The sequence below is a fragment of the Myodes glareolus genome, chromosome 10, assembly GCF_982192425.1.
Source record: "Myodes glareolus chromosome 10, mMyoGla1.1, whole genome shotgun sequence".
Taxonomy (NCBI): domain Eukaryota; kingdom Metazoa; phylum Chordata; class Mammalia; order Rodentia; family Cricetidae; genus Myodes; species Myodes glareolus.
The window spans coordinates 29,314,380-29,386,468 of NC_142035.1; the positions used below are offsets into that span (position 1 = coordinate 29,314,380).

Here is a 72,089-nt window from a genome sequence, read left to right on the forward strand (position 1 = left end):
TGGCTTACCTCACTCAGTAAAGCGTTTTCTATTTCCATCCATTTGCATGCAAAATTCAAGATGTCATTGCTTTTTACCACTGAGTAGAACTCTAATGTGTATATGTTCCACACCTTCTTTAACCATTCTTCTATTGAGGGGCACCTAGGTTGTTTCCAGGTTCTGGCTATTACAAATAGTGCTGCTATGAACATAGTTGAACAAATGCTTTTGTGGTATGATAGGGCATCTCTTGGGTATATTCCCAAGAGTGGAATTGCTGGGTCCTGAGGGAGGTTGACTCCCAGTTTCCCGAGAAACCGCCTCACTGATTTCCACAGTGGCTGCACAAGTTTGCATTCCCACCAACAATGGATGAGTGTTCCCCTCACTCCACATCCTCTCCAGCATAGGCTATCATTAGTGTTTTTGAGTTTGGCTATTCTGACAGGTGTAAGATGATATCTCAAAGTTGTTTTGATTTGCATTTCCCTGATCACTAAGGAGGTTGAGCCATTTTCTTTGACCAGAGCATTTATTTTCTCTATGGTATCTTCAGAATCTGAGATTCGTTCTTCTATCTCTTGTATTCTATTGGTTATGCTTGATTCTGTAGTCTCCATTCGTTTACCTAGGTTTTCCATATCCAGCCGGTTCTCGTTTTGTGTTTTCTTCATTGGCTCCATTTCAGTTTTCAGTTCTTGGACTGTTTCCTTTACTTGTTTGATTGTTTTTCTTGGCTTCTCAGGGCATCATTCACGGATTTACTTATTTCTTCAAACTTTTTGTTATATTTCTCATTCATTTCTATACTCATTTCTTCAAACCTTTTGTTATACTTCTCGTCCAATTCTTTAAGGGAGTTATTCATATCCTGTTTAAGGGACTCTATTGCTTTCATAATGGCACTTTTTTCCACTTCATCTGGGTTAGAGTTTTCAAGTCCTTCTGTTGTAGGGTCGTTGGGATCTGGTGTTTTCATGTTGTTTTTCAGATTGTTGGAGGAGGTCTTGCCTTGGTGTCTGCCCATCTCTTCGTTCAAATGCTCTCTATTGAAACTTCTGGTACCCGGGTCAGGTTCCCTTGTTGGGCAGGGACTTCACTGACAGAAGGCCTACCTTTCCTCAGGCAGGCTATTGAAGCACAGGTACTCCTTCTTTCCGGGATGCGTCTACAGAGCAGGCCCAGTGTGCAAGGCAGCTGAGCTGGGGAAATTTTATGGCCCCAATGGGAAGGGAGAAATATAGAAATTTGTACCTGGATGGAAGCTGGGGTGGCAGTTGGGAGAGCTTAGCAGGGTGGAACTAGCACTGCAGGTTGACCTGGGAGTCTATGGGGTCGGGGAAAGTCCGAGCTCCTCCTCGCCAGGCCCCTGCCGCGGGCCTGAAGCAAACTCACCCCTCTGATGGCCCTCTGGCTGGAGGCTGAGATGTCTGGCGGGGGCGCTAGCAGGGTGGAGCCAGCAGAGCAGGGTGACCTGGGAGTCTATGGGGTTCGGGGAAAGTCCAAGCTCCTCCTCGCAGGGCCTCTGTCTCAGGCCCGAGCAAACTCACCCCTCCGATGGTCCTCTGGATGGAAGCTGGGATGGCTGGCAGGGGTGCTAGCAGGGTGGAGCCAGCAGTGCAGACTGACCTGGGAGTCTATGGGGTCGGGGAAAGTCCTAGCTCCTCCTTGCCGGGCCCCTGCTGTGGGCCCGAAGCAAACTCACCCCTCCGATGGCCCTCTGGATGGCAGCTGGGATCCCCAGCAGACATTTCTATGAAGCAGGAAACTTCAATGGCGTTTCAGTCACTATCTGCTGTGTCCTGCAGAATGTCTCTCAAACTCTTTCATGAATCAGGAACCCCAAAAGACCATCTCCCCTTTAGGCAAGTTCAGCAGTCCTCTCTCTGTGGGTTCTTTATGTCCAGTCTATGCATCAGTCTAGGCAAGAGCAGTTTCTTGCCCAAATGGCTAGTCAACTCCATAAGAAGCCTTTTCGATGCCCATCTTCTTCTTGAAGTAGATTGGTGCTGCCAGGAGTAGATGTATTTCATTGTCATGAAAAACCCTAAGTTATTAAAACATTTAAAATGTCATATTCTGTAGTCTATGAAAGATATGAAGAATGCCTATCTTACTGAAATATATCTCTACACATCCAGAAAATCCAACTAACACAACTACAAACTTGACTATCATTGACAATTATCATTAACAACCTATATTTTCTAATTATACATTACATTTTTAAATAGCTACACAATCACAATACCTTAATCAAAAGCAGAAATACATATACATATAACAAAATTGACCTTAAAATCCATACCAATGCAAATTATTCATATCTATATCATAACCCCCCTTTAAATGTAAAAGAACATTTATAAACAATATTTTTTAACAAGTTTGGAGTTATTTCTCTCCAAACTTCTTCCTGCTATATAGGGGCACTGCTAATCAGGTCTTTCATGGCAGGTATAACCTGTGTACGAGGTTCATCTCAGTTGGCAGTTGAGCGAAGTAATTTTTAGAGGGTGTTTACAACAACTTTTCAGGAGGGAATGGTCTATCATGCCATATTGGGATAGAAGCAATTCACAGGGTCTCATCCTCTGTGAAAACAAAAGAAGAAACTCTTTTCCAAAGCATCATATTTTTAGACCCAAATTCTGAAGTCATAATACCCTTATATCCATTCTGGTTTAGCTTGAAAGCACATATAATGAAATGTCTCTCTGTACTTAGCTCTTTCACAGTCAAAAATTTGAATGAAAACACAATATACAGAATCCAAACTCTCTGAATTTTCCATTTTATGTGGCTTATTTTTATTTATTTCTTTTAATCTATAACTATTTGTGCTCTGTCTCTTTAAAGACTTTACCCTTTTTCTTTAAGGCATTAACTTTATTCTCTATATTTTTTTGCTTCTCTCTCCCAAGCCTATGTACAGTCATCCCACACTGTGACCCATTTAGAGGTCTTTTATGTCTGAATCTGTCCTATTGTGAACCTGTAATTCTTTACTGTCTTGAAGGGCTTTTAAAATGCTGAGTAGCTTGGTTGTGGCTGCTCTGGATGTTGGCTCCGCCTCTCTCCAATTTCAAAATGGTGGGTGTATGATTTTCTGCTAGCTCTGGGGCCACCAGGTAGAAGCCACACTCAGCAGTTTATCTCTGAGACTGAGCATGCAGCACAGAAACTCTTTTCATCCAAGTTACATCCAAATCTGACACGCAGAGCACTGCACAGCCTGGAAACATCTCTCTTTATGGCTGCAGGAATCCACCATGCTCTCCTGACCGTCTAAGCCTGATTAGGCCATCTGTCCAGGTGCAGGCAGGGAACACTGAGCCATTGGCTTGGTCTCAGAGTACTTTCTTCCCTATCCCGAGCAGGCATACAATATCCAGTCTCATAAAAGTCACTGAAATGTTTTAAGCCAGACTTTGCACTGGATGCACAGCCCAGGAAGCCGTGTTTTAAAATGACGTGGCTTTTTTTTTTGGCTCTATTGCCAATACAGGAAATCTCTCTACGGCTCATCCTAGCAAACAGCAAAAAGCTGTGTTAACCTCTATATTTGTGTCTAGAATCTCTTCTTAAGCCCTCTTAGGTTTTACATGGAGTTAGTTACCACATTGGGTGCCAACTGTAGTAATAGGAGTAGCGGGCTGCTTCCCGCTGCCTGGCTCCTGGCTAGCTTTACCTGAAATAATTGCATGGAAACTGTATTATTTTAAACACTGCCTAGCCCATTACATTCAGCCTCTTATTGGCTAACCCTCACATATTGATTCAACTCATTTCTAATAATCTGTATCTCAACACAAGGTTATGGCTTACTGGGAAAGATTCAGCATGTCTGACATGGCAGCCTCATGGAGGGCAGCTCTCTGCCTGACTCTGCTTCTTTCTCCCATCATTCTGTTCTGTCTACACCACCCACCTATGTTCTGACCTATCAGGCCAAGCAATTTCTTTATTAATTAACCAATGAAAGCAACACATAGAAAGAAACCCCACCTATATCAAAGAAAGGTACTACAGAAAAAGGAACTCTCATAATAAGTGATTTGCAGAATTAATAATGAAAAATAATTGTATTAATTGCTTCTCAACTTGATAACCTAGAGTCAAGTGAAGGGAACCCCTGAAGGAAAAAAAATAGGGAGGAAATATGGATTGTGGCCAATCAGTGAGTGCTGTCTCATTTTTAATTGATGTAGTAGTTTTCAGGATACTACAAGCAGCACCAGTTCTAGGGCAGATGTTCCTTAGATATATTTTTAAAACACTACCTTTTCTACTACCCATGTAGATTAGATCTATGTAAGTCTGTTTAGGGTCCTCATTGTTGTCTAGGTTCTCTAGGATTGTGATTTGTGGGCTGCATTTTTTTGTTTTATGTTTAAAAACCACTTATGAGTGAGTACATGTAATAATTGTTTTTCTGGGTCTGGGTTACCTCACTCAAAATGATGTTTTCTATCTCCATCCATTTGTTTGCATATTTCAAGATGCCATTATATTTTCTCTGCTGTGTAGTACTCCTTTGTATAAATGAACCACATTTTCCTTACTCATTCTTTGCTCGAGGGGCATTTTACTCAGATTTTGATGGGCATTGCATTGAATTTGTAGATTGCTTTTGGTAAGAATGTCATTTTTATTATGTTATTTCTACCCACTAAAGAACATCGGGCATCTCTTCATTTTCTCATGGTGTCTTCTTCAATTTCCTTCTTTGAAAAAAGACCAATGGGCCTACTGTAGAAATTTAGATCACTGGAAGAATAAATGCCCTGAATGACAGGGCTCAAGAGTGAAGGTTCTTAAACTGGAAGAAATGAGTGATAGAAGAGGATGGGACTCTGAACTACTTCCCAAGCCTTGGGTAACCCTAAAGGGAACCATAGATTTTCTGGAGGATACAGGAGTACAACACTCATTATAAAACATCCCCTAGACTTAATGTCCCCAAAACCATCCAGGGGGCAAGGAGCTTCAGGGATGAACTGGTACTCATGAACTATTCGAAGATCATAGGACATAGGAAAGGGCTGAGTGACCCATGTTTTATGGGTATCCATGAGTAACCATACCCACTTTTTGAAAAAGATTTATTAACTAAGATGGGGGTCAACATCCATTTTCACCAGATTGAAATGATCAAAGGGGAGAGACTGTATGCTTGCTCACCATGTCAGTTGTGGATGAAGGAAAATTGCAACCCAAGGAATCCAATATTGCCATCACTGCCTACAATAACCCAGACATTTAGCGACCTTCACAACCACAACTCAAAGAAGAGAAACACACAAACTCTACTACACACACAAAAAAAAATAATCACCAGAATCAACAACCACTGGTCATTAATATCACTTAATATTAATGGTCTCAATTCACCAATAAAAAGGCACAGACTAAGAGATTGGATACGAAAACAGGATCCAACATTCTGCTGTTTACAAGAAACACACCTCAAAAACAAAGATAGACATCTACTCAGAGTAAAGGGTTGGGAAAAGGTTTTCCAAGCAAACGGACCTAAGAAACAAGTGGGCGTGGCCATTCTAATATCTAACAAAACTGACTTCAAACTAAAATCATCAGAAGAGATGGATATGGACATTTTATACTCATAAGAGGAACAATTAATCAGGAGGAAATCTCAATCCTGAATATCTATGCCCCTAATATAAAAGCACCCACTTATGTAAAAGAAAAACTTTTAGAACTCAAGGCAGTCATCAAACCACAGACACTAATAGTAGGAGACTTCAACACACCTCTCTCAACAATGGACAGGTCAATCAAACAGAAACTCAACAGAGAAATAAAAGAATTATTAGAGGAAATGAATCAAATGGACTTAACAGATATCTATTGAACATTCCACCCAGAAAGGAAAAAATATACCTTCTTCTCTGCAGCTCATAGAACCTTCTCAAAAATTCACCACATACTCGGGAAACAAAGCAAACTTCCATAGATACGAAAAAATATTAGTAACCACCTGTGTCTTGTCGGATCACCATGGAATAAAGTTAGAATTCAATAAAAATTCTAACACCAGAATGCCTACAAATGTGTGGAAGTTGAAGAGTCAACTACTGAATCATACCTGGGTCAAAGAAGAAATAAAGAAAGAAGTTAAAATCTTCCTTAAATTTAATGAATATAAACACACAACATACTCAAATCTATGGGACACAATGAAAGCAGTGCTAAGAGGAAAGTTCATAGCACTAAGTGCCAAATTAAAGAAAATGGAGAAAGCACATATTGGAGACTTAACAGCACACCTCAAAGCTCTGGAAAAAAAAGAAGCAGACTCTCCCAGGAGGAGTAGAAGATTGGAAATAATCAAACTGAGGACTGAAATCAACAAAATTGAAACACAGAAAACAATCCAAAAAATCAACGAAACAAAAAATTGGTTCTTGGAGAAAATCAACAAGATTGACAAACCCCTAGCCAAACTAATCAAACGGCAGAGAGAGAACACCCAAATTAATAAGATCGGAAATGAAAAAGGGGACATAACATCAGACATAGAGGAAATTCAGAGAATCATTAGATCTTACTACAAAAGTTTATATGCCAGAAAGTTGGAAAATGTACGAGAAATGGATTGGTTTTTAGATAAATACCATATACCAAAGTTAAATCAAGACCAGGTGAACAATCTAAATAGACCTGTTAGTCACGAAGAATTAGAATCGGTTATCAAAAACCTCCTAACCAAAAAAAAGCCTAGGGCCAGATGGTAAGAATTAGAAGCGGTTATCAAAAACCTCCCAACCAAAAAAAAGCCTAGGGCCAGATGGTTTCAATGCAGAATTCTACCAGAACTTTCAAGAAGAGCTGATACCTATACTCCTTAAGGTATTTCACAATATAGAAACAGAAGAGTCATTGCCAAACTCTTTTTATGAAGCTACAGTTACCCTGATATCAAAACCACAAAAAGACACAACCAAGAAAGAGTATTACAGGCCAATCTCACTCATGAACATCGACGCAAAAATTCTCAACAAAATCCTGGCAAACCGATTCCAAGAACACATTAGAAAAACTATCCATTATGATCAAGGAGGCTTCATTCCAGAGATGCAGGGCTGGTTCAACATATGCAAATCCATCAATGTAATCCATCATATAAATAAACTGAAAGAAAAAAAAAACCATATGATCATCTCATTAGATGCTGAAAAAGCATTTGACAAAATCCAACATCCCTTTATGATAAAGGTTTTGGAGAGATTGGGGATACAAGGATCATACCTATATATAATAAAAGCTATTTACAGCAAGCCGACAGCTAACATCAAACTGAACGGAGAGAAACTCAAAGCCATTCCATTGAAATCAGGAACAAGACAAGGCTGTCCACTCTCCCCATACCTCTTCAATATAGTGCTAGAAGTTCTAGCAATAGCAATACGACAACATAAGGGGATCAAGAGGATTCGAATTGGAAGGGAAGAAGTTAAACTCTCGTTATTTGCAGACGATATGATAGTATACATGAGCGACCCCAAAAACTCTACCAAAGAACTCCTACAGCTGATAAGCACCTTTAGTAATGTGGCAGGATACAAGAACAACTCCAAAATATCAGTTGCCCTCCTATACACAAAGGATAAAGAAGCAGGGAGGGAAATCAGAGAAACTTCACCTTTCACGATAGCCACAAATAGCATAAAATATCTTGGGATAACTCTGACCAAGTAAGTGAAAGACCTATTTGACAAGAACTTTAAGTCTTTGAAGAAAGAAATTGAGGAGGATACCAGAAAATGGAAAGATCTCCCTTGCTCTTGGATTGGGAGGATCAACATAGTAAAAATGGCAATTCTACCAAGAGCAATCTATAGATTCAATGCAATCCCCATCAAACTTCCTCACAGACCTTGAGAGAATAATAATTAATTTTATATGGAAAAACAAAAAACCCAGGATAGCCAAAACAATCTTATATAATAACAGAATGTCTGGAGGTATAACCATCCCTGACTTCTAACTCTATTACACAGCTACAGTATTGAAAACAGCTTGGTACTGGCATAAGAACAGAGAAGTCGACCTGTGGAATCAAATAGAAGACCCAGATATTAACGCACAAACCTATGAACACTTGATTTTCGACAAGGGGGCTAAAGGTATGCAATGGAAGAAGGAAAGCATCTGTAACAAATGGTCCTGGCATAACTGGATGTCAACCTGTAGAAGAATGAAAGTAGATCCATATCTATCACCATGCACAAAAATCAAGTCCAAATGGATTAAAGACCTCAACATTAATCTGACCACTTTGAACCAGATAGAAGAGAAAGTGGGAAGTAGTCTACAAGACATAGGCACAGGAGACCACTTCCTAGGTAGAACCCCAGTAGCACAGACAATAAGAGAATCAATGAATAAATGGGACCTCCTGAAACTGAGAAGCTTCTGTAAAGCAAAGGGCACCGTCAGTAAGACAAAAAGGCTACCTTCTGACTGGGAGAAGATCTTCACCAACCCCTCATCAGATAAAGGCCTAATCTCCAAAATATACAAAGAACATAAGACTCTAATTAACCCAATTAAAAAATGGGGTGCTGATCTGAACAGAGAATTCTCAACAGAAGAACTTCGAATGGCCAAAAGACACTTAAGGTCATGCTCAACATCCTTAGCGATCAGGGAAATGCAAATCAAAACAACTATGAGACACCATTTTACACTAGTCAGATTAGCTAAAGTCAAAAACACCAATGATAGCCTATGCTGGAGAGGCTGTGGAGAGAGGGGAACTCTCATCCATTGTTGGTGGGAATGCAAACTTGTACAGCCACTGTGAAAATCAGTGTGGCGATTTCTCAGGAAACTGGGAGTCAACCTCCCTCAGGACCCAGCAATTCCACTCTTGGGAATATACCCAAGAGATGCCCTATCATAAAAATGCTTGAAAAAGCATTTGTTCAACTATGTTCATAGCAGCACTATTTGTAATAGCCAGAACCTGGAAACAACCTAGGTGCCCCTCAATAGAAGAATGGTTAAAGAAGGTGTGGAACATATATACACTAGAGTTTTACTCAGCGGTAAAAAACAATGACATCTTGAATTTTGCATGCAAATGGATGGACATAGAAAACGCTTTACTGAGTGAGGTAAGCCAGACCCAAAAAGAGGAATATGGTATGTACTCACTCATAAGTGGATTCTAGCCATAATTAAAGGTCTTTGAGCCTATTATTCGTGATCCTAGAGAAGCTAAATAAGAAGGTGAACCTGAAGAAAATCATGTACTTATCCTCCTGGAGACTGGAAATAGACAAGAGTCCCAGGTAACCGCGGGTGCATGGGGGTGGGTGTGTGGGAGGGTTGTTGGAAGGGGAGAGGGATACAGAGAAGGGAGTAGGGGAGGAATGGGGAAAACTCGGGGGACTGAGATGGGGGAAGGGAGGAAGAATGGATATTGGATCAGGGAAGAATATATCTCAACTAAGGGAGTCATTTTAGGGTTTACAAGAGACTTGATTATAAATGGGATCCCAGGTCCACGGAGAGATCCCCAGATTGTTCTCTAGACAGAGGAGAGGGTGCCTGAAGCGGCCTTGGCCTATAACCATACTGATGAAGATTTTGCTTATCACCATAGATCCTTCATCCGATGATGGATGGCGATACAGAGGGAGACTCACATTGGAGCACCGGACTGAGCCCTCCATGATCCAAATGAGGAGCAGAAGGATGAAGAAAATGAAAAAATAAATCAGGACTGCGAGGGATGCGAGCACCCACTGATACAAGGGAACTGATATAATGAGAGTTCACCAAGGCCAGTTGGACTGGGACTGAACGAGGACGTGATCCAACCAGATTCTCTGAATGTGGCTGGCCAGGAGCCTTTCTGAAATGCCATTGACAATGACACTGGGACTTGCCACCTCTGCATATACTGGATTTTGGTGATCCAGTCTATTTGGATTCTCACCTTCCCTGGACCTGGAGAGAGGGGGGAGGAACTTGAACTTCCCACGGGGCAGGAAACACTGACTGCTCTTAGGGATGGAGAGGGAGGAGGAGAGGTAGTGGGGGGAGTGGGAGGGTGTTAGGAGGAGGGGCAGAAATGGAAACTTTTATAATTTAATAAAATAAAATAAAATGCAGAAACAAAAGATTGCCATTTTTACTATGTAAATTCTACCTACCCAAGAGCATGGGAGATCTTTCCACTTTCTGGTGTTTTTTTCACTTTCTTTCTTCAAAGATTTAATGTTCTTGTCATATAAGTCTTCCACTTGTTTGGTTAGAGTTACTCTGAGATATTTTATGCTATCTGTGGCTATTGTGAAGTGTGTTGTTTCTCTGATTTATTTCCCAGCTCTTTTATCATCTGTGTACAGGAAGGCTACTGAAGTTTCTTTGAGTTAATCTTGTATCCTGATACATTATTGAAAGTGTTTATGAGTCATAGAAGTTCCTTGGTAGAATTTTTGGGATCGCTCATGTAAACTATCATATCATCAGTAAACATTGAGAGTGTGACTTCTTCTTTTCTAATTCATATCCCCTTAATCTCTTTTTGGTGTCTTATTGCTCCTGCTAGGACCTCAAGAATTAGACTGAATAGAAAAGGAGAAAGTGGACAACCTTGTTTTGTTCTTGATTTCAGTGGAATAGTTGAGAATTTCTCCCCATTTAGTTTGATGTTGGCTGTTGGCTTGCTGTAATTGCCTTATTATGCATGTATGTTTATTATTTATGTTTGTATGCCTTATTAGGCATGTGTTTTGTATCTCTGCTCTCTCCAAAACCTTTATCATGAAGCGATGTTGTATTATGTCAAACATTTTTTCGGCATCTAATGAGATGATCATGTGGTTTTTATTTTTAGGTTTGTTTATATGGTGGATTATGTTGACAGATTTTCATATGTTGAACCACCCCTGCATATGTGGAATGAAACCAACTTGATCATGGTAGATGATGGTTCTTCTTTGTTCTTGGATCGATTTGCCAGTGTTTTATTTAATTTTTGCATCAATGTTCATGAGTAAGATTGGTCTGTAATTCTCTTTCTTAGTAATGTCTTTCTGTGGTTTGGTTATCAAGGAAATTGTAGCCTCATAAAACGAGTTTGGCAATGTTCCTTCTGTTTCTATTGTGTGGAATAATTTGAGAAGTATTGTTATTAATTCTTTGAAAATCTTGTAGAATTCTGAGCTGAAACCATCTGGTCCTGGGCTTTTTTTGATTTAAAAACTTTTGGTGACTGTTTCTGTTTCTTCAGCATTTATAGGTCTGTTTAATTTGCTTATCTGGTCTTGATTGAATTTTGATAAGTGATATTTATCCAGAAACTTGTCCATAACCTGTAAGTTTTCCAATTTTGTGGTGCACAGCTTTCAAAAGATGACCTGATGATTCTCTGCATTTCCTACATGTCTGTTGTTATGTCCCCCTTTTCATTGCTATTTTTTTTTAATTTGGATATTCTCTCTCTGCGTTTTGGTTAGTTTGGATAAAGATTTGTCCAATTTGTTGATTTTCTCAAAGAACCAACTCTTTGTCTCACTGATTCTTTGCATTGTTTTCTTTGTTTCTATTTTGTTGATTTCAGCTCTCCATTTGATTATTTCTTGACATCTAGTTCTCTTAGGTAAGTTTGCTTCCTTTTGTTCTAAAGTTTTCAAATGTTCTATTAATTCAATAGTGTGGGATTTTTCCAGCTTCTTTGTATATGCATTTAGTGGTATGAACTTTACTCTTAACACTGCTTTCATTCTGTTTCATAAATTTGGGTATGTTGTATGGTCATATTAATTGAATTTTAGGAATTCTTTAATTTCTCCTTTTATTTCTTCCTTGACCCATTGATGATTCAGGTGAGCATTTTTTAATTTCCATGTGTTTTTGGGTTTTCTGGAATTAGTATTACTGATGACCTCTGGTTTTAAACCATGGTGACTTGATAAGATACATTCGGTTATTCCAATTTTTTTTGCATTTGTTGAGGTTTGTTTTGTTATTGAGTATGTGGTCAATTTTTGAGAAGATTCCATGAGTTACTGAGAAGAAGGTATATTCTTTTCTGTTTGGATGGAATATTTTATAGATGTCTGTTAGGTCCATTTGAGTCATAACATCTGTTAGTTCTCTTATTCCTCTGTTCATTTTTTTGTCTGACACTGACCTGTCCAGTGGTGAGAGGGGAGTATTTAAGTCTCTCGCTAGTAGTGTGTGGGGCTTAATGTATGATTTAAGCCTTAGAAGTGTTTCTTTTACATAGGAGGGTGCCCTTGAATTTGGAGCATAGATGTTCAGGATTGAGATTTCCTCTTGATGGATTTTTTCTGTGACGTATATGAAATGTCTTTGTCTCTTTTGATTGATTTTCACTTGAAGCCTATTTTGTTAAATATTAGGATAGCTACACCCACAAGTTTTTTAGGTACATTTGATTGGAATATTTTTTTCCTAACTCTTTACTCTGAGATGATGTCTGTCTTATATGCAGAAGAGATGGATTCTGTTTTTATATTCAATCTCTTAGCCTGTGTCATTTTATAGTTGAGTTGAGTCAATTTTATTAAAGGATATTAATGACCAGTGATTGCTATGTTCTGTTAATTTAGTTGTTTATGGTGTTAATTTGTGTATTTTACTCTTCTTTGGTATTTTCTGTTAGGAGACTATCAATTGTCTGTATTTTTGTTGGTGTAGCCAGGTTTCTTTGGTTGGAGTTTTCCTTCTAGTATTTTCTGTAGGACTGGTTTTGTGGCTAGGTATTGGTTAAATTTAGTTTTGTCATGGAATATCTTGTTTTGTCTTTCTATAATGATTGAGAGTTTTGCTGGGTATATTAGTCTGGTCTGGTTTTTGTGGTCTCTCAATGTTTGAATAACGCTCGTCAATGACCTTCTGGATTTCATTCTCTCTAATGAGAAAACAGGTGTAATTTTGATGGGTCTACCGTTATATTTTTTACTTTGACATTTTCTTTGCACCTCTTAATATTTTTTCTTTAATCTGAATGTTTAGTGTTTTGATTATTATGTGGTGAGAGGATTTTATTTTGGATCCAGTCTCTTTGGTGTTCTGTAAGCTTCTTTTATCTTCATAGGCATATCTTTCTTTAGGTTGGGAAAGTTTTCTTCTGTAATTTTGTTAAATATATTTTCAATGCTTTTGAGTTGAACTTTTTCTCCTTCTTCTATACCTATTATTTTTAGATGTGGCCTTTTCATGGTGTCTCATAATTCCTGAATATTTGGGGTAAAGCTTTTGTTAGATTTAATGTTTTCTTTAACTAATGAGTCTATTTCCTCTATTGTGTCTTCAGCACTTCAGATTCTCTCTTCCAGGTCTTGTATTCTGCTGTTAATGCTTGCATTTGTGGTTCTTGATTGTTTTCTCATTATTTCTGTTTCTATAATTCTCTCAGCTTGTGTTTTATTTATTGTCTCTATTTTAGTTTTCAATCTTGAATAGTTTTGTTCATATGTTTGATTTCTTTTTCTTGGTTTTATTTAAGGGATTTGCTGATGCCTTCCAATTTTTGTTTGTCTTTTCCTGGTAAGAGAAAAGAAAGAAGGGTGTATAGAATAAGGGACCAAAGAAAGAAATGGTCTGAAAGGAAGGTCTCCCATTACCTCATTCTTTAAGTGGATCTTTTATATATCTTTCTTTCCAGCTCTGTAATGACATCATGTTTTACAGTAATCCTATGATTAAATCAGAATAGTCTCATGATTCTCATGATATAATTAGCTCTAGAAAAGCTCCCACACAAAATTACAGGAAGGCTATCTTATTCATTAATCACTTATCCACTGATGAAACTTAAACCATGTTGACAACTTAGAAGATACCTCAACTAAAGCTGATAGACATCCAATTTTTACTCAAGTATCATAGTTGGGTAAATGCAGAGGAGAGCGAGGATCTTAGAAACTGGGATGCTAACAATGTGTTCACGGGGAAATATTTCAGTAGAAGGAGCTAGGCTATTTTAACTGCCTTGAAATTCAGGAGCAGTAGAAAAGGCTTTTGTATAGTGGATCAAAAAGAAGGATTGCTCTGTCCCTGACAATGTTAGCACCACCATATGTGGGCTTATGAGGAACCTATTGCAGAGATGATTAGATTTGAATGATTTTGTATAGTATGACAGATTACTAGACTAAATACCAAATTACTTAGAGTTTGCCCATGTGGTTTAGCAGTTTAGCTCTTGTCTCCATAGCCTTCTTTAAACAGGTACTTTTATATTAGAGAGCTAAGTCTACCATGATATGTTCAAGCCCAGTTCAGACTTGTCCTTCAGAACCACTTTGAAGAGATTATCCAGACTTTCACCCAAGTATCATTTCTCTTTAATAAGTAGGCTGAGCAGAGTAAGCTATACACATGTTTTATTATTTGTTTTTTTCTCATTCTTTTGAAAATGCTCTTGAGCATTATTCACATATAATAACCAATTCCTTTCTCAGTAAAGGTCTCATAAACTCATTTATAGTGTCTCCTGTCTAATGATATATAGCGTTATGAAATATAAAAGAAATTACTAGAGGATCACATATGTATGTGTAAGTCCGGACAAGTCCTTATGTCATTTTAATATTTATAACTGAGAGGTGATACAGAATAGGAAATGACTGATAATCAGTTTTGCAGGCACAATGATCCTTTGCAGATGGACAAAGAAAATGAAAGTGAGGATGGTGCCCATGAACCCATGTTTCTCTAGTTTAAATATACCAGATAGTAAACTACAAATGTAAGTGATGTCCAACATATATAAGCTACAAGCAGAAGTCAACTAATGGATGTGACATTTATCTCTCCTAAGATTCCCATGTAGTTCATTTGTGATGAGTCCTGGATTCTTTTTCTATCAGGTAATCTTTAAGAACTACTAAGAAGCAGAGACTGATAGTGTGTTCCTGCTTTGTTCATGTTCATATATATTTGTTACTCATTAGTAATACAACAACCAGATTCCCACAATGAATGAGAAAAATACAGAGTACAGCATGACCAATACATATATATGCTTTATAGAAGAAAGAGAAGCCAGGATGGATCACAGTCCTTCTCTGCTGTAGTGTAGGTTAAATGTTCAAGATGTATACAGATAACTAATGGAGTCTAACAATGACAACCAAAGGCAGAATCATTGGTTTCTATTTGCTGGCTATTTCAAATTTAGTCAATTGCTTGATTTGGATACCAGCACCTGAACTCAGTTCTTTGGGGAAATCATCAAGTGCTCATAATCACTGGGCCATCTCTACATTTCTGTTGTTTTTTCCATGTATGATTCATCCCAGGTGAACTATACACTAACCATTGAACAGAATGTCCTGAGTTTTGTTTTTAAAATGCTACCTGAGCAAGCTGGAATAAGCCAGCAAAGAGTCATCAAAATCACTTCCTTTTCTGAGTGTAATAACTCTTTCTAATGATTCATGGGAAGAAAACAACCTGACACTGGCCACATTGAAGGATATATCAGAAATTTTCGCAATGGAAGGTTCCCATGAAAAAGGCAGGACTTAATGTCCCTGAATTCCCTGAAATGCTGTCTTTTTATGGGTAATACTGAATTGTGACTCCAGACTAATCTGTACTTATAGGACCACAAAGAGAAAGATCTTCATGGACCCTAAGATTTCACCTAGAAAGTTAGAGATCTTTGTAGGCAAGAGACCAGTAATACCCTGAGTACACAGAATGACTAACTCAGGAGAGCACTGAAGCTGATGGATAGTGTCTGTATAGAAAGCTGGTATTAAGTGATAGACTGCAGTTGTGAGAGATTGAGAATCAGAGGTAATACAGAGGTAATGAAGAGTTGGGGAACATGCTACTGCTGTGGACTAGAAAGAAACTGAAGACAGAAGCCAGATCTGAATTACAGTTGAGGCAGTATGAAAACAGCTAAAATATAGGGGAGAGGAACAGGAAGAGGTGGGGTAAGTTTGAAAGAGCATTGGGTACTGGCAAGGAGCCTATGAAGGAAAAGAGTTCCCTATAAAAGGGAAGATCACTTCTAAGCTGTACTCACTGGCTTGTCCAGGCTCACATCGGCAAGAAATCAAGCTTGGATATAATTCCAAGTCAACAAAAATCATGGCCGGTCTACTCCATGCTCCACTGCTCATGCTGACCACTCTCATGGTGGTTCTGAACTTGAGCCTGAGCCCTATGTTGGTTCACACTCTGCAGAATGGCAAAGAAAAATTCAGTGTACCGAAGATTGGGGCTTCAGAGGCACTGCAATATGCTGTCAGCAAGTACAATGAAAATAGCGATGACTTGTATCTGAATGATGTTCAGCTATGGTATTTTCTAGATTTCCAGGTATGTGATTTTTATGTGAAGGAACCTGAATTTGTAACTTAGAGGGCCATATATGTCTTCTTAGTCAAGCATAGATTTCTTCCTGCTGCTCCAGTCCTGAATGAAGTTCACTGTGATTTGTCAACAGTGCAGTGTACATAATGGCAGTATCCATAGGCCACTGTCTCGCATTAAGCCTTATTCTAAGATTTGCTGTTTTCTGGAAGCTCCTATAGATTGAGGTTATCCAGGTCAAATAGTCTCTATTAGACTGTTTTAAACCTTGGAGAAATGCTGCATGTAGGGGGTGTGTGTGTTCCTTACTAAATTTCGCAGCCACACTTTGAAAGAGTCTACAAGTCAGACTCTTATAGGATGAACACCCTGCCATCAACATCCAAGAACCGGGAGTCAGCTTCAACATATAAATAAATGATTATAAAATAGACAATTTTATATCACATCTCTATTCCATAAATGATTGTTTTTTATGTCTTTCATTTAATTTTTATTCTGTCTATGGGGAATACTAAGAATAATCAAATCTGTAGGCAGAGACTTTCTGTCAATCCATCACTACACTTCAATATTTCATTTTACTGGTTTGACATGATTCAGCTTCTTTGTTTTCTCAAGGTCATGCATATATAGGAGACATTTTAGTGTCATTTCTTCCCAGAATTTTTAATTTCTCCTTTTATAAATTAACTTTTTATGCATTTTTTGGGTCTTTCACATCAAGCATCTGGATACCACCTATTTCCCAGTCTCCTTCCCTCTCCCTTCTTCTGTTGCAAATCTAATTCTCCAGATAAAGGAAGGTTAGATCTAATGGGTCAATTAAATATTTTATGTGATAAATAGATAAGTGATTAATAAGAAAATCATCCTGAATGTTTGTGTGTGGACTTTTCCAGATTTGATTGGATCATGAGGAGATTGATGTGACCTAATCAACAGATGCGTCTTAAACATGCTGATATCAACAAGTATCAAAGAGTGATCAGTGAAGGGGCCAACTTGAACAAAAATGTCACTAGAGACATGCTTTTCTCAACATGTAGTCTTTGGACCCTTCTTCTATGCCCTATTCTCTGTTGCCTGTCATCTGTTAACTCCATGATTCTCAGAGACTTTTCTTACTGTGATTGACTGGCATCTCTCTATTTCTGAACAATATATAAAAACAAACTGCTACAAGAGTTCCTTCATTCAGATATTTTGTGACAGTGTAGTAAGCTACAAGAAAATCTTAGTGGAGCTTACACCTATAGGGATGTGAGTCTCATTTCAGTCAAGTGAAACCTAATACTAGAGGAAGCATGAGATTCACCTCTGTGTTCATAGTGTTCTAATATCCTCATCTGCTAAATTATCACATTTACTTCTGCACCTTCTGTCAATTTGTGTCTGAGATTCTCTGTAGAAAAAATAGGTAAATTTCTTTAATTAAAAATGTAAGACACATTGGAGAGTTTCACAGTAAATGGTATGGTCACACTGAAGTTGTTGACAATAAAGGATCATTATTTTGGTTATTGAAACATTCTTTTAGTCAAGCATCCCTTGTCGTCTTGTCTACATAGGGATGGACCTAGATCAAAGGTAGGAAATGATCATCTGTTTTGAATGTGATCCAGGTATACTTTAGTCATGAACATCACTACTTTACTTAGTGTTCCAGGACTGCTTCTTCCTGACCTCTGTGCTGGAACTTACAGTTAGATTTGTCCTATGAATGAACACATCACTTAGAAAATTCTGCATTCTCTGTCCTATCTCATTTAATAGCAATATTATACACTTATGAGTCTTGTTCAGAAGAAAATATAAGAGCTAGTTGCAGTCATCCCTCTTTAAGTGGTATGTGGATGATTTTCATGGCAGGTCTTCAATGCAAGGCATTCAAACCCACTGACACTGTGATGTAAAAGAGCTGTATTTGGAGGTCAGTCTGATGTTTAAAGTGAATCAACTTTTTCTCTCTGTAGTATGACGCAGCTGGAACAAAATATGTCATCGATGTGATCCTAGTCCGAACCACATGTTTGAAGTCCCAGTCTTCCTTGGAATACTGTCCCTCAAAAATGCCGCTTCAGGTATGAACATGCTGAATATCCTAGACCTATTATACACTCAGGAGTGTTTACAATAATTATAGTTTGTGAAAGTACATTTCAGATTATGCCTACAAATGTTCAGGTATGTGAAAACATTAAAGGGGTGTATGTGAGAGTGTGTGTCCACATGTACACTGGGTTATTGGGGTGTTTTTACTCATACAAGGACAAATTTGTGAAGGTGCATATATGACACAGTTGTGTTTCAAGAAGTGAATGTACTTGTATGTGTGAAGAGAGTGTGGTTTTTTTATGAATACATATGAGGATTATTACAAACATATACAGCATAAGGGGCTGACATTTATGTACATTAAAATTCTGAGTTCCTTTCTGGGTCAAAGTGTAAATTAGGTACTCAGAGAATATCCTGAATGCTTTGGTTATGTTTCCTCTTGGATAGGACTAGACAGCCTCAGGTTCCCTTTATGAGAAAAGTTCTTCACAATCACAAACTGAGCTCCTGTTCAGATCACCCACAAATGAAGGTAGCAATTCAGTGTTTCACCCATGCAACCAATTCAAAGATTTCCTGTAAATTCAGTGTTTTGAGATAGAGTGGTTCTGTATATCACTTCAATTCTTCATCATGCTGCCATTCACTGCCAGGTCATCTTCAAGACTTTTTGTGTACCAAGCCCCATATTCATCATTGCTGTCCTTGGTCAGCAATGATGTGGAGGAGGTACAGCTTACTGAGTCAATCCCCCTTTCATGACTTCTAAAATCAATTCATGAGTAATAAGCTACTTCTTAAAGGGCCATTTTGACAAGGAGATATGAAATCCTGGGAGCCTCCGATGTTCACCTATTCCTTATGATATGATAGGTTGGAGGTCAGCAGACTCCACTGATTCAGGTGGAGTGTCATTGGATATGGTAGAGGTCTTGAATTACATCCTACTGCATCATTCAAACTCCAATATGACACTTCTGGATGCCAATTTTCCTCTTAGTGTTAATCAGCACTAATTAGCCTACTCTCTTCTTTTGCAGGAAAAAAACTGCCATTTTGAGGTTTATGTTGAGAAATTAGAGAACCAGATGACCCTGATAAGTTCCAAATGTAACAAAATGTAAGTTCCTGTCAAATAGTGTTGTGTAGCTCTCACACCCCTCTGACCGTGACTCATCATTCTCACAGATGATCTTGTATTCTGGGTGTATTTCAATTACCTGCACCAAGTTTCACAGTAGATTAGGCTGCTAGGGCTATGCCCTCATAACCCAGCACTGCCCATTGTTCTTTTCCAGTCCTTTCCAGTGCCACGGACTGGCTCAGGCGAGCCACTCAGACCATGCGGGAACAGGATGAAGGACAGGAGATTTTAGGATATGGTGGAGGAATGACAGACAGACCATCCTCAATGTATTTTGAAAAAGGTGCTGCGTTTTTACTTTTTCAGTGCGAGGCATTTTATATTTTTACAAACAAAGAACTTGGCAAAGACATACATCATCAGATTATAAAATAGAAAAGAACAGCATAAAACAGTTTTACAAAGAGAATCTTTAAAGATGCTTTGGCATGAGTACAAGGACTTTTGCTTCCTCACATTCTGTAAAGTTACCCTTTTTTCTTGTTTTTAGAGAGGCCACTGTTCCTGAGTTAGGCCATCTTTATCAGCCTGTAACTGGTGGCTGGGTGGGCTTATCTAAGTGACCTTGTGTGTCTGGGTGAGAAAGAAGAAGGCTACTATCTCCCTGAGAAAACTTTCTGCTAGGAAACTGTAAAGACATGATCTCAAACTTGTCTGAAACTCATCTCACACCATTAATCTCAACTCTCTTCTCTTCCCGACTCTCAGGGTCAGATGTTGTAATTAGCCTAGGTTTTCTGGTCATAAGGAAGGCTGAGTAGGCCTCCTGTTAAATTGCACGTAAATGCCTAATACTGTTTTCCTGTAGAAGGTTTCTAAGGTTTTTCCTAGTAAAATTTACTCCTTTTGTTCCACATCATCAAGGAATTATCCTAATGATGACCCTGCCAATTCCCAGAACTGGCTACTTCTTTTGAGGCTTTAATGAATGGTGGGGCAGAATTCAAAAATGTCCTCAGCAGTCTTGTTTGTATCTGCAACTGCCTGGAATAGTCTGATCTGTTAGCAATATGCAAGGATTAGAAAGAACACATAGACAAGGGAAAAGACACACATTATGGCTCTAAGGACAGCAAAGTCGAGTCAGTACAAATGGCGACTCAGGTGGCATTATACCATAACTTATTGCCAAGGGACCGCCTGAAATACAGCTCCAAGAAGCACAGATCCCAATCCTCCGGCAATACTTGCCTGCCTAGTCAGCATTTCTGCTACACTGGGGAGACAGCCGTGGATGTAGCATTCCAGTATTCCCTTATATTGGTTCTTTCATTGTTCATCGAAAAACCTCACAAGATCTTGATAAGCAGAGTGAAGGGATAGGAAAGTTATTATTGGGAGTTATCATATGAAATCAGTACAAGGCCTGCTGTCATTGGATTATTGAGAACTCAAATAAAATTAAATAAAGTAAGGGAGTGGAAGTCAATTATACAGACACAGTGGCCATTTGCCGAGGGATGAGGGAAAAGGGTGCAATATTGCTGCAACTTAACCTAAGCTACTCTCATAAAACAGATTTAGGTATTAAGGTATATGACATAGCTACAAAGCATAGAGATGATCCACCCTCAAAAGCACAAGTTACCTAATGAAATTAGCCTCATTCTCTGCCCAGATTCAGAAATAATTCATATATGATGAGGAATGGATTCTATTTCTGTCAGGAAAATGTTTAAATACCTGTAAATCAGAAACTAAAAGTGTTTATTTATTTTTGTGCATGGGCTTTTATGTGAATTATTCATCAGTAAAATACTAACAAGACTCCAACAAAGGGTGAAATGATCCAGAGCTTTACAAAACTTATACAAAACCATATAATCCTTGCTGATGTAATTCCATGGAGGAGATAGGTGACAGGTGATTACAGTCTTCTCTGTTCTGGTGCAGCAAAAGTTTTTATGTGGAGATTTCATTTTGAATCTGTCTGAAAAATCACAAATAGACTTTTGCTAAATAAAAACTGCCACTCCATCAAACCACAATGAGCTAAGGAGGCATTTTAATGATTGGTTTTTTATGTGGCCCCACTTCTATAGAAGAGGGGCATAACTCTGTCTCTAAATGGAAGTCACAGTAATAAATACACGTCCTCTTAGCCTTTATCTATCATTATTCTACATACAGCTTATGACACAAATATTGAATTTATCTCTGTCTGGCCACTGAAACAGCACAGTCAAATCCCTTCCATAACAAGCAAATACGAGGAACCTGTCTTGAGTGCTTTTCGCCTAAAAGTGAAGATGATATGATGTAGTCCCACTCTGAATGTTTGGAGTTCATGTCCCTCATTCTGTGAGAGTGCACCTCAGGGAAGGTGACACCTCCATCCAAAGACTTCATTCACACCCAACAAATGGAAAAAACTATCATCAGTCTCCTTCTTTATTTTACATTATTGGGATGTAGAAAATTAAACTCCATTCAAGAGAACATGAGCTGTCAAGAGTTGAATCTGTGCTGATCCTGATGCATAGTTTAATTAGGAAACACACATCATCTCTCAAGAAAAGAGGGCCTGACACAAAATATGAGGTCAGAACAAAAGCTCTCCTAAAGCTCCTATCATAGGAAAACATTCAGTGTGTTTTGTTCAGATAAATCTCAGTGAAATGCTTGTTCACTGAGCATTGTTCACTGAGTTCAGAACTGTGAGCAGATAAAAGTGATTGTCATTCTCTTGATTAGCACAGGTGGCTCGACACAAAGCGTAACTTTCTAGGATGCACATTATATCCCTTCTAATGTAAACCTACAGTCAGTATAAGAACTAAATGAATTCCACATCAGAGACCCTGCACTTAAAGCTCCTTGTAGTAGGTTTGTACTATTCAGTTGTCTCTTAGAGGGTTCTTCACACTGCTGCTGAGCCCAAAGAGGCTGACGATGCAGTGTCCATGTTGGAAGACCCTGAGGTGGATCTACAGTCGGGGTTTGACTGCAAAGACTTTGGATGACTTGGAATGATCCTACCTATAGCTTGGCCAGCTTTAGCACCCCTAGGATGAAAGCTTCCGAATAGTATGATACGATGGTAACACTCACCAAAGGGAATTCTGTATAAGTGACTGTCAGTATCATTTTAAGATTCATGTGAGAGTTAGAGTGAGGGTTTTCAACAGGGGCAGTGGGGACGTGGAGCAGGCAAGTCATGGTCTTCTTAGACTTGGACTTGGATCCAAGGCTGAATATGGAGCTGAAGTGAGTGTGGAGTAGACATTGAGAACAACCTGGGATTCTGGTGACCTTTTATCTTTCTCTCCTATCTAGTGTAGGGTATTTTACAGCCTCCTATTCAATGCTTTCTTGCCTGTCCTTGTACTGTTGCTTGCCTCTATGCTTCTTTTCTCTTCACATAACTCTTGCTTGCCCCCAGAACTGGGTCATCCTCTGCATCATTCACACCAGGGGCATCTTCATCCTACTTCTTAATCTCTTGTGCATCTTCTCTGCTTGTTCACTCTCTAATAAATTCTATTCATTTCTGCTCAGTAATTTACTTCCCAGATTCTACCCAATTTGTGAACTCACAGGTTGATCATCTTGGGCAAAGTCCTATAAATTTCAAGTTGAACTCATAATGTCCCCCAAACTCTTTTGTTTTAGTCAGCCAACGCCTGAACCAATGATGCCGTTATCCATTGTGAAGAAATTCGGTTAGAGGATCCATGAATATTCAACCCTGCCATTTCTGAAGGAACGTCTTTGTGAATCCTATTGAAATAAATTTTAATAGTGCAAATATAAAGCTGTTTTTATTCTATGTTACATTATCACTTTTCTCTACAAGTCAGGGTATCATCCTGAACATTTCTGGAGTGAGATACAACAGAAATTCCCAAAACCCAAAAAATCCACTATCTATTTTCATTAGTAGACCATTAGAAATAGGTGATATGATGCTATTCTTGAAGACACTATACACTTGCATTCATGATACAGAAAAATACTTACATAACTTATTTGGAAGTGTCTTCTCTTCCATCTAGTGTTCAGTACCACAACAGCTGTTGCTTGGATTGCTACTTACTATATTTAGTCAACCATTTTATTCAACATCAAAACTCCCAAAATTCAAGATAATCTTACTTGAAGTATATATACTTTCCAAAAACTGCACTTTTTCTTAGAGATGCGATTGATGACAGTGTGGTTGGATTTGAGGTCAAATCTACAGAAGCAAATTTTTTCTCACAAATATAAACCTGTGTACAAAATCCAATATGAAAACCATGATAAACCTGGCAATTGAAATGTATGTTTAGCAACTTTGAGAAATTTACGTTTCTGTTTATAGACAAGCATTTGTTTTAGATTTAGTTACAGTATACTCTCTTTCAAATAAACAGTGGTGAATGCAGGGAATTGTGGCCACACATGATCTTAAAACAACAGCTGCATGAGTTTATCTCATTGTGTTCTCTGATATTATGAAAAGATATCCATACCGTCTCTTCTGAGGCTTTTGACAGAATGAGAAAGAGGGGAAGGAAAGAAGTATGAGCTTGAAGAGAGTGAGAAAGTCTGTAAAATGACATGTGGGGGAAAAGTTGAAGGGGTCCAAAATATTATGGTTGCACTACATGTTTCTGAGATTTTCCACGATAGGGGATGGCACTGTCTTTAATTGTTGAACTTCCAAATTTTAACACATCTGGCATCAGTGAATACTTTCAATCCAGTGCTCATGTAGATAACCCTGGTATCTTGAGTTGTTTTCAGTCACTCTGAAAATACAAATATCTAAAGTAATTAAGAAAAAATTTTATTTATTTCATATTACTTGTTTTACTATATCATTAAAGGGAGCTAAGGGAGATACTTAATACAGGTGCTTGCTTTTTTGTTTTGAAAGTTAGGCTCAGAGCATACCAACTATATTCCTATATGCATATATTTTTGTATATGAAAAACATAGTAGAGGAAATATGCTTCTCTTTAAAATTTAAAAAGTACATTAAACAACTTTTTGTTACATATTGGACACAAGGAAGAATGTTGATGATGAAAACTTGGTTTAAAGCATATATTAGTGTCCATCGAGTAAAGGTTATATTTACAATAAAGAGAATTTTTGTGATATCACTTTTATTCTTTCTGCATGAAAAATATTACTCAGTTAAACTTGCATTCAAGATTAATCTATGTAAAACAATGAATTGCTTAATGTTCTAAAGCTGAGAGTTTCCATCTACTCAGTTAGCTAAAAAAAAAAAGAACCATCAGCCTGTGTGGTGATGAATTCCTTTAATCCCATTGCTTAGGAAGTAGAGGAAAATTGATAATTTTGGCATCAAACATAGAAAGGTCTCTATAGGTAGTTAGATGCCTTCTAGAATTAAGTGGTATTACCTGATCTCAAAACAACAAATTATTGATTAAAAAGACGAAAGAAAGGAAAGAAGAAAGAAATCAAAAAAGCAATGATGAAAACAAGTCAGTGGATGAGAGACAGAGTGAAAGAGATAGAAAGAGAGAGAGAGGAAGGAAGAAAGAAAGAAAAAAGAAAGGAAGGAAGGGAGTCAAAGAAAAAGAAAAAGAAAGAGAGATGAGTAGAAACAAAAGAGAGAAAGAAAGAAAGAAAGAAGAAAAGAGAGAGGTAGGTAGCATGAGAGGAAAGAAAGAAAGAAAGAAAGAAAGAAAGAAAGAAAGAAAGAAAGAAAGACAGAGAGACAGACAGATATTGGAAAGGCCAATGCACACAAAATTGAAAGGATAAAATGAAGAACTTGTTTGTCTCTCTACTGGCATGTTTGCTTTGTTTCTTTAGAAGCACTCACAGCCAATTCTACAGAGGAAACTACTGGAAAGTATCGGCGAATCAATCCCTCACCAGTTATGTTTTAAGGGGTTATTTATTTTGTGAGGTAAAACTTACATACACCATAAACCCTCAGGAAGGGACCCTAGTTGCTGGAGCAGGAGCCGGGAGCATGAGCCGGGACCAAGCGCCGGAACCAAGAGGGTCTGATCCGGGATCTGCGTCTCTTTTTAAAAGAGAAATATACCACGCCCCAGTGGGCTGGTATTTCCCCCGCCACACTGTGGGCTTGTGCTTCAGCGACTATTGGCTGAGGCAGCGGAAAATACTCCCACAGCACCTCCCCCTTTTGCTTAAGTAAGAGAGTTCTAAGCCTACTACGAAATTATATACAGTAAGTATAAACCTATACAATTATATACAATAAGTACAAATATCCTATTCTAACTAGCTAAAGTCTTGTATAATAAATAACTTGGCCAAGTCATGAAAGGAAAGTAACTATGTTTATATAATCTTCAATCCCATCAAAGATCTGAGAAGGGAAATAATGCTACCTGAGTAATTAGGAAGTGCAATCAAACTTCCAGAACATGTAACAAATCACAGAGACAACTGGCTACCTGGGCAAACACCCAAAGTCACGTTTGCAGCGTTGAAGCAACCAACTTTGGCTAAGGCCTAACGTAACTGACATACCATTTTCAAAGGCAAGGAACTTTTCAAAACTATCTTACCCTGTCTTGGCAGGATATGACAGTCCTGTTTTAGCCATTTACAGATACTCTGTAACTCTGTCAGTAGTTGAGGTATGGGCATTTCTTTACCCAAAGGCCAGTTCTGCCAAGAAGAAAGGCTCCAGGTGGAGTGTCTTTGGTGCTCAACATTCTCTTGGAAATAGATCGGTATTGCCAGGAGCGATTTTGTCTCCCTACCACAGAACTCTGAATTAGATTAAAGGCCATTTTCTACAGCTCTTTGAAGAGGTTGAAGATTATCTATCTATACTGAATATAATCTCTATGTATCTAAAGAACCTGATTAGTCTAATTATAAATGACAAACTTAGATGACTATTGATCTATATAATTCTCAATATATATCTAACTTAAAGACTGAAATAGTAAACAACTGTGCAATAAATGGGGACAATATGACCTCCAAATATAAACAATGTGCAAGTATACATTGCAATATGGTAAATATATATCAATACATAAACAATATATAAGTATCTTAATCAGAGGTAGAAGTGTAAAATGAAATATGGTAAAGTATACATATATCAATACAATATATATATATATGTCAATACATAAAAATGTTTTAAACAGAGGTAGAAGCATGCATGCATAAAATAGTCAATATAATTTAACTTTGTATCAATATATAAGAATCAATACCAATATATTAGTCTAAAAACAATAACTCACAAGTACAAAGCTATTATCCCATAATCCAATTATCCCTATTTTTTTTAAGATTTCTGCACTTATAAAATTCCTCCCCCAACCCTCAACCCTATACTAATTATAACCAACCCCTAAATGATGTCCCTAAACCCAAGGACAAACTTTACTGGGAGAGGGGACGTCGTTCTCCAGAATTACTTACAGCTGTCATGGGGGCGACGTTCTTTCTGGGGGATCCTGTGAAAGCAAAATGATGGTTAAATTTCAAAATCAATATCTCTTACCTAGACTGTTGTATAAACTGGACACAGAGAACCCACAGAGAAAGGACTGCTGAACTTGCCTAAAGGTGGGATGATCTTTCAGGGTTCCTGATTCATGAAAGAGTCTGCGAGACATTCTACAGGACACAGCAGATAGTGACTGAACTGCCTTTGAAATTTCCTGCTTCATGGAAAGGTCTCTGGATATTATGGGCCTGAAGGCCGAAGATGGGTGCCCCAACAATACAGAGGAACTTTGGGTGACTGTCCTGTCAGCGAGATGTCTCTGTCATTTCTAGAGTTTTGGAAGTTGCTAACTCTTGTTTACTTAGGTAATATTATATCCTTCTGGAGTCTTTGATGGAGTTCAAGAATGGATAGTCATAGTTATAGTTTTCCATTATTATGGTAAAGATATAGTTATAAATATTGTGACTGTAATTCTTGCTTGATAACTGTTTTGTTATATGTAATTTTACTATGTTAAAATAAAGCCTTTCTTTTTTGTTTAAACAGAAAACGGGGAAATGATGAAGGAGGGTTATCTGTCTATTGTGTTATTTTCATTGGTCAATAAAGAGACTGCCTTGGCCCTTTGATAGGACAGAAAATTAGGTAGGCGGAGTAAACAAAATAGAATGCTGGGAAGAGGGCAATGGGGCAGACGCCATGGAGCCAGCCACCAGGTCAGACATGCTGAATCTTTTCCGGTAAGCCACCACCTTGTGGTGCTACACAGATTATTAGAAATGGGTTAATCAAGATGTGAGAGTTATCCAGTAACTAACTCTCTAGAGATAATGGGCCAGGCAGTGTTTAAATGAATACAATTTGTGTGTTGTTATTTCCGGGGCTAAGCTAGCTAAGCTCCTAAGCTAGCTAAGGAGCTGGGCAGGATGAAAAGCAGGCCTGCCCGCAACTCCACACTACAGGAAAGAATGTATTAAGTTTCTAGATACTGGCAGCAGATACTGCTTCTGAGTTGTCGACCTGAAAGCCATGCAACTGAATGCAATCGATAAAGTGGGTGGAAATGACAAGGCTCGGGATCTGTAAATCATCTAACAACCTGTGCTACTAGAGTTTTAGTACATTATTATTACCTTATTGGAATATCAGAGTTCAGTCTAGCCTCTATCAAGTCAAGGTCATTGATATTCTGAATTTCATCCAGAGTCTCCAGCATCTATCTAATCTTTTTATAGTTGTATGTAACATCATATGCTAGCTTGAATTTAGCCTTATCTTTAAGTTGAGATTATTGGGATATCACAGAACCTGAAAATAGCCATGGATGTCAGAGACATTGTTTCAAGCCTGATACTGTATCAAACTCTGGATAAATTAAATATTGGCCTCTAAATATTACCTCACCAGGGCATAGTCAAAGTTACCTACTCAGAACAAGTGAAAAATGAAAAAGATAAGAGACTGCTTCTTATTTCTAGAAATAAACTGAATTTCATTACTAAATGGTCCTTGTTAATAAACATTTAGAAGGAGACACATGAGTTGGTCTTGCAAAGCTCAATTCTCCTGAGATCCAGAGGTGATTCAAAGTCAGGTTCCACAGGCTTGTCTGTAGACTTTAGCCCAAGTAGCACTGGAGAGACAACAGTAAATCATTTGACACAATACTAGGATTCTTCATTTAACCAACATCAGCTTTTAATTTGCTGTTGAAAACTGAATTCCAGATTTACGTGGGATACCCCCTGTATGCTGTGAGTACCATTGGTTAATACAGGAACTGCTTTGAGCCTATAGCAAGGAAGGACAGAACAGAACAAGGTGGGGGAAACTAAACTGATTACTAGGAGAAAGATGATAGAGTCAGGGAGAAGCCATGTAGCTCAGCCAGAGACAGACTCAGAAATTTTATCCTGTAAACCACACCTTGCAGTGATACACAGATTAATGAAGATGGGTTAATTTAATGTAAGAGCTACCCAAACAGAAGTTAGAGCTAATAGGCCAAGAGTGATTTAATTAATACAGTATCTGTGTGGTTTTATCTGGTCTGAGCTGCCGGATATCCAGGAAACAAACAAGTTGCTTACTGCAACACCAGATGCTTGAATGTGGGCATCCCTGGTTCACCTTTTCCTCTGCCAAAAGGGAAGCAGTGACCCATCACTATCATTTATATTAGATTTCCGTAGAACTAAAGGCACATGTCTAAATTTCCTTCCTAATTTTGAAACAAGGATGAAACACTGTTCTAACAATTAATAGTTGGGTTAGCAGTTTAGGTTCAAGTAAATGATGTACAGCATTGAGCTGCATTATTTGGTAGGAAGAAGAGTTCCACTAGAGTTTTACAGATCTTGACTCAGACTGAACCAGGATTTCCTACTCTAATACTCACAAGTTAAATGTTATGCAATTTAGGATGCTGAGGAGTGTGTAACTTAAGCAAAGTTAGGAGAACATGCGGTGCTTATAAGAATGTAAAGCATACATACGTGAAAGTATGGGATCCATAAAGGGAAATTCAGGGTAATTTCTTAGGAACATGACTAAGGATGTTGTTGTTGTTTTCCTATCACAGAGTGGCTCCATAGAGATACAGGAGAGTCTACAATCCATAAGGGAAATGTGTTGTATCCATGAATATAGGAAGTTAGACTATCTTTGTTGTAAATTCTTTGTTTGAGATTCTCAGGCATTGTCTGTTAAAAGCAGTGAACAGCAACCAAGTTTGCATACATCCATGTTGAAATTTGGTTCATTGATACCTCTAATATCTATGTTTTAAATGCATATGTACCATGCTTGTAGGAGAATATGTTGCAGTTGTAGTGTTATAGATATATTCTGACTTATAGGAAAGGTAGACTATACTTAAAGCCACAATTGTTCAGTTCTGGAAGCTAGATCTACAATAGGACAGCTCAGCCCTATGGAAAGTCATTTATTTTTCTGTCTTCTGTACATTATTTTAAAACACATTCTTGATTACAGAGGAAATTTCCGTAGCTTCCGACTAATGAAAGATTGGGGAAATTTGAACAAAAAAACACAGAAAATGTTCTTTGCCTGATTATGAAACTTAGTGAGATAATTATACTGAAAAAGAAAGGAACTTGACTATGATGAGTAAACTTTCTGAAGAACCTAGAGCTTCGTGGTTGACTGCCTATGGTCTTACAAAGGAAAATGACATGTATTGGAATTGTGAGGAAACCAACTGGAAAGGGATGACAATGGAGTAGAACCTCCTGAACTATGTCTCTGTAATTTGCAGGTAGTTAGCCTCTGAGGTGAAGTCCTCAGAAGTTGTTTTATGATTAACTCAGCTAAGAATTAAAAATATAGGGACTGGTATTGAACTTGGGATCTAGGACAGTGTGATGATGAATGATGATGTTCTGATTTCAAAGAATCTTTGTATTTTTATGAGCTGCATTACAATGTAATGCTTAACCTGTGACAAGAAGAAAAGACTCATTTTCCTTGTGTAAAATTTACAATAAAAGACTGAGGTTTGATACTCAGGACAGAGAGAAGAAAGTAGAAGAACATTCCCTGCAGCTGGTAGCCTGGCAGTTTGCATCAGAATCCTGTGTATGTATAGTCACTTCATCTTCCAGACATTCCAAATTTTAGATCCACTTCTCTGGTGAGGCTGGTCCCCAGCAATAGGACCTGCCTTAGTGTTACTGCGATCTCCATCGCTGTATTGTGGTACCACATCAGGACTGTGTAGTACTTGTTGTAAAAGACCATACTCCTCTGTATGATATAAGAAACATGGAGTATGAATCAAAAATTCCAATAGAAAATAGGAAACACATATTTTGGCAGACATTGATAAATTATCAAAGAACAACCTGAGAGTACAAATAAATAAAAATGTACTTGAAGGATTACTGGACACTGGAGTGGACTAGTGGACTATTATGAATCCAGAATCTTGGTATCCAAAATGACCCCTGCAGAAGTTTGATATTCAATTCCTAGGAATTGGAACCATATCTCAACTAAAATAAAACATGATATGGGTTGATTGAATAGGGCCAGAAGGATAGAAAGAAAGGCTGAGGCCATATGTGGCTAATATAGCAGTGAATCTATGGGGTCATGATTTGTTACAGCAATGGAATACCCATACTAACATTACTGCTGTGTCAGAAATGAAATATGAACCAATGCATGTTTCTGGGAAGGATGTAATAAGGTACTATTAAAAACAAACAAACAAACAAAAAACAGTCACCAGCCATTCAGGATTTACAAAACACAAAACAACTAGGAAAACTTCAGAGATACCAATGACCATACATTTAAAATGGTTAACTGAGAAACCAATATAGGTTAAAAAATAGAAGAGAAATTGCAGACTTTAGAACAGGTGGTATAGGAGAAACAAGATGCACAACATATTGAAAATCAAATATTCTCTACTTTTTATGTGGATACTTTGTGCTATGAACTTTCCTTTTAGCACTGCTTTCATAGTGTCCCATAGAATTGGGTATATTTTGTTTTCATTTTTATTGAACTCTATGAAGTGTTCAATTTCACTCTTTGTTTCTTCCTTGACCTCTCTGAAAGCCTAAAACTCATTGAAATTGAAAAGAGAATGACTGAACCTTCAGCTTCAAGAACGATTCAGGAATAGGCTTTGTACCATATATATAAGACACATCTGATCCCACAATGGTCGGTCAGGCCTTCTAGCATAAGGTAATGCAGAACTTGATCAACTACTGATTGAAAATGTGCTGAAGGCCTCAGAATTTTATTAAAAAGCCATTAGCCAAGGTTTAAAAAAGGAATTTTTTATTACATGGCAACAAGCTAAGGAGATTATAAGGAGATATTTTACTTGTTCTTTATATAACCAAACACTGCTACCTGCAGGGATTAAACCAAAGGTTACTCAGAGGAATGAAATATGATAAATGGATGTGTTCTAATTTGTAGAATTAGGAAAATTGAAATACGTATACCACACCATTGACACCAATTCAAGTTTCCAATGGGCAACTGGTTTGAGTTTGGAAAAAGCTGATTTGGTAATCACATATTTACTAGAAGTTATGACCATCATGGGTATACCTGTACAAATAAAGACAGATGACAGTCCAGCATATTACCATAGCAAGACTATTTGTAATAGCCAGAACCTGGAAACAGCCTAGGTGCCCCTCAAGAGAAGAATGGTTAAAAAAGGTGAGGAACATATACACATTAGAGTTTTACTCAGCGGTAAAAAACAACGACATCTTGAATTTTGCATGCAAATGGATGGAAATAGAAAACGCTTTACAGAGTGAGGTAAGCCAGACCCAAAAAGAGGAACACGGTATGTATTCACTCATAAGTGGATTCTAACCATAATTAAAGGTCTTTGAGCCTATTATTCATGATCCTAGAGAAGCTAAATAAGAAGATGAACCTGATGAAGATTATTTAGCTATCTGCCAGGAGGTAGGAAATAGACAGGAGTCCCAGGTAACCTCGGGTGCATGGGGGGGGGGGGGTTGGAGGGTTGTTGGAAGGGGAGAGGGTTAGAGAGAAGGGAGTAGGAGAGGAATGGGGAAAGCTCGGTGGACCGGGATGGCGGGGGGAGGGAGGAAGGATGAATATGGGATCAGGGAAGAATATATTTCAACTAAGGGAGTCATTTTAGGGTTTACAGGAGACTTGATTATATATGGGATCTGAGGTCCAAGGAGAGATCCCCAGATTGTTCTCTGGACAGAGGAGAGGGTGCCTGAACCGGCCTTGGCCCATAACCATACTGATGAATATTTTGCTTATCACCATAGATCCTTCATCTGGCGAAGGATGGCGATACAGACGGAGACCCACATTGGAGCATCGGACTGAGCCCCACAAGGTACAAATGAGGAGCAGAAGGACGAAGAAAATGAAAAAGGAAATAAGGACTGCGAGGGATGCTATCACCCACTGATACAGGGGGACTGATCTAATGAGAGTTTACCAAGGCCAGCTGGACTGGGACTGAACGAGGACGTGATCTAACCAGATTCTCGGAATTTGGCCGGATTCTCTGAATGTGGCTGGCCCGAAGTCTTTCTGAAAAGTCATTGACTATGACACTGGGACTTGTTTCCTCTGCATATACTGGATTTTGGAGATCCAGTCTGTTTGGATACTCACCTTCCTGGACCTGGAGGGAGGGGGGAGGAACTTGAACTTCCCACAGGGCAGGAAACCCTGACTGCCCTAAGGGATGAAGAGGGAGGAGGAGAGGGAGTGGGGGGAGTGGGAGGGGGTTGGGAAGAGGGGCGGAAATGGAAACTTTTATAATTTAATAAAATTACTTTTAAAAAAAAGAGAAAATGAAACAGTTTTTTACTTATTTTAAGGTAAAGCATATATCAGGTATACCAAACAACCCTACAGGTTAGACATTTATAGAAAGATCAAATCAAACTATAAAGAATATGTAAAATAAACAGAAAAAAATGGAAAATACTCCCAGAAATAGATTAAATAGTGCTTTATTGACTTTGAATTTTCCTCATACTAAGGAGAAAGGAACAATGACAGCAGAAAAGAAATTGGATAACTGAAAAAAAACTACTGAATTAAATCAGCTGGTGTATTTCAATGATGTGTTGACCTCATAATAGAAAACAGGAGATGTGCTACATTGGGGAAGAGTTTTCACTCTTATTTCCAGAATGATAGAAAAGGCTATGGATGCCATCTAAATTAATAAGGATTTGGTTTGAAAAAGAAAAATGTCATGACAAAGAGAAATGACAGCTCTTCCCAGAAGTGACAATCTGGTAAGAAAACCTTAAGTATTTTGGGTAGGGTACTGCTTTTATATTTTCAAGAAAATACCAATCTTCAAAGAGTTCGGAGGCCTTGTGTTATAATCTGCTGGCCTGGCTGGTCACCTGGGTACCCTATCCCTTTAAAAGACAAATTCCACCTACACCCAACCTCTCCATTCTGACCTAGGCAAACAGATCTCATGCCTCTTTTCCATACTGTTCTACAGTTCTCTCTCTCTGACTACTGCTCTTCTGAAGAAGTAACTACTGCTTTGCTTCCTCCTTCCCTCCCCCTTTTCTTTCCTATCTATCTATCTATCTATCTATCTATCTATCTATCTATCTATCTATCTTTATATCTATCTATATATCTATCTTTCCATCTCTCTTCTTATTTCTTTCCTCAATAATCTCCATATCCACTAAATAAATTCTATACCCCAACTCTCTCTTCATAGTGTATCTGTCTGTCTTCTACCCACCAAGAGACCCATGTGGTCTTGGGTGACAAATTGTCACTCCTCGTGAGACTGGCATTGAGTCATCCAGTGTTATGAATGATATCATCAGTGTGTGAGCTGGCCAGGCTCTCGCTGCATTTCCTTGTGCCCATGGACAGGGTGGCTGAGGGCACATGGGGTCCCTGGTCTCAGACCACTTTCTTGTGCCTGCTCCTTTGCTGCACCCACTGACTAAATGGTTAAGTTCCCTTCTCAATGTTAGTTTTGGCTGAAATTCATCACTGACAATTCACTACTCTGAGGACTGACATCTGCTCTCAGACTGTAATCCCTCAGTCACTCAGAGTGGCCCCAGTCTCCACTCTCTGAGCTGACGGGTCTTAGGTTGACCTTACCTATCTCTTGACCCTTGCTCTGCCTTGAAGATGTTTGCAGTGAGCGAGTCATTGGGTCTCATATCTCTCTCATATCTTGGCCAAGGGGAATATAACTACAACTATCTGTCCAACCTCTCATCTGGGATGCCTTCTACGGATTCTTAAAGGTATCCACATTTACATTAATAAATGGCATATGTAGTCCTTAAATAACAACCTAATCTGGAAACTTTCTAATTTCTATCAGCAAAGAGGCTGTTGAAAATGTTTGTATCCAGACCTTCTCCCCACTGCCAGTGTTGCACTGACATCCCATACCCATCTGCTTTTCCTTTCAATGGGCAGCCACCCTCACCCAACTGTAAATGTTCATTTTCTTACCCTCTTGGCACTGAGTAATTTTCCTGTCTAGGCCTGTATGAAAAAATGTGTGAATGATATAACCATGTGGATGCAAGTCTGTTTTAAATTCATGTACCACACGACATTGATGTCTCTCTTGCTATTTTTATCTGTTTAAAATAATAAAATTCTCACCATGACTCTGAAAACATGGTTTCTCTATGCAACACATAACCACCACCAACTTGACTAAGGGGAGGTCAGGTAACCAAAACACTATCTTTACTGAGGTATTCCTTCAATATTCTCATGTTTTTGTCTCTAAATTCCACTTACACATGTGTGTACACATGCTGTGGCATGCCTTCAGCAGGACTCACCAAAGCACCTCAATTAACTCCTGTTTAATATATATGTGTGAATGCATGTGACATTCGAGTTAACTTTATGTATTAACATAAATTCACTAAACTCTCTGTAATATGTGTATAAAACTTAAATTCAAGTACGTGTAAATGTACATGTACTTACTCTTAAAAATATTTTAAGTAGTCTGTTTACTATATCTCATTCCAAACTAAGAAAGCAACATACTGTACATACAATCCAATCCTGCTTTAAAATATATTAAGCTGTTCTCCACAATTGTCAGTTCTACCGTTAAACTTCTATTGCAAACAGTTTTTTCTTCTTTGTCTTTCACAAGTATAAATCTCATCTGTTAAGTTAAAAACCAGTACAGTTAAGCTTGGACTCACCTTTTCTGGGTAGGTCATATCCTGTAGTTATAACTTCTCTATTCCTGATAAACAGCATTCAAATGCACAGAGATCTGGGAAATACGGCATTTAAATATTTAATTATTAAGAGCCTTCATAACAGAAAGACAGATTGGCTCCTAGCAGCAGCAACCCATTTTCTCCAAAGAAGACAGAAGACAGATGGAAACAGAACAGCATTCTTCCACAATTTGCATCATATAGTGAAAACACTAACCTCTGGAAAAAACTCTTTTCATCTAAACTGAAGATCACCACATGCAGATAAAGAATCAAATAGATAGGAGGAAGGGGAGAGGAGCCATTTTCGGGTTGGCAAGACACTTGGCTCTAGAGAAGTTCCCAGGAGACAATGGGAATGTTACCAGCTAGATAATTGGGCAGTAGAGGAGAGGGTGCCTGAACAGGCGTTGTCCCATATTCACACTGATGAATATCTAGAATATAACCATAGAACCTTCATCTGGAGATGGATGTGGATAGAGACAGAGACCCACATTGGAGTACTGGACTGAGCTCCCAAGGTCCAGTAGAAGAGCAGAAGGAGGGAAAACATGAGCAAGGATGTCAGGAACACAAATGGTTGTTCCACCCACTGAGACAGTGTGCCTGAGCTAATGGGAGCTCACCAAATCCAGCTGGACTGGGAACTGAAGGAGCATGGGCTCAAACTGGACCCTCTGAATGTGGGTGACAATGGGGACTGTCTGAGAAGCCAATGATAATGGCACTAGATTTGTTTCTACTGAATGTACTGGCTTTTTGGGATCCTAGTCTGTTTGGATGCACACCTTCCTAGGCCTGGATGGAGGGGGGAGGGCCTTGAACTTCCCACAGGGCAGGGTACCCTGCCCTCTCTTAGGGCTGAAGGGGAAGGGTGGAGGATTAGTGGGAAAGTGGGAGGAAATTGGGAGGAGGGGAAGAAATGGAAATTTTGAATGGTATTATTTATAAAGCAATAAAAATTAAAAAGAAAATAATACTACCTATCAATAATAACAATAATAATAATAATAATAATAATAATAATAATAATAAAATAATAATAATTATAAAGAATAAAACAGAATCCACTGCTTACCTGCTCAGGTCAAAGTAGCCTTGTCTTTCTACAGGTTTACTAACCCACAGGATCTTCTAAAACCTGGCAGGCCCTGCTGTTAACAAGAGTGTCCTGATGCCCCTGTCCCCTACAACCATGAAGGACACCGAGAAGTGGCTCTAGGTAGCCAATTGACTAAGTTGTCTCTCATGTTAGTCAATAACTCAAGAAAAATTTTATCATTCTCAGAGATCTCTGATGCAGTTTGACAGCTCTAAGGTTTTGTCTTTTAAAAGGACAGTCCTACCAAAGAATTTCAGTATAACTTCTTTTTATTTAATTTATAAAAGTTTATTAATTTTTAAAAGTTTCCATTTCCGCCCCTCCTCCCAACACCCTCCCACTCCCCCTACTCCCTATCCTCCTCCCTCTCCATCCCTAAGAGTAGTCAGGGTTTCCTGCCCTGTGGGAAGTTCAAGTTCCTCCCCACTCCCTCCAGGTCCAGGAAGGTGAGCATCCAAACAGACTGGATCCCAAAAATCCAGTATATGCAGAGGAAACAAGTCCCAGTGTCATTGTCAATGGCTTTTCAGAAAGACCCCGTGCCAGCCACATTCTGAGAATCTGGCCACCTTCAGAAAATCTGGTTGGATCACTTGCTCATTCAGTCCCAGTCCAACTGGCTTTGGTGAACTCTCATTAGATCAGTCCCCTTGTATCAGTGGGTGAACGCACTCCTCATGGTCCTGCCTTTCTTGTTCATGTTCTCCCTCCTTCTCCTCCTCATTTAGACCTTGGGGGCTCAGTCCAGTGCTCCAATGTGGGTCTCTGTCTCAATCTCCATCCATCAATGGGTGAAGGTTCCCTCTGGTCTTGCCTTCTTTGCTCACGTCCTCTTTCCTTCTGCTTCTCGTTTGGACCTAGGGAGTTAAGTCCAGTGTTCCAATGTGGGTCTCTGTCTCTATCTCCATCCATCGCCAGATGAAGGTTCTATGGTGATGTGCAAAATATTCATCAGTATGGTTATGGGCCAAGACCAGTTCAGGCAACCTCTCCTCTGTCCAGAGAACACTCTGGGGATCTCTCCTTGGACCTGGGATCCCCTCTATAATCAATTCTCTTGTAAACCCTAAAATGACTCCCTTAGTTGAGATATATACTTTCCTGATCGCATATCCATCCTTCCTCCCTCCCCCCCATCCCAGTCCACCGAGCTTTCCCCATTCCTCCCCTACTCCCTTCTCTCTAACCCTCTCCCCTTCCAACAACCTCCCCACCCCCCATGCACCCGAGGTTGCCTGGCACTCTTGTCTACTTCCAATCTCCAGGAGGATAGCTACATGATTTTCTTCAGGTTCACCTTCTTATTTAGCTTCTCTAGGATCATGAATAATAGGCTAAAAGACCTTTAATTATGGCTAGAATCCACTTATGAGTGAATACATACCATATTTCCCTTTTTGGGTCTGGGTTACCTCACTCAGTAAAGCGTTTTCTATTTCCATCCATTTGCATGCAAAATTCAAGATGTCATTGTTTTTTACCGCTGAGTAAAACTCTAATGTATATATGTTCCACACCTTTTTTAACCATTCTTCTATTGAGGGGCACCTAGGTTGTTTCCAGGTCCTGGCTATTACAAATAGTGCTGCTATGAACATAGTTGGACAAATGCTTTTGTGGTATGATAGGGCATCTCTTGGGTATATTCCCAAGAGTGGAATTGCTGGGTCCTGAGGGAGGTTGACTCCCAGTTTCCTGAGAAACCGCCACACTGATTTCCACAGTGGCTGTACAAGTTTGCTTTCTTACCAACAATGGATTAGAGTTCCCCTCTCTCCACATCCTCTCTAGCTGCCATGGACCGGCTCAGGGGAGCCACTCAGACCACGGGGGAACAGGATGAAGAACAGGAGATCTCAGTATACGGCAGAGGAATTTGACAGACAGACCACCCTCAATGTCTTTGAGAATGCTGCTGCATTTTTACTTTTTCAGTGCGAGGCTTTTATATTTTTACAAATAAAAAACTTGGCAAAGGCATACATCATCAGATCATAAAATAGAAAAGAACAGCATAAAACAATTTTACAAAGAGAATCTTTAAAGATGCTTTGGCATGAGTACAAGGACTTTTGCTTCCTCACATTCTGTAAAGTTACCTTTTTTTCTTGTTTTCAGAGAGGCCACTGTTCTTGAGTTAGGCCATATTATCAGCCTGTACAAGGTGGCTGGCTGGGCTTAGCTAAGTGACCTTGTGTGTCTGGGTGAGAAAGAAGAAGGCTACTGTCTTCCTGGGAAAACTTTCTGCTAGGAAACTTTAAAGACATGGTCTCAAACTTGTCTGAAACTCATCTCATATCATTAATCTCAACTCCCTTCTCTTCCCGACTCTTAGGGTCAGATGTTGTAATTAGCCTAGGTTTTCTGGCCATAAAGAAGGTTGCATAGACCTCCTGTTAAATTGCACATAAATGCCTAATACTGTTTTCCTGTAGAAGGTTTCTAAGGTTTTTCCTAGTAAAATTAACTCCTTTTGTTCCACATCATCAAGGAATTATCCTAATGATGACCCTGCCAATTCCCAGAACTGGCTACTTCTTTTGAGGCTTTAATGAATGGTGGGGCAGAATTCAAAAATGTCCTCAGCAGTCTTGTTTGTATCTGCAACTGCCTCGAATAGTCTGATCTGTTAGCAATATGCAAGGATCACAAAGAACACACAGACAAGGAAAAGACAGACATATGGCTCCAAGTCGAGTCAGTAAAAATGGCGACTCAGGTGGCATCATGACCACAGCTGATTGCCAAGGGACTGCCTGGAATACAGCTCCAAGAAGCACAGATCCCTATCCTCTGGCAATACTTGCCTGCCCAGTCAGCATTTCTGCTACACTGGTGAGACAGCCGTGGATGGAGCATCCAGCATAGGCTGTTATTGGTGTTTTTGACTTTAGCTAATCTGACCGGTGTAAAATGGTATCTCATAGTTGTTTTGATTTGCATTTCCCTGATCGCTAAGTATGTAGAGCATGACCTTAAGTGCCTTTTGGCCATTCGAAGTTCTTCTGTTGAGAATTCTCTGTTCAGATCAGCACCCCATTTTTTAATTGGGTTAATTAGAGTTTTAGTGTATAGTTTTTTGTGTTCTTTGTATATTTTGGAGATCAGGCCTTTGTCTGATGAGGGGTTGGTGAAGATCTTCAAAACAATCTTATATAATAAAGGAACTTCTGGAGGTATAACCATCCCTGACTTCAAACTCTGTTACAGAGCTACAGTATTGAAAACAGCTTGGTACTGGCATAAGAACAGAGAAGTCGACCTATGGAATCGAATAGAAGACCCAGATATTAACCCACAAACCTATGAACACCTGATTTTCGACAAGGGAGCTAAAGGTATGCAATGGAAGAAGGAAAGCATCTTTAACAAATGGTGCTGGCATAACTGGATGTCAACCTGTAGAAGAATGAAAGTCGATCCATATCTATCACCTTGCACAAAACTCAGGTCCAAATGGATTAAAGACATCAACATTAATCCGACCACTTTGAACCAGATAGAAGAGAAAGTGGGAAGTAGTCTACAAGACATAGGCACAGGAGACCACTTCCTAGGTAGAAACCCAGTAGCACAGACAATAAGAGAATCAATGAATAAATGGGACCTCCTGAAACTGAGAAGCTTCTGTAAAGTAAAGGACACTGTCAGTAAGACAAAAAGGCTACCTTCAGTATAACTTCTTAATATGTTCTAAATAAATGCGTTTTAAAATATACAGTTTCAAATTATTAAGGTGAGTGCCTGCAAGTTATAAAGGTGTGAGAACAAATGCAAATTATCAAATTTTTCTCTCATGCTGCCTTTCATTGCCTTAATGTATTATTATAACTCTGGTAGAGTACTACTCTAAAGATACTTTTCATTGTGCTGAAACATCTGTCACAGTAATTCTGACATAAATATGATGCTGTCTATAAAATGTATGTGTCTTAAACTTAAATTTTTCAAACTATAAGAATCCCTGTGAATTATAGAGAGCCAAATTGAAAGATTCACCATAACCACGTTAGATACATACCTGTCAATTCCCTGGTCCTGAAATTTTTTCTCTCCCTAAACTTAACTTTGTACTCTGCTCTGCCAACATCTTACCAGGTCCAAGAGACACTGAACAGTTTCACACCACAAAGCCTGGACTGGAGCAAAGTGACCAGCTACCCCAGGATATAACTAAAACCCAGCTTTCTCAGGCCCTGAGAAAGACTTGGATGTGCAGCCAAAGTTAGAGCTAATGATCCCGGCAATGTTTAAATAAATACAGTTTCTATATAGTTATTTTGAATATAAGTTAGCCTGGTGACCAAATCAAAACAAGGGCCCTGCTCCCTGCAATATTGATGTAAGTAAATGAGCAGGAATCAGTCTTGAGAACCCGCCACCTAATGCCATCAACCTGCCATGTATAGCTCCCCACCTTTTTATTATAGAAAAAGAGAGGAATGTTGTAATCTGCTGGCCTGGCCTGTCACCTGGGTACCCTGTCTTTTTAAGAGACAAGCTCTGCCCACTCCCAACCTCCTGCTTACTGCCAAGGCAAGCAAATCCCATGCTTCCTCTCCTACCTGCTCTTTTTCTGTCTATCCCTCTTCTGAAGAGCTTACTACTGCTTCTCTTCCTCCTCCCCTTTCCACTTCTTATCCCTCCCTCCATCCTTTTCTCCTTTTCTTTCACTCTCTTTCCTCCATAACCTGCATACCCACTAAATAAACTCTATACCCCAGCCCTCTCTGCAAGGTGTATCTGTCTGTATTTCACCCACTTCAGTCTTCCACCCATCAAGTGATACTCACAGCCTGGGATGACCTCCTGCCACCCCTTGTGGGACCACCCTTGGGTCACCCAGTATTATGAATGATATCACCAATACATCTAGATGCCTAAAGAAGGAAATATAGTTATCCAGCAAGAGACACCAAGCAAAGAGTAATCTGACTTATGGCACCCACAAAATTTCACTGCCTAATCATACACATCTCCATTTCTCAGTATAATAAAATCAAAGCTGGCTTTGAAGTTGGTCAGTGGCTATTGTATTCTAATAAATAAAGACTACCTGAGGATCTGAGAGTAAATAGTTCCAGTAGTCAGCCTCATAGACCAGGGTAAGAAAATACATACCTTTAATACTAGTAGCAACAATGACACCTACCTTTAATCCCAGGGGTGCATGCCTTTAATCCAAGCCTAGAGAGGGATATAAGATGAGGAAGACAGCACTCAGATACAGAGCCTTATTCTGAGATTACTGGAGGCAGGATCACCATTACAGACTGTGATCGAGGTATGAGACAGTGGCCGGCCTGTCACCTGGGTACCCTGTCTTTTTTGTTCTTTGGATCTTCAGGTTTTACATCAATTTCTGACCCTGAGTTTTTATTAATTATGCTTTGCTATCCTTCCTTAAATTCAAACATGTTGTTAAAAGAAAAAAAAACAGAGTTTCTGTTTCATGTCAGCAGTCACCTGGTGTACAACAGAAGGAATAAAAAAATAGGAAAAATTTTACTTTTCTCCATAACTGTCTTTGTGTCTATGGTATACTTTCTTTTATATATGTCTGTAAGAATAATGTCAAAGATTTCCACAATGAACAATAAATTTTCCTGCAGTAATCTTTAAACTTTCCAGGAAGAAGATGGAGCACCACAACATTGTCTCCACATGCTTGATATGATTTCATTATCCAGAGAGTGCCAGTTTAAGATCAGTTTTTGGTTACAAACTCCTCCAGATGATTCCAGTTTGGCTAGATGATATAGTGTACCTTCTTATATCCTTCTGGCCAGAACTTTAAATAAGAACTTCAGAATAAAACTACAAACACAAGTCAACTAATGGATGTGGCATTTATCTCTCCTAAGATTCCCATGTAGTACATTTGTGATGAGTCCTGGATTCTATTTCTATCAGGTAAACTTTAAGAACTATTAAGAAGAAGCGACTGATAGTGTGCCCCTGCTTTGTTCATGTTCATATATATTTGTTACTCATTAGTAATACAACAACCAGATTCCAACAATGAATGACAAAAATATAGAGTATACCATGACCAATACATATATATGCTTTATAGAAGAAAGAGAAGACAGGATGGATCACAGCCCTTCTCTGCTGTAGTGTAGGTTAAATGTTCAAAATGTATACAGATAACTAATGGAGTCTAACAATGACAACCAAAGACAGAATCATTGGTTTCTATTTGCTGGCTATTTCAAATTTAGTCAATTGCTTGATTTGGATACCAGCACCTGAACTCAGTTCTTTTGGGAAATCATCAGGTGCTCATAATCACTGGGCCATCTCTACATTTCTGTTGCTTTTTCCATGTATGATTCATCCCAGATGAATTATACTCTAATCATTGAACAGAATGCCCTGAGTTCTATTTTTAAAATGCTACCCGAGCAAGCAGGAATAAACCAGCAAAGAGTCTTCAAAATCACTTCCTTTACTGAGTGCAATAACTCTTGCTAATGATTTATGGAAAGAAAACAACCTGACACTGGCCACATTGAAGGATATATCAGAAATTTTCGCAATAAAAGGTTCCCATGAAAAAGGCAGGACTTAATGTCCCTGAATTCCCTGAAATGCTGTCTTTTCATGGGTAATACTTAATTGTGACTCCAGATTAATCTGCACTTATAGGACCACAAAGAGAAAGATCTTCATGGACCCTAAGATTTCACCTAGAAAGTTAGAGATCTTTGTAGGCAAGAGACCAGTAATACCCTGAGTACACAGAATGACTAACTCAGGAGAGCACTGAAGATGATGGATAGTGTCTGTATAGAAAACTGGTATTAAGTGATAGACTGCCATTGTGAGAGACTGAGAATTAGAGGTAATACACAGGTGATGAAGAGTTGGGGAACATGCTACTGCTGTGGACCAGAAAGTAACTGAAAAGAGGAGCCAGATCTGAGCTACAGTTGAGGCAGTGTGAAAACAGCTAAAATATAGGGGAGAGGAACAGGAAAAGGCAGGGTCAGTTTGAAAGAGCATTGGGTACTGGCAAGGAGCCTATGATGGAAAAGAGTTTCCTATAAAAGGGAAGATTACTTCCAGGCTGTACTCACTGGCTTGTCCAGGCTCACATCGGCAAGAAATCAAGCTTGGATATAATTCCAAGTCTACAAAAATCATGGCTGGTCTACTCCATGCTCCACTGTTCATGCTGACCACTCTCGTGGTGGCTCTGAACTTGAGCCTGAGCCCTATGTTGGTTCACACTCTGCAGAATGACACAGAAAAATTCAGTGTACAGGAGATTGGGGCCCCAGAGGCACTGCAATATGCCGTCAGCAAGTACAATGAAAACAGTGATGACTTGTATCGGGATGTTGTTGTGCAAGTGAAAGATATAAAATTCCAGGTATGTGAACTTGAAGTGAAGGAGTCTGAATTTGTAACTTGGAGGGCCATATATGCCTTCTTAATCAAGCATAGATTTCTTCCTGCTGCTCCACTCTTGAATGTAGTTCAGAGTGATTTCCACAAGTGGGGTGTACATAATGGCAGTATCCATAGGCCACTGTATCACATTAAGCCTTTTTCTAAGATTTGCTGTTTTCTTAAAGCTCCTATAGATCAAGATTACCCTAGTCCAATAGCCTCTATTAGGCTGTTTTAAACCTTGGAGACATGCTGCAGGTAGAGGGTAGGGGTGTGTGTGTTCCTTACTAAATTTACACCCTGAAAGAGTCTACAAATCAGAGTCCTATTATAGGATGAACATCCTGCCATCAATATCCAAGAACCCAGAGTCAGCATCAACATATAATTAAATGATCGTAAAATGGACAAAATTATTATCACAACTCCATTCCATGCATGATTGTTTTGTTTTTAATGTATTTCATTAATTCTTATTCTGTCTATGGGGAATATTAAGAGCAGTCAAATCTGTAGCCCAGAGACTTCCTGTCAATCAATCATTACACTTCAATATTACTTTTTACTGGGTTGACAGCAGCATCTTTGTTCTCTCAAGGTCATGCATATATAGGAGACATTTTAGTGTCATTTATTCCCAGAATTTTTAATTTCACCTTTTAAAAATTTAACTTTTATGCATTTTGTGTCTTTCACATGAAGCATCTGGATACCACTTATTTCCCAGTCTCCTTCCATCTCCCTTCTTCTGATGCAGCTCTAATTCTCCAGATAAAGGAAGGTTAGATCTAATGGGTAATTTACATTTTTAAATATTTTACCTGAAAAATAGATAAGTGATTATTAAAAAAACCATCCTGAATATTTGTGTGTGGACTTTTACAGAGTTGATTGGATCATGAGGAGATTGCTGTTACCTAATCAATAGATTAGCCTTAAACATGCTGTCATTAACAAGTATCAAGGAGTGGTCAGTGGAGGGGCCAACTTGACCAAAGAGGTCACTAGGGACATACTTTTCCCACCATGTATTCTTTGGACCCTTTTTCTATGTCCTACCACCTCTTACCTCCATGGTTCTTGCAGACTTTCTGGCATCTCTGTAATTCTGAAAAATATATAAAAACAAATTAACACAAGAGTCACTTCATTCAGATATTTTGTGACTGTCCAGTAAACTAGAGGAGTTCACACCTTTAGAGATGTGAGTCTCATTTCAGTTAAGAGAAACTTAATACTAGACGAAGCATGAGATTCACCTCTGTGTTCATAGTGTTCTAAAATCCTCATCTGCTAAAATATCACTTTTACTTCTGAACAGTTTTGACAAATTGTGTCTGAGATTCTCTGTAGAAAAAAAGAGCTAAATTTCTTAATTAAAAATGTAAAACACATTGGAGAGTTTCACAGTAAAATATATGGTCACACTGAAGTTGTTGACAAGAGAGGATCATTATTTCAGTTATTTAAATATTCTTTTAGTCAAGCATTCCTTGTCCTCCTGTCCACACAGGGATGAACCTGGATCTAAGGTAGGAAATGATCATTTGTTTTGAATGTGATCCAGGTATACTTTAGTCATGAACATCACTACTTACTTAGTGTACCAGGATAGCTCCTTTTTGACCTCTATGTTGTAACTTAGAGTTAGAATTGTCCTATAAACAAAACACATCACTTAGAAAACTCTACATTCTGTGTCCTATCTCGTTTATTAGCAATATTAGACACTTATGAGGCTTGTTCAGAAGAAAATATAAGAGCTAGTTGCAGTCACCACTCTTTCGGTGGTATTGGATGATATTCATGGCAGGTCTTGAATGAAAGGCATTCATGAATCCTAAGCATGCCTACTGACACTGTGATGTAATAGAGTTGCATGTGAAGGTCAGTCTAATGTTTAAAGTGAATCATCTTTTTCTCTCTGTAGCATAAAGCAGCTGGAACAAAATATCTCTTCCATGTGATCCTAGACCAAAGCATATGTAAGAAGTCTCAGTCTTTCTTTGCCTCCTGTCCCTTAAGTGATCTGCTTCAGGTATGGACATGGTGTATATCCTAGACATATTATATACTCAGGAGGGTTTACAATAATTTTAGTTTGTGAAAGTACATGTCGGATGATGCTTACAAATGTTCAGGAGTGTGAATACATTAGAGGTGTGTGTGTCCACGTGTGCACATTCATATATGTACACTGGATTTTTGGGGTGTTTTTACTCATACTAGGACAAATTTGTAAAGGTGCATATGTGACACAGTGGTGTTTCAAGAAGTGAATGTATTTGTATGTGTGAAGGGAGTGTGGTAATTTGTGAATGTATATGAGGAGTATTACAAGTATATATATATATATATATATATAGCATAGGGGCCTGATATATATGTACATTAAAATTCTGAGATACTTTCTGGGTCAAAGTGTAAATTAGGGACTCAAAGAATATCCTGAATGCTTTGGTTATGTTTCCTCTTGGATAGGACTAGACAGCCTCCGGCTCCCCTCATGAGAAAAGTTCTTTACAATCCCAAACTGAGCCCTGTTCAGATCACCCTTCAGTGCTTCTCCTTGTAACCAATGCAAAGATTTCCTGTAAAATAAGTGTTCTCGAGGCAGAATGGTTCTGTATATCACTTCAATTCTTCATCATGCTGCCATTCCCTGCCAGATAGTCTTCAAGACTTTCTGTGTACCCAGCCCCATATTGATCATTGCTGTCCCTGGTCAGCAATGATGTGTGTGTGGGGGTACAGTTTACTGAATCAATCACCCTTTCGTGACTTCCAAAATCCATACATGAGTAAGAAGCCGCTCCTTAAAGCGCCATTTTGACAAGGAGATATGAAATCTGTGAGCCTACAATGTTCACCTATGCCTTATGATAGATGGATATCATTGGGTTGGACATCAGCAGACTCCAATGATTCAGGTGCAGTGTCATTGGATATGGTAGAGGTTTTGTGTTATGTCTTACTGCATCATTCAAACTCCAATCTGGCACTACTGGATCCCAATTTTCCTCTTAGTGTTAATCAGCACTAATTAGCTTACTCTCTTCTTTTGCAGCGAAAATACTGCCATTTTGAGGTTTATGTTGAGCAATTGGACAACCATAAGTCCCTGACAAGTTCCAAATGTAACAGAATGTAAGTTCCTGTAAAGCAGTGCTGTGTAGCTCTCACACTTTTCTGACAGTGACTCATCATTCTCACTGATGATCTTGTGTTCTGGGTGTATTTCAAATTACCTGCAACAAGTTTCACAGTAGACTAGGCTGCTAGGGCTGGGCTCTCATAACCCAGCACTGTCCATTGTTCTTTTCAATTTTCTATGCAAATGATCCTTTCCAGTATACCCTTATATTTGCTCATTCATTTCTCCTAAAAATGTACCACAAGCTCCTGATAAGTGGCCCTTATCTCAGGCTATGTAGAGGGATGGGATGGGAAAGTTATTATTGGGAGCTAACACACACATATGAAATCAGTACATGGCCTGCTGTCATTGGATTATTAAGAACTCAAATAAAATTAAATAAAGGAAGGTAGTGGAAGTCAGTTATACAGACACAGTTGTCATTTGCCGAGGTATGAAGGAAAAAGGGAGCAATATTGCTGCAACTGAACTTAAGCGGCTCTCATAAAACAGATTTAGGTATTAAGGTATATGACATAGCAACCAAGAATAGAGATGATCCACCATTAAAAGCACAAGTTACCTAAAGAAATTAGCCTCATTCTCTGCCCAGAATCAGAAATAATTCATATATGATGAGGAATGGATTCAATTTCTATCAGGAAAATGTTTAAATACCTGTAAAGCCAGAGATAGAAAAGGCCATAGGTTTAACTGATAAAGTATGAATGACTGAGAGGTAAGGTTATGTGCTACTGATCCAGATGCTTCTATAGTAAACCTACAGTCATTATAAGAACGAAATGAATTCCACGTCAGAGACCGTACAATTAAAGCTCCTTGTGGTAGGTTTGTACTTCTCAGTTTTCTCTTAGAGGGCTCTTTCACACTGCTGCTCAGCCCCAAGAGGATGATGATGCAGAGTCCATGTTGGAAGACCCTGATGTGGGTCTACTTTAGGGATTGACTACGAAGATTTGGAGGACTAGGAATGATCCTACCAATAGCTTGGCCAGCTTATCACCCCCAGGATGAAAGCTTCCCAATAGTATGATATGATGGTAACACTCAACAATGGGAATTCTGTGTAAGTGTCTGTCAGTATCATTTTAAGGTTCATATGAGAGCTAGAGTGAGGGTTGACAACAGGGGTTGAGCGGACATGGAGGAGGAAAGTCATGGTCTTCTTAGACTTGAACTTGGATCCAAGTCTGGATATGGAGCTGAAGTGAGTGTGGAGTAGACAATGAGAACAACCCGGGATTCTGGTGACCTTTTATTTTTATGTCTTAGCTTGTGTAGTGTATTTTACAGCCTCCTACAAAATGCTTCCTTGCCCATCCTTTTACTGTTGCTCACACAATACTCTTGCTTGCCCTCAGAACTGGGTCATCCTCTGCATCATTCACACCAGGGGGATCTTCATCCTACTTCATCTCTTCTGCATTTTCTCTGCTTGTTCACTCTCTAATACATTCCAGTTATTTCTGCACTGTAACTGACTTCCCAGATCCTACCCAATTTCTGAACTCACAGGTTGATCACCTTGGACAAAGTCCTATAACTTTCAAGTTGTACTTATCATGTCCCCCAAACTCTTTTGTTTTAGTGATCCAAAGAAGAAATCGTTTTGCTCCCATCTAAAGGGAATGCTTGGTTAGAGGATCCATGAATACCCAACTCTGCCCTTTCTGAAGAACTGTCTTTGTCAAATCTACTGAAATAAATTTTGATATTGCAAATGTAAAGCTGTTTTCATTCTATGAAACATTATCACTAATCTCTACTAGTCAGAAAATCGTCCTGAACATTTCTGGCGTGGGATACCACAGAAATTCCAAAGACCCAATACATCCACTATCTATTTTCATTAGTAGACCATTAGAAATAGGTGATATGATGCTATTCTTAAAGACATTCATGCATTCATGATAAAGAAAAATACTTACAAAACTTATTTGGTAGTGTCTTCTATTCCATCTAGTATTCATTACTACAAAAATGCTACTTGGATTGCTGCTTACTATATTAAGCCAACCATCTTACTAAACATCAAAACCCTCAAAATATAAGATAAGTCTTACTTGAAATATATATAAATATATACATATATATGTATATGTATATATATATGTGTATGCATATATTTATACATGTGTGTGTGTATATATATATACATATATTAAAAAATTGCACTTTTTTGGAGAGGCAAATGATGACAATATGGTTGGATTTGGGGTCAAATCTACAGAGGTAAATTGTTTCCCACAAAAACAAACCTGGGGACAAAACCCAATTTGCAGAATATGATAAACCTGGCAGTTGAAATATAGAATGTTTAACCAAATTGATTAAAGATTATAATGACCTTTAGAAATTTACATTTCTGTTTATTGACAAGCATTTGTGTTAGATTTAGTTATACTATCCTCTCTTTCAAATAAACAGTGGTGAATGCAGAGAATTATGGCCACAAATGATCTCAAAACAACAGTTGTATGAGTTTATCTCATTGTGTTCTCTGATATTATGAAAAGATATCCATACCGTCTCTTCTGAGGCTTTTTACAGAATGAGAAAGAGGGGATGGAAAGATGTATGAGTTTGAATAAAGTGAGAAAGTCTGTAAAATGACATGTGGGGGAAAATTTGAAGGGGTCGAAAATATTATGGTTGCACTACATGTTTCTGAGATTTTCCAGGATAGGGGATGGCACTGTCTTTAATTGTTGAAATTCAGAATTTGAACCCATCTGCATCAATGAATTACTTTCAATCCAGTGCTCACGTAGATAACCCTGGTATCTTAATTTGATTTCTGTCACTGTGATAAATACAAATATTTAAAGTAATTCAGAAAAAATTTTATTTATTTCATCTTACATGTGTTTTACTAAATCATCAAAGGGAGCTAAGAGAGATACTTAAGACAGGTGCTTGCCTTTTCGTCTTGAAAGTCAGGTTCAGAGCATACCAACTGTATGCCTATATGCATATTCTATTGCATATGAAAATATAGTAGAGGAAATATGCTTCTCTTTAAAATTTAAACAGTCCATTAAATAATTTGTTTGTTATATATTAGACATACGGAAGAAAGTTGAGGGCTGAAAGCTTGGCTTAAAGTATATGTTAGTGTCCATCAAATAAAGGTTATATTCACAATAAAGAGAATTTTTTTGAGATCAGTTTTATTCTTTCTGTATTTCCAAAATTTTACTCTTTTACACTAGCATTCAATATTAATCTCTGGAAAACAATGAATTGCTTAATATTCAATTGCTGACAGTTTCCATCAACTCAGTTAGCTATCAAAAAAGAATCCTGAGCCTGTGTGGTGATAAATTCTTTTAATCCCATTTCTTAGGAAGTAGAGGAAGATTGATATTTGGCATCAAACAAAGAAAGGTCTCAATTGGTAGATAGATGCCTTCTAGAATTAAGTAGTATAACCTTGTCTCAAAACAACAAATTATATTTTATTTTTTTTTTAGTAAATTTTATTAAATTATAAAAGTTTCCATTTCCGCCCCCCCTCCCAACACCCTCCCACTCCCCCCACTCCCCCCCTCCTTCCCCTCCATCCCCCAGGGCAGTCAGGGTTTCCTGCCCTGTGGGAAGCTCCAGCTCCCTCCCCCTCCCTCCAAGTCCAGGAAGGCGAGCATCCAAACAGACTGGATCCCCAAAATCCAGCATATGCAGAGGAAACAGGTCCCAGTGTCATAGTCAATGGCTTTTCAGAAAGACCCCGGGCCAGCCACAGTCAGAGAATCCGGCCAAATTCCGAGAATCTGGCTAGATCACCTCCTCGTTCAGTCCCAGTCCGACTGGCCCTGGTAAATTCTCATCAGATCCGTTCCCTTGTATCAGTGGGTGATAGCATCCCTCGCAGTACTGATTTCGTCTTTCATGTTCCTCCTCCTTCCGCTCCCCCTCCGGACCTCGGGGGGCTCAATCCGTTGCTCCAATGTGGGCCTCCGACTGCATAGCCGTCCTTCTCCAGACAAAGGATCTATGGTGATAAGCAAAATATACATCAGTATGGTCATGGGCCACGGCCGATTCAGGCACCCTCTCCTCTGTCCAGAGAGCAATCTGGGGGATTTCTCCTTGGACCTGGGATCCCATATATAATCAAGTCTCCTGTAAACCCTAAAATGGCTCCCTTAGTTGAAATATATTCTTCCCTGATCCCATATTCATCCTACCTCCCTCCCCCCCATCCCCGGTCACCAAGCTTTCCCCGTTCCTCCCCTACTCCCTTCTCTCTAGCCCTCTCCCCCTCCATCGACCCTCCCACCCCCCCATGCACCCGAGGTTACCTGGGACTCTTGTCTATTTCCTACCTCCTGGTGGATAGCTAAATAATCTTCATCAGGTTCATCTTCTTATTTAGCTTCTCTAGGATCACGAATAATAGGCTCAAAGACCTTTAATTATGGTTAGAATCCACTTATGAGTGAATACATACCGTGTTCCTCTTTTTGGGTCTGGCTTACCTCACTCAATAAAGCGTTTTCTATTTCCATCCATTTGCATGCAAAATTCAAGATGTCATTGTTTTTAACCGCCGAGTAAAACTCTAATGTATATATGTTCCACACCTTTTTTAACCATTCTTCTATTGAGGGGCACCTAGGTTGTTTCCATGTTCTGGCTATTACAAATAGTGCAGCTATGAACATAGTTGAACAAATGCTTTTGTAGTATGTTAGGGATTAAAGACATCAACATTAATCCGTCCACTTTGAACCTGATAGAAGACAAAGTGGGAAGTAGTCTACAAGATTTAGGCACAGGAGGCCTCTTCCTAAGTAGGACCCCAGCAGCACAGACAATAAGAGAAACAATGAATAAATGGGATCTACTGAAACTGGGAAGCTTCTGTAAAGCAAAGGACACTGTCAGTAGGACAAAAAGGCTGCCTTCTGACTGGGAGAAGATCTTCACCAACCCCTCATCAGACAAAGGTCTGATCTCCAAAATATACAAAGAACTCAAGAAACTAGGCACTAAAACTCTAATTAACCCAATTAAAAAATGGGGTACTGAACTTAACAGAGAATTCACAACAGATGAACTTCGAATGGCCAGAAGACACTTAAGGTCATGCTCAACCTCCTTAGCGATCAGGGAAATGCAAATCAAAACCACTTTGAGATACCATCTTACACCTGTCAGAATAGCTAAAGTCAAAAACACCAACGATAGCCTATGCTGGAGAGGATGTGGGGTGAGGGGAACACTCATCCATTGTTGGTGGGAATGCAAACTCGTGCAGCCACTGTGGAAATCAGTGTGGCGGTTTCTCAGGAAACTGGGAGTCAACCTCCCTCAGGACCCAGCAATACCACTCTTGGGAATATACCCTAAAGATTCCCTAACATACTACAAAAGCATTTGTTCAACAAATTATATTTTAAAAAGAAGAAAGGAAGAAAAATTCCACTCTTGGGAATATACCCAAGAGATGCTCTATCATACCATAAAAGCATTTGTTCAACTATGTTCATAGCAGCACTATTTGTAATAACCAGAACCTGGAAAGAACCTAGGTGCCCCTCAATAGAAGAATGGTTAAAAAAGGTGTGGAACATATATACACTACAGTTTTACTCAGCGGTAAAAAACAATGACATCTTGCATTTTGCATGCAAATGGATGGAAATAGAAAACGCTTTACTGAGTGAGGTAAGCCAGACCCAAAAAGAGGAATATGGTATGTATTCACTCATAAGTGGATTCAAGCCATAATTTAAGGTCTTTGAGCCTATTATTTGAGATCCTAGAGAAGCTAAATAAGAAGGTGAACCTGAAGAAAATCATGTACTTATCCTCCTGGAGATTGGAAAAAAAAAAAAGGAAATAGACATGAGTCCCAGGTAACCTCGGGTGCATGGGGGGCGTGGGTGGGAGGGTTGTTGGAAGGGGAGAGGGTTAGAGAGAAGGGAGTAGGGGAGGAATGGGGAAAACTCGGGGGACTGAGATGGAGGGAGGGAGGAAGGATGGATATGGGATCAGAGAAGAATATATCTCAACTAACGGAGTCATTTTAGGTTTTACAAGAGACTTGATTATAAATGTGATCCCAGGTCCAAGGAGAGATCCCCAGATTGTTCTCTGGACAGAGGAGAGGGTGCCTGAACCGGCCTTGGCCTATAACCATACTGATGAAGATTTTGCTTATCACCATAGATCCTTCATCCGACGATGGATGGCGATACAAACAGAAACCCACATTGGAGCACCGGACTGAGCCCCCCATGGTCCAAATGAGGAGCAGAAGGAGGAAGAACATGAAAAAAAAACTCAGGACTGCGAGGGGTGCGATCACCCACTGAAACAAGGGGACTGATCTAATGAGAGTTCACCAAGGCCAGTTGGACTGGGACTGAACGAGCATGTGATCCAACCAGATTTTCTGAATGTGGCCGGATTCTCTGAATGTGGCTGGCCCGGATCCTTTCTGAAAAACCATTGACAATGACACTGGGACTTGTTTCCTCTGCATATACTGGATTTTTGGGATCAAGTCTGTTTGGATACTCACCTTCCTGGAACTGGAGGGAGGGGGGAGGAACTTGAACTTCCCACAGGGCTGGAAGCCCTGACTCCTCTTAGGGATGGAGAGGGAGGAGGAGGGGGAGAGGGGGAGTGGGAGGGTGTTGGGAGGAGGGGTGGAAATGGAAACTTTCATAATTTAATAAACTTTGAAAAAAAAAGAAATCAAAAAAGCAATGATAAATGTAAGTGAGTGAGAGACAGAAAGAGAGAAAGAAAGAAAAAAGAAAGGAAGGAAAGAAGGAAGGGAGGCAAAGAAGAAATAAAAGAGTAAGAGGTAGGAAAGAAAGAAAGGTAGAAAGAAGGAAGGAAGAAAGAAAAGAAAGAAAGAAACAAACAAACAAACAAAGAAGAGAAATTGGAAAGGCCAATTAACACAATATTGAAAGGATAAAAGGAAGAACTTGTTTGTCTCTCTACTGCCATGTTTGGTCTGTTTCTTTAGAAGCACTCACAACCAATTCTACAGAGGAAACCACTGGAAAGAATGTATTAAGTTTCAAGATACTGGCAGCAGATACTGCTTCTGAGTTGTCAGCCTGAAAGCCATGCAACTGAATGCAATGGATAAAGTGGATGAAAGTTACAAGGCTCGGAATCTGTAAATCATCTAACAACCTATGCTACTAGTGTTTTAGTACATTATTGTTACCCTATTGGAATATCAGGGTTCTGCCTAGCCTCTGTCAAGCCAGGGTCTTTGATATTCTGAATTTTGTTCAGAGTCTCCAGTATCTATCTAATCTTTTTATAGGTGTAAGTAATGTCATATGCTTGCTTGAATTTAGCCTTATCCTTAAGTTGAGATTACTGGGATATCACAGAACCTAAAAATAGCCATGGACATCAGAGACATTGTTTCAAGCCTGATGCTGTATCAGTCTTTAGATAAATTAAATACTGGACTCAAAATATTACCTCACCAGGGCATAGTTCAAAGTTGCATACTGAGAACAAGTGAAAAATGAAAAAAGATAAGAGACTGCTTATTGCTTCTAGAAATGTGGACTCTAAATTGAATTTCATTACTAAATTGTCCTTGTGAATAAACATTTAGAAATAGAGACATGAGTTGGTCTTGCAAAACTCAATTTTCCCTGAGATTCAGAGGTGATACAAAGTCAGGTCCTACAGGCTTGTCTGTAGACTTTGCCCCATGTAGCATTGGAGAGACAACAGTAAATCATTTGACACAATGCTAGTATTCTTCATTTAACCAACATCAGCTTTTAATTTGCTGTTGAAAACTGAGAATTCCAGATTTATGTGAGATACCTCCTGTATGCTGTTACCATTGGTTATTACCGTTGGTTAATACAGAGACCGCTTTGACCCTATAGCAGAGAAGGGCAGAACAGAACAAGGTTGGGGAAACTAACCTGAATGCTGGGAGAAAGATGATAGAGTCAGGGAGAAGCCATGTATCTCAGCCAGAGATAGACGTAGAAACATTACCTGGTAAATCTGCAGTGATACACAGATTAATGAAGATAGGTTAATTTAATGTAAGACCTAGCCAAAAAGAAGTTAGAGTTAATAGCTCTAAAGACGTGCTTTAATTAATACAGTTTTTTTTTGTGGTTATTTCTGGTCTGAGCTGCCAGGAATCCAGGAAACAAACAAGTTGCTTTCTACAACACCGAATGCTTGAATGGGGTCTCACTGGTTCTCCTTTTCCTCTGCCAAAAGGGAAGCAGTGACCCATCACTATCGTTTATATTTGATTTCCGTAGAACTAAAGGCACATTTCTAAATTTCCATCACAATTTTGAATCAAAGATGAAACACTGTTCTAAGAAATAATAGTTGGGTTAGCAATTTATGTGCATGTAAATGAAGTATAGCATTGACCTGCATTATTTAGTAGGAAGTAGATTTCCACTAGAGTTTCCCAGATCTTAACTCAGACTAAACCAGGATTTCCTACTCTAATACTCACAAGTTAAATATTATGCAATTTAGGATGCTGAGGAGTGTGTGACTTAAGCAAAATTAGAAGAACATCTGGTGCTTATAAGAATGTAAAGCATACACACCTGAAAGCATGGGATCTGTAAAGGGAAATTCAGGGTAATTTCTTAGGTACATGGCTGCAGTTGTTGTTGTTTTCTTATCACAGAGTGGCTCCAGAGAGATGCTTGAGAGTCTACAATAAGGGAAATGTGTTTTATCAATGAATATAGGAGGTTAAACTATCTTTATTGTGAATTGTTTGCTTGAGATTATCAGGCATTATCTGTAAAAAGCAATGAACAGCAAGCACACTTATATATATCCACATATATCTCCATTTTTAAATTTGGTTCATTGACACCACTAATATCTATGTAGGAAATTCATATGCATCATGTCTGTAAAAGTATATGTTACAGTTGTAGTGTTATAGATATATTCTGATTTATAGGGAAGGTAGGCAATACTTAGAGCCACAATAGGACAGCTCAGTCCTGGAAAAAAGACATTTATATTTCTGTCTTCTGTACATTGTTTTAAACACATTCTTGATCACAGAGGAAATTTCCATAGCTTCTGACTAATGAAAGAATTGGGGAAATTTGGGAAAAACACAGAAAATGTTCTTTGCCTGATTATGAAACTTGGTGAGATAATTATACTGAAACAGAAAGGAACGTGGATATGATGAATAAACTTTCTGAAGAACCTAGAGCTTTGGGGTTGACTGTCTACGGTCTTATAAACCAAAATGAAATGTAATGGAATTGTGAGAAAACCAATTGGAAAGGTAGGACAATGGAGTAGAAGTCCCTGAACTATTTTTCTGTAAACTGCAGGTAGTTAGCCTCTGAGGTGAAAGCCTCAGAAGTTGTTTTATGATTAACTCAGGAAAGAATTAAAAATATAGTGACCGGTATTGAACTTGGGATATGGAAAAGTGTGATGAAGAATGATGATGTTCTGATTTCAGAGGATCTTTATACTTCTTGTGAGCTGAATTGCCAATATAATGATTAACCTGTAACAAAAGGAAAGACACAATTTCTTTGCGTAAAATTTACAATGAAAGACTAAGGTTTGTGGCTCGGGACAGAGAAAAAGAAAGTAGAAGAAGAACCTTCCCTGCAGCTGATAACCTGGCAGTTTGCATCACAATCCTGTGTTTGTGTAGTCACTTCACCTTCCAGACATTCCAAATTTTAGATCCACTTCTCTGGTGAGGCTGGTCCCCAGCAATAGGACCTGCCTTACTGCTACTGCCACCTCCATCGCTGTATTGTGGTACCACATCAGGACTGTGCAGTACTTGTTGTAAAAGACCATACTCCTCTGGATGATATAACAAACATGGAGTATGAATCAAAAATTCCAATAGAAAATAGGAAACACATATTTTGGCAGACATTGATAAATGATCAAAGACCAACCTGAGAGTACAAATAAATAAAATTGTACTCGAAGGATTACTGGACATACGTGTGGACTATTATTAATCCAGAATCTTGGTATCCAAAATGACCCAGGCAGAAGATTGGTATTCAATTCCTAGGAATTGGAACCATATCTCAACTAAAACAAAGCATAATATGGGTTGAATGAATAGGGCCAGATGGATAGAGAGAAAGGCTAAGGACATGCATGCCTAATATCACAATGAATCTATGGGGTCAAGATCTGTTGCAGCAATGGAACACCCATTTTAATATTCCTGATGACTCTGAAATGAAATATAAACCAATGCATGTTACTGGGAAGGATGTAATAAGGTACTATTAAAAACAGTCGCCAGCCATTCAGGATTTACAAAACACAAAACAACTAGAAAAACTTCAGAGGTACCAATGCCCCTACTTTTAAAATGGTTAACTGAGAAACCAGTATATGTTAAAAAATCGCCTTTAACAGAAGAGAAACTGCAGGCTTCAGAACAGATGGTATAGGAGAAACAAGATGCACAACATATTGAAAATCAAATATTCTCTACTTTTTTATGTGGATACTTTGTGCTATGAACTTTCCTCTTAGCACTGCTTTCATAGTGTCCTATAGAATTGGGTACATTTTATATTCATTTTTATTGAACTCTAGGAAGTGTTTAATTTCACTGTTTGTTTCTTCCATGACCTCTCTGAAAGCCCGCAAACTCACTGAAATTAAACAGAGAATGATCGAAACTTCAGCTTCAAGATATATTCAGGAATAAACTTTGTACCATATACATAAGAAACACCTGATCCCAGAATGGTCTGTCAGGCCTTCTAGCATAAGGTAATGCAGAAATTGATCAACTATTGATTTGAAATGTGCTGAAGGCCTCAGAATTTTATTAAAAAACCAATAGCCAAGGTTTAAAAAAGAAGTTTTCTATTACATGGCAACAAACTAAGGAAATTGTAAGTAGATAATTTACTTGTTCTTTATATAACCAAACACTGCTACCTGCAGGGATTAAACCAAAGGTTACTCAGAGGAATGAAATATGGCAAATGGATGTGTTCTAATTTGTAGAATTTGGAAAATTGAAATATGTACACCACACCATTGACACCAATACAAGTTTGCAATGAGCAACTGCTTTGAGTTTGGAAAAGGCCGATTTGGTAATCACATATTTACTAGAAGTTATGACCATCATGGGTAAACCTGCACAATTAAAGACAGATGACAGTCCAGCGTATTACTTTAAAAAAATGAAACAGTTTTTTATTATAAGGTAAAACATATTTATGTATACCAGTCAACCCTACAGTCTAGGCATTTATCGAAAGATCAAATCAAACTATAAAGGATATATAAAACAAAGAGGAAAAGGTGGAAAATACCCCCAGAAATAGATTAAATAGTGCTTTATTAACTTTGAATTTTCCTAATGCTAAGGAGAAAGGAACAATGACAGCAGAAAAGAAATTGGATAATAGAAAAAAAAACTTCTGAATTAAATAAGCTGGTGTATTTCAAAGATGTGTTGACCTCATAATAGAAAACAGGAGATGTGCTACATTGGGGAAGAGTTTTCACTCTTATTTCCAGAATGATAGAAAAGGCTATGGATGCCATCTAAATTAATAAGGATTTGGTTTGAAAAAGAAAAATGTCATGACAAAGAGAAATGACAGCTCTTCCCAGAAGTGACAATCTGGTAAGAAAACCTTAAATGTTTTGGGTAGGGTACTGCTTTTATATTTTCAGGAAAATAACCATCTTCAAAAAGTTCAGAGGCCTTGTGTTAAAATCTGCTCACCTGGCCGGTCACGTGGGTACCCTATCCCTTTAAAAGACAAATTCCACCTACACCCAACCTCTCCATTCTGACCTAGGCAAACAGATCTCATGCCTCTTTTCCAGACTGTTCTCCTGTTCTCTCTCTCTGACTACTACTCTTCTGAAGAAGTAACTACTGCTTTACTTCCCTCCTTATTTTCTCTCCTATCTATCTATCTATCTATCTATCTATCTATCTATCTATCTATCTATCTATCTATCTATCTATCTATCTATATGTCTATCTATCTATCTAAATATCTCCATCTCTCTTCTTACTTCTTTCCTCTATAATCCCCATATCCACTAAATAAATTCTATACCCAAACTCTCTCTTCATAGTGTATCTGTCTGTCTTCCACCCACCAAGAGACCCATCTGGCCTTGGGTGACAAACTGTCACTCCTCATGTGACTGGCATTGAGTCATCCAGTGTTATGAATGATATCATTAGTGTGAGAGATGTCCAGGCTCTCCCTGCATTTCCTCCTGCCCATGGACAGGGCGGCTAAGGGCACATGGGGTTCCTGGACTCAGACCACTTTCCAATTTCTTGTACCTGCTCCTTTGCTGCACCCACTGACTACATGGTTAAGTTCCCTTCTCAATGTTAGTTTTGGCTGAAATTCATCACTGACAATTCACTACTCTGAGGACTGACATCTGCTCTCAGACTGTAATCCCTCAGTCACTCAGAGTGGCCCCAGTGACCACTCTCTGAGCTGACGGGTCTTAGGTTGACCTTACCTATCTCTTGACCCTTGCTTTGTCTTGAAGATGTTTGCAGACAGTCAGCCCTTGGGTCTCATATCTCTCTCACATTCTTGGCCAAGGGGAATAGAACTAAGACTATCTGTCCAACCTCTCATCTGGAATGTCTTTTACGGATTCTTAAACTTATCCACATTTACATTAGTAAAAAGACTATGTAGTCCTTAAATAACAACTTAATCTGAAAACTTTTTGATTTCTATCAGCAAAGAGGCTGTTGAAAAAGTTTGTATCCAGTCTTGCTCCCCACTGCCAGTGTTGCACTGACATCCCATACCCATCTGATTTTCCTTTCAATGGGCAGCCACCCTCACCCAACTGTAAATGTTCCTTTTCTTACACTCATGGCACTGAGTAATTTTCCTGTCTAAGCCCAGTGTGAAAAAATATATGAATGTTGTGAACACATGGATGCAAGTCTGTTTTAAATTCATGTACCACACGGCATCTATGTCTCTCTTGTTATTTTTATCTGTTTAAAATAATAAAAATTCTCACTGTGACTCTGAAAAGCATGATTTCTCTATGCAACACATAACCACCACCAGCTTGACTAAGGGCAGGGCAGGTAACCAAATCACTATCTTTATTGAGGTATTCCTTCACTATTCTCATGTTTTTGTCTCCAAATTCCACTTACACGTGTGTTTTACCCTGTGAATTCCTTCAGCAGGACTCACCAAAGCACCTCAATTAACTCCTTTTTAATATATGTGTGTGAATACATGTGACTTTTGAGTTAACTTTATGTATTAACATAAATTCACTTTAACTCTCTGTAATATGTGTATAAAACTTAAATTCAACTATGTGTAAATGTACATGTACTTACTCTTAAGAATATTTTAAGTAGTCTGTTCACTATATCTCATTACAAACTAAGAAAGCAATAAGTCTCAAATATTTTAAATCTCTTACAACATACTGTACATACAGTCTAACCCTGCTTTGAAATATATTAAGCTGTTCTCCACAATTGTCAATTCTACCGTTAAACTTCTACCGTTTAAACTTCATTAAAATTCTAAACAAATTTTTTCTTTATCTTTCACAAGTATAACTCTCATCTGTTAAGTTAAAAACCAGTACAGTTGAGCTCAATTATGTTCCTCAGTGTGATACACATACCTTCCCAGGGTTCATTTCTATGAACTCCATTCTCTTCAGCTACAGTATTAAAAAAGGTTTAAAACCTGAATGCTATCAAGAGTGAAGCAGACCTGTGCTGAGGGAGCTCTCAGACCAGTAACATCTTAGTACTTGGCCCTGATAAAAATGATTGTCAGATTTTCTAGGAACTTTGAGCTTGAAACTGTTTTAAATCAGTTTCTTTCTAATAGGTATGGGAGGGCAGCAATGGTTAACAAAACAAAAACAAAACAACAATAATAAAAAATGAACAGGTGTTTTGCTTGTATTTGCTGAGATTTTGCCCTATCAAATCATACTGTCCAAGAATTTTCATTGTTTTCTTTTTTTCAAAGTTTATTAACTTATAAAAGTTTCCATTTCGGCCCCTCCTCCCAACACCCTCCCACTCCCCCCACTCCCTCTCCTCCTCCCTCTCCATCCCTAAGAGCAGTCAGGGTTTCCTGCCCAGTGGGAAGTTCAAGTTCCTTCCCCCTCCCTCCCTAATTATATGTATTCAAAGTTCTTTTAGCTTGGAAAATGTGGACTTCTGAATCAAGGACGTTTTTAACAGAAAGGTGGCAATTTCATTTCCAGCCACATCGAGTTAAGAATTGTGTATACCTTTCTGTCATTTTATTCAAAAGGAAGACTTTGTGATAGTCAAAGTAAATTGTACACAAACTTAGAATAGGTATGCCTTAATCACATTGATGTTTAAAATATTTAATTTTATTTACATTTGTGTAAGCATTTGTGCATGAATTTATGTAGAGGTGAGTGTGAGTGCCCACAGAGGACAGAAAAAGTTATCATATCCACCTGAAGCTAGAGTTACAGGTTGTAGTGAGCCATGAAAAAAGCATGTGAAGACCAAATGTGGGTCCCATGGAAGAATCATACATGCTCCTAACTGCTAAACCATCCCTCTAGCCCATAATTAATTTTAATGAGAGAATATGTAAGTTTTGTTAAATAAAATTTATGGCACTAACAAAAAAAAACAGTACAGTTAAGCTTGGACTCACCTTTCCAGGCAGATCATATCCTGTAGTTAGAACTTCTCTATACCTGATAAACAGCACTCAAATGCACAGAGATCTGGAAAATATGGCATTTAAATGTTTAATTATTAAGAGACTTCATAACAGAAAGACAGATTGGCTCCTAGCAACAGCAACTCATTTTCTCCCAAGAAGACAGAAGACAGATGGGCACAGAACAACATCCTTCCACAATTTGTGTCATCAAGTGAAAACACTAACCACTGGGAAAAACTTTTCTCATCTAAACTGAAGATCACTAGATGCGGACAAAGAATCAAATAGATGGGGGAAAGAGGAGAGGGGCCATTTTAGGATTGGCAAGAGACTTGGCTCTAGAGGGGCTCCCAGGGATCCATGGGGATGTCCCCAGCTAGATCCTTGGGCAGTAGATGAAAGGGTGCCTGAACAGGCCTTGTCCCATAGTCACACTGATGAATATCTAGAATATCACCATAGAACCTTATCTGGCCATGGATGGGGATAGAGACAGCGACCCACATCAGAGTACTGCACTGAGCTCCCAAGGTCCAGCTGAAGAGCAGAAGGAGGGAGAATATGAGCATGAAGTCAGGACCGTGAGGGGTTGGTCCACCCACTGAGACAGTGTGCCTGAGCTAATGGGAGCTCACCAAATCCAGCTGGACAGGGAAATGAATGAGCTTGGGATCAAACTGTACCCTCTGAATGTTAGTGATGATGGGGACTGACTAAGAAGCCAATGATAATGACACTGGATTTGTTTCTACTGCATTCCTGGCTTTTGTGGATCCTAGTCTGTTTGGAAGCTCACCTTCTAAGGCCTGGATGGAGAGGGGAGGGCCTTGGACTTCCCACAGGGCAGGGTACCCTGTCCTCTCTTAGGACTGGAGAGGGAGGGAGGAGGATGAGTGGGGAAGTGGGAGGGAAATGGGAGGATGGGAGGAAGTGGAAATTTTGAATGGTACTATTTATAAACCAATAAAAATTTAAAAAGAAAATAATACTACCTAATAATTATAATAATAATAAAGAATCAAATAGAAATGACTGCCTAGCTGCTCAGGTCAAAGTAGTCTTGTCTTCCTACAGATTTCCAAACCCACACGATCTTCTAAAACCCGGAAGGTCCTGCTTTTAACAAGAGTGTCCCGATGCCCCTGCCCTCTACAACCATGAAGGACCCGAGAAGTGGCTCTAGGTAGTCAATCAAGTAAGTTGTCTCTCATTTTTAGTCAATAACTCAAGTAAAATTGTATCATTCTCAGAGATCTCTGATGCAGCTTGAGAGCTGAAAGGTTTTGTTTTTTAAAAGGACAGCCTTACCAAATAAATCTTAGTATAACTTTTTAATATTTTCTAAAGAAAAGGTGTTCTAAATATACAGTTTCAAGTTATTAAGGTGAGTGCCTGCAAGTTATAAAGGTGTGAATACAAATGCAAGTTATCAAATTTCTCTCTCATGCTGCCTTTCATAGCCTTAATCTATTATCATAACTCTGGTAGAGTACTACTCTAAAGATAATTTTCATTGCGCTGAAACATCTGTCACATTAATTCTGAAGTAAATATGATGCTGTCTATAAAATGTATGTGTCTAAAACTTAAGTTTTACAAACTCAAAAAATTCTTGTGAGTTTCAGGACGTCAAATTGCAGGATTCACCTTAACCAGGTTAGATACACACCTCTCAATTCCCTGGTCCTGAAATTTTTCTCTCCCTAAACTTTGTCGTCTGCTCTGCCATCTTACCAGGTCCAAGAGACACTGAGCAGTTTCACACCACAAAGCCTAGACAGAAGGAAAGTGACCAGCTACCCTAGGATATAACTAAAACCCAGCATTCTCAGGCTCTGAAAAATGACATTGACGTGCAGCCAAAGTTAGAACTAATGATCCAGGCAAAAATTAAATAAATACAGTTTCTATATAACTATTTGGAAGATAAGCTGGCCAAGCAGCCAAAACAATTCCTTGCTCCCTACAGCATTGATTTGAGTAAATGAGCAGGAAGCAGTCTTGAGAGCCTGCCTTTCTAATGCCATCAACCTGCCATGCCTAACTCCCCACCTTTTTTATTATTAGAAAAAGAGAGAAATGTTGTAATCTGCTGGCCTGGCCTGTCACCTATTTACCCTGTCTTTTTAAGAGACAAGCTCTGCCCACTCCCAACCTCCTGCTACTTCCAAGGCAAGCAGATCTCTTGCTTCCTCTCCTTTCTGTGCTCTCTCTCTCTCTCTCTCTCTCTCTCTCTCTCTCTCTCTCTCTCTCTCTCTGTCCATCCCTCTTCTGAAGAGCTAACTACTGCCTCTCTTCCTCCTCCCCTTTCCACTTCTTCTCCGTCCTTCCATCCTTTTCTCCCTGTCTCTCTCTCTCAGTGGTGTATGCCTTTAATCCAAGCCTAGAGAGGAATATAAGATGTGGTAGACAGTGCTCAGATACAGAGTCTTATTCTGAGATTATTGGAGGCAGGATCACCATTACAGACTGTGATTGAGGTAAGAGTCAGTGGCCAGCCTGTCACAAGAGTACCCTGTCTTTTTTGCTTTTTGGATCTTCAGTTTTTACCTTAATTTCTGAGGTAATAAATTCCTGAGATTTTATTATTTATGCTTTGCTATCCTTCCCTAAATTCAAACATGTTGTTAATAGAAAAAAACAACAGAGTTTCTGTCTCATATCAGCAGTCACCTGGTGTACAACAGAAGGAAGAAAAAAATTGGAAAAATTTTACTTTTCTCCATAACTATTTTTGTGTCTATGGTATCTTTTGTTGAATATATGTCTATAAGAATAATGTTAAAGTTTTCCAAAATGAACAATAAATTTTCCTGAAGTGATCTTTAAACTTTCCAGGAAAAACATGGAGCACCACAACACTGACTCCACATGCTTGATATGATTTCATTATCCAGATAATGCCAGTTTAAGAACAGTTTTTGGTTACAAACTCCTCCAGGTGATTACAGTTTGGCTAAAGGATATGGTTTACCTTCTTACATCTTTAAATAAGAACTTCAGAATAAAACCAACAAACTACTCAGAGACTATCTGCAATTGTACTACAGAGTAATCTTGAATCTTAACCATCATTTTAGTTTTTACAGGATCCCAGAGAAATTACATCACACCCACGACAGTTGGAAGTAATTCTAGAACACAGCATACCCTCTCCCAGCAAAGTTTTTCCTCAGGGTTAGGGACATCATTTATGGATTTGTTATGACTGACATAGGGTTGGGGATTGAAATTAAGTAGGCTCATGGATCTCTTTTAGAAAAAAAAGGACTGAATTGGATAATAGGTAAATTAGTATGAGCTTACTAATATTAGTAGTAGTAGTAGTAATAATAATAGTGAGTAGTAGTGAGATTTCTTGTGACCCATTGTTTATACACAATTTACATTGTTATCAATTTTTGTATATTGTTACAAACTCCAATAATAATTGTTATAGTGACTATGCTCCTATTTCTGTTTACAATATTTGTGCTCCTATGCAAAGCTATTTTGTCATATTGTATACAGGCATGTTTCTAATTATGCTTATGATATTTTGAATATTGATGCAATTTTAGTACATATTTGTGAAATTTCACTATACATTTCAACCTCTGATCAAGATACTTATACATTGTTTATATTTTGAGATCATTGTTCTCCTTTGCTGCATATTTGTTTAAAGATTGTTTAATATTTTAATATGAAGCCTAAATCTTTAAGATATATAGGCATTAAGAATTATAGGTCAATGGTCATCCATGTATGTCATACTTACAGTAAGACTCATCTGGTTTTTTAGATGCATAGAAATTGTATTCCACATAGATATGTAATCTTTTTTTTAATAATTTTTAGAAAAAATTAAACTTAAATATTTTGCATCCACTCGTGCAGGTGAGAGGGATAAAAGGAGGGCCAGGTGTAGAGGTGCACATCTGTAATCCTGACACTCCTGCAGGTGAGAGGGAGACAGAGAAGGCCAGGTGCAGTGGTGCACATCTGTAATCATGACCCTCCTGCAGCTGAGAGGGAGACAGGGATGGCCAGGTGCAGTGGTGCACATCTGTAATCATGACACTCTTGCAGGTGAGAGGGAGACAGAGAAGGCCAGGTACAGGGGTGCAAATCTGTAATGCTGACACTCCTGTAGGTGAGAGAGAGACAGGGAAGGGTAAGTGCAATGGTGCAAAACTGTAATACCGACAATCCTGCAGGTGAGAGGCAGACAAGGAAGGCCAGGTACAGTGGTTCACATCTGTAAACCAACACTTCTGCAGGTGAGATGGAGACAGGGAAGGTGAGGTGCAGTGGTGAACATCTGTAATCCCAAACTCCTGCAGGTGACATGGAGAAACGGAAGGCCAGGTGCAGTGTCGCACATTTGTAATCATGACACTCCTGCAGCAGAGAGAAAAGGAAGGCCAGGTGCAGTGGTGAACATCTGTAATCCCGACACTCCTTCAGGTGAGAGGGAGACAGGGAAGGCCAGGAGCTGTGGTGCATATCTGTAGTCCCATAAAACCTGCAGATGAGAAGGAGACAGGGAAAGCCAGGTGCAGTGGTGCACAACTGTAATCCTGACACTCCTGCAGATAAAAGGGAGAAAGGGAAGGGCAGGTACAGTGGTGCAATCTATAATTCCTTACTCCTACAGGTGAGACCGAGACAGGAAAGCCAGGTGCAGTTTTTCACATTCGTAATCACGACACTCCTGCAGGTGAAATGGGACAAGGCCTGGGGCAGTGGTGCACATCTCTAATACTTACACTACTGTAGGTGAGAGAGAGACTGGGAAGGCCAGGTGTGGTGTGGGAGAATTGTCTGTATTCTGTCAATCATATTTTAATAAAACGCTGATTGGCCAGGCAGGCAGTATAGGCGGGAAAGCCAGACAGGAAGTAGGGGTGGAGCAAAGAGACTGGGAGTATTCTGGGAAGCAGGAAGCTGCCAGTTCTGCCCAGACCACTGGAGAGGAAAGATGTGAGCTGCCCAGCTGAGAAAGGTACTGAGCTGTGTGGCTAACGTAGATAAGGATAATGGTGTAACATAAGTTATAAGAGTTAACAAGAAGCCTGACCTAATGGGCCAATTAGCTTTATAACTTATAGAGACCTCTGTGTGATTGCTTTTCTCTGGAATTTGCCGGCTGTGGGGTACCGGGCGGGACAGAAACCCCAACAAGCCGGCCCGTCATGTTACATATGGCGCCCACGTGGATAACTGCATCCACAGAAAGCCTGAGAAAGCTTGGGAAAGAATAGAGTAAAGCATGTTTTCTTGATAGCAGCAATTTCTCGGGTCTGCTCTGCTTGCTAGAGGCAAGCAAATGCTCTCATCTAAGAGAGGCTTCCTGACTCAGCTTTAGCTGCAAAACTTTGTAGCTCCTTTAAGAGGTCCTGCCGTGAAACACTTAAACGGTGTTGATGAAAAGCTGAATGCATGCTTTTCGGTTTTCAGCCGTAGCAGGAAAAAAGTTGCGCTGTTTTAAAATGCCGGCTTTCTGGGCTGTCCTGCCAGAGCAATCTCTGACTCTTTCAGGCAGGCAGTCTGACTGAGTGTGGTCTGTGAGCAGAATGCTGCAGCTTGCTTACTAGCAAGGACCTTGAAATGCCATAGAGTTGTGGCAGTGAACACAGCTCTGGCTGGTATCTCAGCCATGAGGCTGGAAAGCTAAGGAATGGGCTGGATCTAACTGTCAAAGCTACGGCTTTAGTCCTACCCATTAAAGACTTGTGTGGTCAGAAAAAGAGAGATATACAGTAAAGAGAGATTCAAAGAGGAAGAAAACCTCTACATGGTTTACAGTGTGTTAAAAAATATATGCAGGCTAAAGGTTAAAGTCATTAAAAATAAAAAAGAAAGAAAGGGAGATATAGGGTGTGGTGGTACACACCTTTAATCCAAATGCCTGGGAGGCAGGGGCATATTGACCTCTGTGACTTCAAGGGACAGAGGTAGAGATTGACCTCTGTGAGTTCAAGGTGTGGTAGCGCACGCCTTTAATCCCAATGCCTGGGAGGCAAAGACAGACAGATCTCTGTGAGTTCAAGGTGTGGTAGCAAACACCTTTAATCCCAGCACTGGGGAGGCAGAGACAGAGGGATCTCTGTGAGTTCAAGGACAGCCTGGTATACAGAGTTATTCCAGGACAAAGATATATACAGAGAACCTGTCTCAAAAAGCCAAAAGTAAAAGTAAAAATAAAAGAAATAGAGGTTAAAATAAAGCCACATAAAGATGGAAAACCACAGAGAATCTTGATACTGTATGTTATTATGCTCTCTTTGAATTGTTTGAATGCTGAGGAAGGAGCAACAGCTGCTAAAAGACTTTTGTTTATAAATGCTGCTGAAATAACCCAAGATAGGTATTTTGAAAATACCTTGGCTTCAAAACTGAAGTCAAAAGGTATGTTACTTTGTTTCTCTCCATTCAGTTTGATGTTACCTGTCAGCTTGCTGTATATTGCTTTTATTATATTTAGGTATGATCCTTGTATCCCCAGTCTCTCCAACACCTTTATCATAAATGGGTGTTGAATTTTGTCAAATGCTTTTTCAGCATCCGATGAAATGATCATATGGTTTTTTTTCTTTCAGTTTATTTATATGATGGATTACATTGATAGATTTGCATATGTTGAACCAGCCCTGCATCTCTGGGATGAAGCCTACTTGATCATAATGGATAATTTTTCTAATGTGTTCTTGGATTCGGTTTGCCAGGATTTTATTGAGAATTTTCGCGTAGATGTTCCTGAGTGAGATTGGCCTGTAATTCTCTTTCTTGGTTGTGTCTTTGTGTGGTTTTGGTATCAGAGTAACTGTAGCTTCATAAAAGGAGTTTGGCAATGACTCTTCTGTTTCTATATTGTGAAATACATTAAAGAGTATAGGTATCAGCTGGTCTCCTTATGGTAATTGAAGGCTAACATGGGCATCATATTAGCCGTGCCTCAAAAACAAGAATTGGGGGACGATGACACTTTCCTGCTTCCCTATCTTCTACTCTCTTTGTCTTTGAAAGCAACAAACTGTGCAACCCAAAGAAATATAGGAGCCATAAGAAAGAACAAGCGGGTTCCTTGAATGTGTCAGTAGGCAGCTAATCAGTAAACTAAATCTGTTTTCTTGTTTGGTGAGCTAAATATGGAAGGGTTTTCTTCCTGTCATGGAAATCAAAATCAATGTAAATCTAATTAATATAAATTTATCTCTATCTTCAAAAGAAATTTAAAATCTTATAAAAACTTTGTATGCTTGCATGTTTTTATGTGTGGGATATACACATATGTACAGGTGTGTGTACATGCATGTGTGTGCATGTGCACGTGTGTGTTTGTTTATATGTGTGTATGTATGTGTGTGAGAGCGTGTATGTGAGTGTGTTTGTGTGTTTTTGTGTGTATGTGCATGTGCACATGTGTGTATCTGGCTTTGGAGGTGATTGTATCAGGACCCCATCACTGCATTTGGCCCAGTGTGAGCTTTAGTGTCCCTCTGCTGCCCCGTCACAGCATTCCCATTGGCTGGCACAATAGACACACCATAGAGAGATGATGAGATTTCCTTAGAAAACATGAGAAATCTGACTAAGGGGAAGGCTGAATTACAATTTTTTTACTGAATTTCTTTCCATCCATGGCCGCATTTTCTCTGGTGTGCTTATATTACCTTCTGCTGAGGTACTAAGGCTGATTCATACTTTCAACCAGAAGAAAGAAGTTTTCATTTGTTTCTTTGTTCTCCCCTTTGGAGAATGTTTTTTTTTTTTGAGTAAATTTTATTAAATTATAAAAGTTTCCATTTCCGCCCCTCTTCCCAATACCCTCCCACTCCTCCCACTCCCTCTCCTCCTCCCTCTTCGTCCCTTAGGGCAGTCAGGGTTTCCTGCCCTATGGGAAGTTCAAGTTCCACCCCCCTCCCTCCAGGTCCAGGAAGGTGAGTGTCCAAACAGACTGGATCCCCAAAATCCAGTATATGCAGAGGAAACAAGTCCCAGTATCATAGTCAATGGCTTTTCAGAAAGACTTCGGGCCAGCCACATTCAGAGAATCCGGCCAAATTCCGAGAATCTGGTTAGATCACGTCCTCGTTCAGTCCCAGTCCAACTGGCCTTGGTAAACTCTCATTAGATCTGTTCCCTTGCATCAGTGGGTGATAGCATCCCTCGCAGTCCTGATTTTCTCTTTCATGTTCTTCCTCCTTCTGCTCCTCATTTGGACCTCGGAGGGCTCAGTCCAGTGCTCCAATGTGGGTCTCCGTCTGTATCGCCATCCTTCGCCAGATGAAGGATCTATGGTGATGAGCAAAATATACATCAGTATGGTTATGGGCCACAGCTGGTTCAGGCACCCTCTCCTCTGTCCAGAGAACAATCTGGGGATCTCTACTTGGACCTGGGATCCCATATATAATCAAGTCTCCTGTAAACCCTAAAATGACTCCCTTATTTGAAATATAATCTTCCCTGATCCCATATTCATCCTTCCTCACTCTCCCCCTCACAGGACACCGAGCTTTCCCCATTCCTCCCCTACTCCCTTCTCTCTAACCCTCTCCCCTTCCAACAACCCTCACACCCCCCCCCATGCACCCGAGGTTACCTGGGACTCTTGTCTATTTCCTACCTCCTGGTGGGTAGCGAAATAATCTTCATCAGGTTTATCTTCTTATTTAGCTTCTCTAGGATCACGAATAATAGGCTCAAAGACCTTTAATTATGGTTAGAAACCACTTATGAGTGAATACATACCGTGTTCCTCTATTTGGGTCTGGGTTACCTCACTCAGTAAAGCATTTTCTACTTCCATCCATTTACATGCAAAATTCAAGATGTCATTGTTTTTTACTGCTGAGTAAAACTCTAATGTGTATGTGTTCCACACCTTTTTTAACCATTCTTCTATTGAGGAGCACCTAGGCTGTTTCCAGGTTCTGGCTATTACAAATAGTGCTGCTATGAACATAGTAGAACAAATGCTTTTGTAGTATGTTCGGGAATCTCTAGGGTATATACCCAAGAGTGGAATTGCTGTGTCCTGAGGGAGGTTGACTCCCAGTTTCCTGAGAAACCGCCACACTGATTTCCACAGTGGCTGCACGAGTTTGCATTCCCACCAACAATGGATGAGTGTTCCCCTCACCCCACATCCTCTCCAGCATAGGCTATCATTGGTGTTTTCGACTTTAGCTATTCTGACAGGTGTAAGATGGTATCTCAAAGTGGTTTTGATTTGCATTTCCCTGATCGCTAAGGAGGTTGAGCATGACCTTAAGTGCCTTTTGGCCATTCAGAGTTCATCTGTTGTGAATTCTCTGTTCAGTTCAGTACCCCATTTTTTAATTGGGTTAGTTAGAGTTTTAGTGTCTAGTTTCTTGAGTTCTTTGTATATTTTGGAGATCAGACCTTGGTCTGATGAGGGATTTGTGAAGATCTTCTCCCAGTCGGAAGGTAGCCTTTTAGTCTTACTGACAGTGTCCTTTCCTTTACAGAAGCTTCTCAGTTTCAGGAGGTCCCATTTATTCATTGCTTCTCTTATTGTCTGAGCTCCTGGGGTTCTGCTTAGGAACTGGTCTCCTGTGCCTATATCTTGTAGACTACTTCCCACTTTCTCTTCTATCAGTTTCAAAGTGGTCAGATTAATGTTGAGGTCTTTAATCCATTTGGACTTGAGTTTTGTGCATGGTGATAGATATGGATCTATTTTCATTCTTCTACAGGTTGACATCCAGTTATGCCAGCACCATTTGTTAAAGATGCTTTCCTTCTTCCATTGTATGTCTTTAGCTCCCTTGTCAAATATCAGGTGTTCATATGTTTGTGGGTTAATACCTGGGTCTTCTATTCGATTCCATAGTCGACTTCTCTGTTGTTATGCCAATACCAAGCTGTTTTCAATACTGTTGCTCTGTAATAGAGTTTGAAGTCAGGGATGGTAATGCCTCCTGAAGTTCCTTTAGTGTATAAGATTGTTTTGCAGCTGAGCTGGGGAAATTTTATGGCCCCAGGGGGAAGGGAGAAATATAGGAATTCGTACCTGGATGGGAGCTAGGATGGCA

The 72,089-nt window shown here is 39.1% G+C and overlaps 1 protein-coding gene across 1 annotated transcript; it reads left to right on the plus strand.

The window, feature by feature from the left end:
- The first annotated feature begins 16,098 nt into the window (after positions 1-16,098).
- LOC148120600 (cystatin-S-like) lies at positions 16,099-22,491 on the plus strand. Its single transcript, XM_087910862.1, has 3 exons — positions 16,099-16,329; positions 18,300-18,407; positions 22,381-22,491. Exons 1-3 carry the CDS (start codon positions 16,099-16,101, stop codon positions 22,489-22,491), a joined length of 450 nt encoding a protein of 149 aa, XP_087766988.1.
- The last annotated feature ends 49,598 nt before the right edge of the window (positions 22,492-72,089 follow it).

Excerpts from the sequence above, each read along its gene's own strand:
- LOC148120600 (XM_087910862.1), top strand. The coding sequence starts at position 16,099 with ATGGCCGGTCTACTCCATGCTCCACTGCTCATGCTGACCACTCTCATG. Across the intron at positions 16,330-18,299 it reads GGTATTTTCTAGATTTCCAG|TATGACGCAGCTGGAACAAA; the intron begins GTATGTGATTTT and ends TTCTCTCTGTAG. Across the intron at positions 18,408-22,380 it reads CCTCAAAAATGCCGCTTCAG|AGGGTTCTTCACACTGCTGC; the intron begins GTATGAACATGC and ends GTTGTCTCTTAG.